At 39.0% G+C, this 61,922-nt stretch overlaps 1 protein-coding gene across 1 annotated transcript; it reads right to left on the bottom strand.

The window, feature by feature from the left end:
- Positions 1 to 30,640: 30,640 nt before the first annotated feature.
- On the bottom strand, positions 30,641 to 60,188 carry LGSN (lengsin, lens protein with glutamine synthetase domain). Its single transcript, XM_070419101.1, has 5 exons — positions 60,159 to 60,188; positions 43,940 to 44,069; positions 42,965 to 43,159; positions 36,427 to 36,593; positions 30,641 to 31,849 (listed from the first exon to the last, which is right to left on the bottom strand). Exons 1-5 carry the CDS (start codon positions 60,186 to 60,188, stop codon positions 30,641 to 30,643), a joined length of 1,731 nt encoding a protein of 576 aa, XP_070275202.1.
- Positions 60,189 to 61,922: the final 1,734 nt, after the last annotated feature.

Raw genomic sequence — 61,922 nt, 5'->3', positions numbered from 1 at the left:
TAATATAGATGAGAAATGAGGAGGACAGTGACCTTTTGGTTCTCAACTGCAATTCCCATCAATTGTTACACAAGTTTTAGTTAATAAGAGTTTTATGTTTTTATTCCATAAATGCTTTGCTGCAATAATTATATTATTTGCTCACAAGTATTTGTTCTCTTGCCAATTTAGCTGTGTTTACTTCGAGCCCACAGATATGATAGGCTTTGGTCACTGAGATGTGAGTGGACATAATATTTGTCATATCTGAGCTGCAGCTTCAAATTCAATTGCATTGTTTGGCTTGCCCTTTCTTGCTCCTGTGACCACAGACAGGAAAAAAAAGACCTGTCCCAGATAAAAGCTGTTCTTTCCATCTCAGACACAAAATGAAAAAAAAATTTGGGAGAATACTTGAACCTGATATATAACCTAGATATAGCTAGATTGTACTAATCTAGCTCAGTACAATCCACAGTCAAACCCTAAGCCCTCATGTAATATGAACAACAGAAAAAAATTATTGTTATTGAAACCTATAAAGGTGTTGGGGTTATGTTCTTGCAGCAGAAGCTGACAGTTAAAATTACATTTTTGTGATATTTTTGCACTATTTTTTTTTTTACTGAGAATGATTATCTATTTCTAAACATAATAGCAAAATATGTATTTTTCACCTTTTTAATATTAAAAAATAGTCAAGTGGCATTTGTTTACATTAACATTAAAATAATCAGTTGAAGCATTCTATTCCGTTTCTTCAGGTTGCTTTTATATCATAGCATCAAAATTTGTCAATTTTTATATATCTGATGTGCTTTATTAATTGATGGGACTCTAAATGTTTAGTATTTTTTTGTTCAACTATGATCTCCTAAGTAAATTTTTTATGCTTTGGTTCATTATTTTAAAAATGTCAGTTTGCAACCCTGATTAAGTATGACCTATTGCTTAACCAAGCAATTTTAAGTGACAATATGCTCAAAACTGTGTAACACAAATTTTTATTAATAAATTTTTATAAAAGCAATCAAACAGACCTCTAAATACTCATTTTAAAGGCCAGGCTATTGGAGATTAGTCTCTTAATATTTTTTAATAGACCATGCACACAATCATAGGCCTAAAACTATGAACCATGCCTTGGATATCTTGAAATTTATCTAGAAAATATAAGAAAATGATAATAGACCTGCTTAATGAGCAAGTATTTCATCAGCCATTATTTAAAACTAGTGGGCCTGGCTGCCTCATGGCCCTGCCCACTGGTCATTCTGAAGGTCATTCTGGAAGGTCATTCTGCCGTCTGGTCTAATTAGCATATTAGTTCTTTATTATATAGGATTATGCCCTGGCTGGGTAGTTAGAGCATCATCCCATACACCAAAAAGTTTCAGGCTTGACTCCTAGTCAGGGCTCATATCTAAGTTTTGAGATCCATCTCTGGTAGGAATGATTATGGGAGGCAACCAAACAAGATCTCTCTCTCTCTCTCTCTCTCTCTCTCTCTCTCTCTCTCTCTCATCAATTAAAAAATATCCTTGGGTGAGGATTAAAAAAGTAAATAACAAAAAGTAAATTTAAATAGTATGCTTATCAAGAACAACAAGGTTTCTGAAATTATTCCCTGCTTAACTAGCCTGCCAGCTTCCTGGATGTTTTTTCTCTGTTAGAGAAAAAAGACTTTATTACTCTGAGCCTAAGCATACTGGCATCACTCTTCCTTGCCCCAAATCCCACAGAGGGGATGCAAATGGGTTGCAATGCAGGAGAGAAACTCTGAGTTTAGGGAACCTGAGTATTTTGTAATGTTCAATAAGCATGCCTGCTGTTTGCTCCAGAGGGAGACACTATGTCTATTTTCCAAGGCTGTTTGCTATGCAAACACCCCTGAAAAAGAGTGTGAAACAAAGACAAGTTAGCACCTCTCATGCAACACGTGCAGAATCATAAAAGATTCCTGGAGAATTGTCTCCCAACACACTTCCAAATATGTCTAAGTGGACTCAAATTAATATAAAATAGATCAATAAAATCAATCATTTAAAATCCAAATTTTCAAGCTATAAAAAATATTAATGAATATTTATCTAATATCTGTTTTAACATTTTTATTGAGAGGAAGGGAGAGGAAGAGATAGAAACATCAATGATGAGAGAGAATCATTGATCGGCTGCCTCCTGCACACCCCACAATGGGGATCGAGCCCGCAACCCTGACCAGGAATGGAACCCTGACCTTTTGGTTCACAGGTCGATGCTCAACTACTGAGCCACACCAGCCAGACTTATCTAATATCTTAAGAGAAGAAATTTCAAACATTAAAGTAAAGGAAATTACAACATAAAAGATTAATGAATTGTACATAAAATTTGAATTTAAACACAGCAAACCACATAAATGAAAATAATTAGCTAATGAGAAACTGGGAAAGTATTTACAATAAATGGGATAAATAAATGCTTGGTATCCTTATTATAACAAGAGATCAAGATGAACAAGAAATATTAATCTCCCTTATCCCTAATAATGAACAGAATAAGTTCAAATAAATTATTAAAATTATTAACTCAACAATAGTCAAAGAAACAATGTTATTTATCAACAATGAGTTACCATTCTTTGCCTATTAAATTTTAAAAAGTCTTTTTGAATAATATTCAACTTTTTCAATTATGTAATGAAATTAGAACATTCTTCCCTGCTGATGAGAGATTCAAATGTTGCATTTTCTACAAAGCAAAGAATTATATATCATTTTTAAATGCATTATGTATCATTTTAAAATGTTCTTAACTTATGATTTAGTAATCCCTCCTAAAGAAAAAACTACAAATATAAATGAATAAAGAAGCCACTGCAGCATTATTTATATGAGTAAATAATAGGAATCAATCTAAATGTCTAAAATAAAGAGCTGAGTAAATTATGGCAAATGCATTAAGACTGAATATATATTATTTATATGCATCCATCTTTAATTCAATATTTATCAAAATTTAAATTTATTCTTTTTTACAACAACCTTGAGAGAATAAGAAATTGCTGACATGAGAACTTTAGAGAATATATAGCAGTTTAGTTTTTATTTAGGTAGAGTTTAAAAATGTGCACCTCATGTTACAACAAAATGTAAAATAAAATAAACTATCTTTAATTTCTATCTCTTTTAAATTTGTTTAAGAGATTAAACATCTTATTCTAATAATGAACTTTAAAAATATTTTTATGAATTCATCACTTTTCATTAACATTATGTATGCTAAAGAAAATGCTACTTCATAAAATTTTTATTAGAGAAAATAGTGTTAGTTGGCTGAAAGTTGTAAACTTTAAAATTTATTTTATTTAATGACAATGATAATTATTATAATCACACTGGTCTAGTTATGCTTATTCTAATCAGTATGAAAGAAGATATCTAAAGGATTTCCAACTTGTAAAAACAATTAATTAAATGTGACTCTGGTTAAGAAAACAATAAAGAATGCCACTTTTCCATTATAGCAGAATACTTATGAGATCTCAATGAAATGCAAAAATAATCTTGATATAATGTTAAGTGCAAAAAAAAGATTAAAACTGTAGAGCATCAGATTGAAAAATCTACCTGAAATAATTTCAGAAAGGAGCACCTCTGTAATTAGCAATTGCTAATATGATTTATTATAGGAAATATTTGTTTTTGTGTACTTATCTATATTTTAAATTTTTATATTGAGGAAAAATTATTATTAAAACATTTTTAACAATTCAGAATACATCAGCTTCAAATTTCTACTCTATACAAAAGATGGTAACATATCTTGATATCCTGTGTTTTGAGAATTCCTCCCCACCCCTGGTTCTGCTCAATTTCTCTTCCAAAAATTTGTCCTGATACCTAAAAGTCTCCCATTGGTGTTTCCTTCCCATGGCTTTTTTCCAAAATATATACATGCCTCTTCAAAAGCTAAATACTTCTGGTTATTTTCAACAAATCAGACTGAGCCATAATAATACAGTAGTAACTTACCAAATGTTTTACTTTTGATGAGTGAAACATAGAGCAGAGGTAAGAATTAGGTGGAGGAACTATCAGTAATGATGAACAACCCCAGAAAAGTGTAGCAATGGGCATCAACAATGAGTTTTGCTCCTTCCCAATTTTAACTATAACTGTCTCTGACATCTCATTCAAACATACTAACCTTCAGGATAATCTAATAGATTGCTTAACTGATGGCTATGCCTGTAATTTTGTATTTAAAAATAAATTATGAGTAGTCCTCTAGCTCTAGAAAACTTGATGATATTTCTTACTCTCTTTCTTGTACTATCAAATATATTAAACATAAATCAGTGTGTTATCAACTTTTTATTTTTTTAATATATTTTTATTGGGTTTTTTTACAGAGAGGGAGAGGGATAGAGAGTTAGAAACATCGATGAGAGAGAAACATCGATCACCTTCCTCCTGCATGCCCCCTACTGGGGATTGAACCTGCAACCAAGGTATATGCTCTTGATCAGAATCAAACGCGGACCCTTTAGTTCGCCAGCTGACACTCTAGCCACTGAGCCAAATCAATTAGGGCTGTTACCAACTTTTTAAAACATATATTTAATTATATGACTATACATTGTTTCCTGATGATACTGTAACAAATCACCACAAATTTGGTAACTTAAAACAACACAAGTTTATTATTTTACAGTTCTGGAGGTCAGAAGTCCAAAATCAGTCTCACTGAGCTAGAGTCGAGGTGTTGGCAGGCCTGGTTCCTTCTGGAAGTTCTAGGGGAGATTATGTTTCTTGCTTCTCACAGCTTCTGGAGGCTGCCACCATTCCTTGGCTTGTTGCCACATCACTCCAACCTCTGCTCTTGTTAGATTACCTTTTCTAACTTTGATCTTGCTTTTCTCTTATAAGGACATTTGTAATTACATTTAGCCCACCCAGATAATCTCACCATCTCCAGAGCCATATCTTTGAAGAACGATTATTCTGTCTATCATAGTGCAATATAATTATTACCAAATAACTTACTAGTATTTTATTTCTATGAAACTAATTACAGAGATATAAACAATATTTTAACTTCATTGACAGCTGAGTAAAATCCAGTACCTTTTCACTGAATCAAGTACATCATCAATATTTTTAAATAACACAAAATAAGTTTTAGAGAATGTTGTTATTTGATGGACCTACGATGTGTCCAAAAAAAGTACATAAAATGACTTTAAAGTTAAAGCTGTCCAAACCTTATTTTGTGATCATTTGCTAAATCTGTAAAGGACTTTTTCCTTTTGAGTCTTTAAAGCCCATTTGAAGATTAGATTAATTGTCTGTGGGTGTCAGTAATTTATTCAGAAAAGAATGGCATTTAATTATATTGTAACTAGTATAGTGGTTGTGACTGTACCCTCAGGACTCTGAAAATAAGAAAGAATGATTTAAATTGCTTTTTCTGATTAAAAGTTAGAAAGTTGCTAGGAGAAAGTAGTGGCATGTTAGTAGAGAAGACAATTTTATTTTTTTTTTCTGATAGTGACAGGCAGTATGGGTAACAGAAAGGCCTGGATTAGGGGTTTGAGCTAAAGGAAGAAGCAGTGCAAAGAAACCCCAAACAGTACAAAGCACAGAGAAATCACTTCAGTGACTAGACAACAAACATCTGACTTCTCTTTTCTGACAGCTATGTCAGAAAAATGCTGCCTTAGAGAAAGAGTATTATTTTTAAGAAAAATAAAGTACTTTAAGTTCTCCAAACATTTCTCATAAGTTTCCAAAGTACTTAAGAAGAGGATATAGAAAACTTTACACTGACTTTTATGAAAGCCAGAATTTGTTCACTTTTTAAGAATTAACACTTTGGAAAATATAAATATTTCATTAATAATATTTAATTATATTTTTATTGATTATTTATGATTTTCTTTAATCAGAATAAAATTATGCTTGTATTTGTAGTATACCAAAGTGGTCAATAAAATGAAACAATAGACAAGAGAATTTCTGTCTGTGTATTGGCAATATTTATAATATGAATTTTGTTTCACAAGCATCATCAAATGCACATTGGATGCCCACTGTGTTCTATGCACTAAAAGCAAGTAAAATGGAAGTCAGATCATGTCATCTTTGCTCAAACTGGGAATGGCATCCAGTGTGAACCAGAGGAAAAGCTGAACTTTTTATAGGGGCCTACAAGGCCCCGAATGTTCTGCGCCCCTCCCAGCCCCCTTATTTCCCTGCCGATCCTCAATCTGTCCACTCACCTGTCTGCAGCCTCAGCAAAGAACACTCCCATCCATCTGATCAGGCTGGCTCCTGCCTGAGGACATTGCCCTGGCACTTTCTTCTTCCAGGCATCTACTTAGCAAACTTCCTCATCTCCTTCAAATCTTTGCTTCCATCTCACCATGACAGTGAGGCCTCCTCTGACTACCCTATTCAACACTGGGATATGGTCCCAGCACTGCCACCCACACAGTTCCAATGCCCTCTCTCCACTCTTTTCTTTCTTTCTATGGCACTTGTGGCTTTCCAACATCTGCTATAACTAACTGATGGGTTGATTGACTTATTCTTTTTTTTTGTTTGTTATAATTTTATTATATTTAATGTATCTCAAGGTCATACAACTATATCTGGGGCAAGCCAAAGACAGGAATTTTTTTAATCACACTTTAATTGTTGCAATAAATTGTAAATTAAATGACATTACTAACTTACTTTTGCAGATGCCTAAATGATTTACCCATATCACATAAATAGTAAATAAACAATCTGAGCTCAAAATCTTAAACATTTTCCAACCTACCATGCAGCAATATCAGTTCTCATTCTTCAATTCAATAATTCTTTCCTGAGTACCTAAGTCACACTAAGCATAATACTGCAGTAATTATAAAGGATGATAAAATGTGGAACTTGTCTTCAAGGACCTTAACCTCTGATAGATTTTAAATGAGAACACTCACCATGTGGACTCAAACCCATCCAGTCATCCAGCTATACGTGCAGAATCCTTAAGCTTTATCCTGATCAACCTACCTCAGTTCCTTCTGTGATTCCTGGTTGGAAGTTTTCCGCATAAATAACAACTTCTCTAATTTTTTACATTTTATCAATTAAGAAAAGAAAAGCCTTCTGAATTCTGTTTCATCTTAAAATATTTTAGACTATAATTACAGTCAGGTCATTGGAAGTGTTTCCATCACCTGAACCCTATGTGTTCTGCAGTCTCTGTAAGATGGGTTCTAATTGACCTATGGATTGTGGACAAGAGGAGAATGAATAATAACCTAAGTGGAACACTTCAGGCCCAGATCTCAGACATTCTCCAAAGCATCTGGAGCTCAGACTGGAAACTTAGCAGGTACAAATACATGAAGGCCAGTGTTATGGACTGAATGATTGTGTCCCTTCAAAATTTCATATGCTGATGCCCTAACCCCCTATGTATTTGAAATTGGGGCCTTTGGTAGATAATTCAGGTTTATATTAGGTAGTGAGAGTGGGGCCCTCTTGATGAGATTAGTGCCCTTATAAGAAGAGGAAGCCAGAGGGCACTCTCTTTCTCCACGGGCTTGTACTGAGAAAAGGCCAAGGGCACACACAACAGACGGCTGCCATCTGCAAGTCGGAAGGGAGGTCTCACCAAGAACTGAACCTGCTGGCACCCGATTTTGGACTTCCTGGCCTCCTCATCTGTGAGAAATAAATGAATGTCTGTTGTTTAAACCACCAGTCTATGGCATTTTGTTATAGCGTCTGAGCTAAGACAAAAGACATTAAAAAATAAGAGCACCAGATGAAACACCTAAAGAGAAATGTCAAAAGGTTCCTCTAATCTGCATCCCCTTCTGACTCTCTTAATAAAAGACCTTGTCAGAACAAGGATTCGGTTTTTTTCTGTTATGAGAAGGGAGCTGAACTAATAAGTCTTTTAGAAAAGACACTGTGCCATTAGCATGGGGATTGTTCATATTAGATGTGAGAAAATGTTTACTCCCTTGAGTCTGGATGTTACATTGACTGCTCACAAGATCCTGGCTGGGTTTGTGAAATCCATAAAATCTCCTAATGTGCAAGCTGGACTAGGATTTCAAAAAAAAATGAATAAATAAATCGTATTTTTAGTTTAGGGTGTGGCTTGAAGGAAATAAGGGAAGGAGAGCAAAAGAATGTTATAGCTACTAGTAGTTTGTGGAGGATAGAAGATCCAGGCAGAAGAGGTGTGGACAAATGGCAGTTCAGGTGAAAGGACTACCAAGAGAAAAAGCAGGCACAATGGTATAAAAATAGTCAGAAAAAAAAAAAAAGGACTGTGAACAGTTCAGGAGAACTATGAGGTTTTAGAGGGGAATGCAAATAGTAGCTAAGGAATATAAATGTTCTATAGGCAGCTGTGAGCCACTAATGCCTTTTGTTCGGGGGGGGGGGGGGGCAATATCTGGACTATTGCTGAAAGATTAATCTATGTGTAATAAGGATTAAATATCCATATCATTAGTGGAAAAATAAATAGTGAGAAAAAGATATTGTGTATAAGATGTCAACACATTAATGCATGCAACTCATTATAAGAAGACATATACTTATTTTGGCATCCAAGAACCAAAACAGGGAAGGTAGGACAGGACTTGTGCATAGGTTCCCTAAATTACTTGCTCTTATTAAAATGAATGACCAGGTGTGTGCCTCCCTGTGAGACCGCAAATGTTAATAGGCTTTTGGATTATTCATTATTCTGCCTGAAAATTCCTCTGGAGAACCCACCCACTGAGAAGACCTGAATCCTCCAGCCTGGGAGAATCTGTCTTTTTGTTAATTATCTGAGTCCAATCCTCAGAGATGTTTTTATTTTGCATGAATAATGGAAAGCAAATGTAATAATGGAAAGTCCCCTCCCCGCCCCCCCCCCCCCCCCCCCCAAGCACTGCTCCTCAGCTATTGAGAAGAATGCCCGGTACTCTTAGCATATCCTAATGCAGTGATGGCGAACCTATGACATGCGTGTCAGAGGTGACATGCGAACTCATTTTTTTAAAATATATTTTATTGATTTTTTACAGAGAGGAAGGGAGAGGGACAGAGAGTTAGAAACATCGATGAGAGAGAAACATCGATCAGCTGCCTCCTGCACACCTCCTACTGGGGATGTGCCTGCAACCAAGGTATATGCCCTTGATCGGAATCGAATCTGGGACCTTTCAGTCCGTAGGCCGTCGCTCTATCCACTGAGCCAAACTGGTTAGGGCGCGAACTCATTTTTTTGGTTGATTTTTCTTTATTAAATGGCATTTAAATATATAAAATAAATATCAACAATATAAGTCTTTGTTTTACTATGGTTGCAAATATCAAAAAAATTCTATATGTGACACAGCACCAGAGTTAAGTTAGGGCTTTTCAAAATGCTGACATGCCGAGCTCAAAAGGTTCGCCATCACTGTCCTAATGCATAATTGCCTTGGTCCATCTGACTCTGGTGGTCTCTCAGAAGTAGCGTGAGCATTGGAGAATAAATCTCTCATTTAAGCTAGTTATTCTATAGTTCTCATCAAATAAAAACTGCCTTTAATAAGCTAAACAACATTATAATCTTATATGATATTATAAATGTCATTCATTATAGAAGTCCATTTAAAGTCTTCTTTTCTTACCTTATCTTTGAAATGATTAATCTTATGTTTGCTCTGCAGTGTCTCTTGAAACTTGAAGCTGTCTCCCCACAGTCTTAAGCTATTGTGTGAATTCCACATCTTCTGTTCTTTCTCCCCCTGGAGTTACTCACCTCAAGAGCATAAGTCTGTGGTTCTCACCTCTCTATTACCACTGGGCCTTAGCAGTCTTCCTCTCTGTTACTTCTTCTTTTGTGTTTTCTGAGCCTGTGGTAGTTACCAATGATACTTTTAAAATAGATCACCAATATTATATTATTTAAAAAGGGATAGTTATATTATAACTCACTTGGGGGCATTGTATGTGGAGGTCATGTGAACAAAGGAAGAAACTTCTGTAATAGTAATATTCTCTTTCTCTCACTCTCTCAAACTAGGCTATGATGAGATGATTTTCTATTGGCAGACAAGGAGATATCCTAAGTCTTTCTGCCATTTAAAATGACAGACTTTATCTTTTAATGAAGGAAAAGAAATGTAGTCAGCCTGCTGCACACATTCACATAGACTATTCAGTGGCTTGAATATATTGAAATTGATATATCAAATAGATACCGTATTTAATAAATATCAGAGTCAAATTCAGTTGTTGTGTTTTTCTATAATTTAAGAAACTTATCGGGTTTGGAGAATAGACAAGGAACTCAACATAGTGAAGCCAAAATTGGTCTTTTAGGCTATTTTTGCATATCTAAGATAAAAAAATAATAATTCTGGGGATGATGATTATAACAGCGGTGATAATTACAAGTGTTCTTGGATGATTAGATGGAAGGCACTAATGATAGTATAAGGAAATGTTTCAAAATAAAATTGCATTTTTGAAACCACGTACATTTTTAAAAGCAATATAAGTACGACAAAAATAAAAGACAACCTTGAAATTTTTATTTTTCTTAATAGATGGTAATTAAGTTTTATGATTGTTTCAGGCTTGATATGCTTCTGCTTAATTATCCCTCTCTCCTTGTAATCCTCTCTACATGTATTATTGCTCAGAAAATAATTTATGTATACACTATGAAAACAGCTGCCTCTTACTAAGTACCTTCCACAGGAGGACTGTTTTAGGCACGTTACGTATGTTCTTTTATAATAACTGCACACAAAAAAAAGGTGGTCTTGTACTCATTTCTTTGTTTTCAATTGAATTTATTGGGATGACATTGGTTTGCAAAACCATACAGGTTTCCAATGCACCAACTCAATAAAACATCATCTGCACACGGCACTGTGCACCCATCACCCCACGCAAAGTCTCTTCCTATCTCCATTTTCTCCCCCTTTGTCTGCCTCCACCTAACCCCTTTCCCTCTGGCTATCACCACACTGTCGTCTGTGTCTACGTTATAGTTTTTTGCTAATCCCTTCACCTTCTTTCATCCAGTCCCCCAACCTCCCTCCCTTCTGACAGCTATCAGTCTGTTCCATATATCCATGTATCTGTTTCTATTTTGTTCCTCATTTTATTTTATTCATTAGATTCCACATATATGGTACTTGTCTTTCTCTGGTTGGTTTATTTTACTTAGCATAATGCTCTCCAGGTCCCTCCATGCTGTTTCAAAAGGTAAGAGTTCCTCCGTTTTTATGGCCATGTAGTATTCCATTGTGTAAATGTACCACAGCTTTTTCATCCACTCACCTACTGATGGGTACTCGGGTATCCATATCTTGGTATTGTAAATAATGCTGCAGTGAACATAGGGATGCATAAATTCTTTCAAATTAGTGATTTGGGTTTCTTACTCCCAGAAGTGAGATCACTGGGTCAAAAGGCAGTTCCATTTTTAATTTTTTTAATGTTTTCCAGTCTGCATTCCCACCAACAGCATACTAGGGTTCCCTTTTCTCCACATCCTCACCAGCACTTGTTGTTTTGTTGACTTGTTGATGGTAGCCATTTTGACAGGTGTGAGGTGATATTGTGGTTTTAATTTGTATCTCATTGATGGTTAGTGACCTTGAGCATGTTTTCACATGTCCATTGGCCAACTGTACGTCCTCTTTGGAGAAGTGTCTATTCAGGTCCTTTGCCCATTTTTTATTTCATAGTTGAACACAGCTCTCTCAAGTTTACATATGGTGAGTGAAACTCCACAATATAAATCCAAGTCTTTACATCATTAGGAAGTCACTTGATGGATTCATACTCAGGTGAGGTACGTTTATCAATAAACAGTATTACATCTACCCAAAATTTTCTTCTCCTTTTCTATATTTCCTCCTATTCTTCTCCACTTGGAAGCTGTTTTCCAGCATAGCTTCCACTTCTCTGTAAACTCCCCTCCCCCTCTTCAGCTATGAATAGTAATGTCATAAGAGGTTCCTGTGGAACTCTAAGGATATAAGCCAGTAAAAATTATTTAATAATTGTCAGAGCAGATCAAGAATTCTCTGTTTATGAAGTAGCTGGCTGCATAAAATATCACTGAGGAAGTATTTTCTTCAAAGCCTATCTTTGGGGACCCACTCTTAAGTAATTTTGCTTAGTTGAGCTGGGATGAGGCCTAGGAACCTGTATCTTTAACTGCTTCTGAAAGTGATTCTCATTCACAGGCAGATTTGAGAACTACTGGCTAAATCAAAAGCAGAATTGCTAATCAATGATTCCTTAAGGCCAAGATCAAAATCAACTCTGCTGTACATTAGACTCACCTTGAGAGACTATTAACACCCTAATGAAGGCCCCACCCCAGACCAATCACATCAGGATGTCGGAAGGCCGGACCTGAGCACCCAGGTTTCCGTGTTTTTTACATCTCCCTGGGGAACTATAATGGGCAGCCATGGTTGGGAACCACTGCTTTAAGGGGTGGAAAAAATCAACAATCGGCAATCGGCCAGCCTTTGTTTTGTTTTGTTTTGTTTTTCCCCCAGATCACCTCTCTCTGTTTCTTCTTAAACTCTGGGCTGCAATTGCAGAGTTGTCACCTGAATGAGATGACATGTGACATCTCTGTCTGCAGCTGGAGTACAGCTCCAACAGGAAGCAGGGAACTGGGTCTGCAGCTTCCGGTTGGCCTGTCTTCCACTGGATCAAAATAGCCATATGTCCAAAATGGAAATGTGGGGGAAAAAAGTATCCTAATTTCATTCATTTACCCTACAGACATTTTTCTTAATATATCTTTATTGATTTCAGAGAGGAAGGGAGAGGGATAGAGAGTTAGAAACATGATCAGCTGCCTCCTGCACATCCCCTACTGTGGGTGTGCCCGAAACCAAAGTACATGCCTGTGGAGAGTGGCTACAGTGTTTGGACAGGTTCAAGCCTCGGACTGATGAGAGGGCACAGTCCTCTCATGGCCACGTGCAAGTCCCAGCTTGGAGGGCAGAGCCCTCCCAGTACAATTATAGCCAACAGCTACACAGTGGGGCCTTGACTTACGAGTGTCCCGACTAACGAGTTTTTTGAGATACCAGCTGTCTCTCAGCCGATTTTTTGCATTGTGTTGATAGAGTAATTTGAGTTAACGAGCTCCTTAATGAGCTCCTTAACGAGCTAGGTCTCAGAACGAATTAAACTCGTAAGTCAAGGCCCCACTGTAGTTGTAAGCTTGAACCTATGGTCCGAACACGTGGTCCCACGTGTCTGAGTGATGTGGGCTTGATAGAGTTCAGGTGCATGTAATTGAGTAGGCTCAAAACCCATGAGAATGTTGTAAACATCTCGACCACGCCCTTACATTGCCTCATGGAATCTGGCTTTAAAATAAAGACAGGGCTTGCACTTCGTGGCACTGTCGCTAGCTCTCCATCAGAGAGGCTCTCCATCAGGAAATAGGCAGCCAGTAGCTGAGGCTGAGTAGCAGGGAGCATCCAGGGTCAGGAAATCAAGAGCTAACAAGGTGATGAAGGACTGGGCGACTATGAGTCACTAACCCCTGCAGGCATTTTCTCTGGAACAGGTTTGAATCCACTTATTATCTAAAATTCACCACCACTCTTTTTTTTTTATTTTTCCTTTATGAGTTTGAATCTGGCCCAAGGTACTCTAAAATCACCTCAAGGGTTGGGATGCTTTCCTCAGTTCCTGTCACAAGACCGTAAAACAAGACAAGAGTCTGACGGGTGATTGGGAAGTAGAGAGAAATTGGAAATTATCTCCAGTTTATGTCTAAGTTGATTTAAATCAGAAGATGGGCCGAAACTCAAGCAGGACAAGCTCATAGTCTTATGAGCCAATTCAAAATGAGCTTTAAAATAAATTTAGAACCCAAAAGGCAATTTAATTCAAAATTCCTCTAGGCAGAAAACCAATGGGACTTTAAAACATGGTAAAATGCAAATAAAAGGGCAGATTCAAGGGTAAAAATATTTTACAAGCTCCAGTGACAGCACAAAAGCGCTATTTAAATATAAGATAGTAGGAAGCTGATATTGTACAGCTTTTTATTTTTAAAGCACTAGACTGGAAATGAACAGATCCTGATAGAGTTTTGGCTCTGCCAATAACTAACAGCCTTGGGTAGTCATATAAAATTTTCTGATCCTTAGGTTCCTCACTGTTGAAAGAAAGGTGAGAGATAATTGATATATTTCACACCCTCAAATGCTTGGTTTTGTATCTACTTGGGAACCTTATACTTTAAATTAAAACAGTGATGGCGAACCCATGACACGTGTGTCAGAGGTGACACGTGAACTCATTTTTTTGGTTGATTTTTCTTTGTTAAATGGAATTTAAATATATAAAATAAATATCAAAAATATAAATCTTTGTTTTACTATGGTATCAAATATCAAAAAATTTCTATATGTGACACGGCACCAGAGTTAAGTTAGGGTCTTTCAAAATGCTGACATGCCGAGCTCAAAAGGTTCGCCATCACTGGTCTAAAAGGTCTACACCATTTGATTATCTTATAAAGTGGAATTGCTTTAAAATTCAATTTGATACTTTAGTCTGACAACCTCCACTCACCCTATGTAAATTTAGTTTGCAGAAAATTAATAGTTTTTGTACTGAAAGGGCAAGAAGTTTCCAGAATTGAGGAGATATTTTGAGGTTGGCAAAATATTTTTTCTTCAAATAGTTTTTCCTTAATCCCCAAAACATTATAATTAAAAGAGACTATGAAATAAAGTAACTATTTCTCTCTGGCAAGAAAGAATAAAATGTTTACTAAATGATGGATGGAATTTTTCAATCAATGCTTGGCCAATATCCCATCTTCTTTCCTCCCACAACTTCCTCATGCTCTCTACACCCTTTGTCCCACCATCATCTCGCCTCCAACCAATAGGAGGACTTCTCTTAGCCCTCAGTTTCTTCATGAGTTTGTGGCTCAGAAAATTGTCTTGTTCCTTCCAGTAAGTTTTGCTCCTTTCCTCCAAGTGACTCTAATATTTGACATCATAGAAGGTACTACTTTTATTTTTGAAAAATTCATATCAATCTTAAGGCATGTCTTAGAAATAAAACTTTATTCTTATCAGAAAGGGTATGCCTCTGAGCTTTATTGCCTAATGTGATGGGCAACTATCCAGTTTTAAAATAAATAAAGACACTTGATTTACCATGCAATTCATAGACGCTAAAAGGTGAACCCTATTATGAATCTCCATTGATTGAGTAAAGCACAGTGAAACCTACCATGTAATTCTGTTGTAAAATGCTATTGATTTACTGTACGATAGATAGAAGCTCATGGCGTGGCCTTATTGGGAGACTCTTATTCACCGCAGTGAAGCATAAAACAACGGAGTCCCTCGATGGCGAAACTCTCTGGTTTAGTATGGATCTCAGAGGACTTAATTGTGTCACTCCATGGTAACAAAGCTTGAACTTTCATTAATCCATTGTGAATTTCTCATTAGAGGCCCCTCTGTACCCTGAGATGGGGCTCCAACCAACCATGAACAATGGCAAACACAGTCTTACTCTATGGATCTCATTCATGAAAAAGCAACCTCGGGAGAATAGCTTCTGGCAGAAGACATGTGTGTTACTAATCTTTCCCTTAGTAAGAAGGAGGAAGATTTTTTTAAAAATATTTTTTATTGATTTTTTACAGAGAGGAAGGGAGAGGGATAGAGAGTTAGAAACATTGATGAGACAGAAACATCGATCAGCTGCCTCCTGCACACCCCCTACTGGGGATGTGCCCACAACCAAGGTACATGCCCTTGACCGGAATTGAACCTGGGACCCTTCAGTCCACAGGCCGATGCTCTATCCACTGAGCCAAACCGGCTAGGGCAAGGAGGAAGATTTTACTCTCCCCAAAAATAATTTAATCATTTAATCATTATTTAAACCATGTAAAACTAAACGAGGTAACACAACATAAAATAGATTATTATTCTAGAGATTTTTTTTTAAAGTCCTCCAAGATTTTCAAATTTGAAAATTATATAAAAGAAGTCATAAAATGTGTAAAATTGTATGATATTTTTGGTCTAAATACTGTTATCAATTTGTAACATTTTATTTCTAAATTTAATTATAAATATTCCTCATTGGGAAAGAATTTTTATTCCAAAGGTTATCATAAATCTGTTACTCTTTAGGTTTCCTTGAAATCTAATAAAATAAGCTCTTTTCAGAAGAAACCCCAGTGTCAAACATAATTTTTTGTGTATGTTAGGTTTATGTCCTTTATATAAATTATTCAAATCTGCCTTTCTCATAACCCTGCATATTTCTTCTTTGACTTAACATAAAAATGTACTTACTAGTAAGGAAATGAGTGAGTAGTCATTCATTTCAATTCTTTGTACTGTTCAAGAAACACATTTTGATTTAATATGCTACAAAGACTCCTTTCAACTTCACAGGCAGATGAAACTCCATGCTACATGGGATTTCGTCCATAAACTTTAGTTTACAAATGTTCTCTTCTTACGTGAATATAGAGTGTAACTCTGAAGAACAATGTTTGAGGGGCTGCTGGAATCTGATATACTATTATATTTTCTGTCAGTCAAAGACTAATTACCTCTGATGTGTATTATAAAAGGCTAATATGCAAATAGACCAAATAGCAGAACAACCGAACAACGAGTTGCTAGGATGTGCGTTGACCACCAGGGAGCACCCAGAGAATATAGCAGGTGTTGGCAGCAGGCAGCAGAGCGCAGAACATGGCGTGTGTCGGCGGGCATCAGCCATGGCAGGATGATGGATGTGAGTGGGGCGCCAGATCAAGGCGGGGCACTGGTCACTGTCATTGGGTCGAGCCTCTGCTGGTTACTGAAAATTCTTTGCTCCCGCATGCTGAGGTCCTGCCAAGCGCTTGCACCTGCTGCTGGCGCCAGCTCCACTCGCACCCCCTGCAAATGCCCAGTGCCAGCCCCGATCCCTCGGCGCTGTCAGCGGGTGCGAGTGGCAGCTGCCAGCCCCAATCACTCCCCAGGGCTTCTCCACCTCCTCCTGCTCCTAAGGAGAGATCAGGGCAGCAGCCACCATTTGCACCCGCTGATGGCACCAGCCCCAATCGCTCCACACCATCAGCGCATGGGAGCAGCGGCGGCAGGAGCCAGCTGCCAGAAGACAGGGGACCGGAGGCCGTGGCAGGAGGGGTTAGGCAGGGCGCGGAGGATGGGCCAAGACCCACCCCTGTGCCCACCGCAACCTTGAGGCCCACAGTTCCTTTCAAGGTGCACAAATTCGTGCACTGGGCCTCTAGTACAGTGATGGCGAACCTTTTGAGCTCGGCATGTCAGCATTTTGAAAGACCCTAACTTAACTCTGGTGCCGTGTCACATATAGAAATTTTTTGATATGTGCAACCATAGTAAAACAAAGATTTATATTTTTGATATTTATTTTATATATTTAAATGCCATTTAACAAAGAAAAATCAACCAAAAATATGAGTTCGCGTGTCACCTCTGACACGCATGTCATAGGTTCGCCATCACTGCTCTAGTAAGTTATAAAGTATATTTGTAAAAGTAATATATACTCCAAAAAAGTGCTCACTTATCCTGTCCAGAGTGATGAAAATTATTTGTAATGGGAAGAAGAAAAACAAACTGAGAAGCCAGAAGGCATCAGGGTTCAGTGCTACAACTGGCCCCTCCACTTGCTTCCTCTATGCACACCCCCCTCATAAATGTCTCCAAGGAAACTCCTTTTTAAAGCTATAAATCCCCAGATGGGGGGATCTCAAACCATATGGACAGGGTGAAAGGGAATCCATGTTCTCTCTTGTCACACAAAACGAGTAATACTGTAGTTCACTTGCAAACATTTACTGCATGCTTAACAAGAGTCAGGCACTGTATTAAGGGCTTTTCATGCATTGTCTAATTTAATCCTCAAAGTGACTTTTGAGGCATTATTATGAACCTCGTTTTACAGATGCAGAAACTGAGCACAGAAAGCATACAAAACCGTCCCACGGACACAGAGATAGTAAGTGGCAGAGCAGGACCCCGAGCCAGGCAGTCTAATCGCAGAGACTGTGCTGTATAGGACTCGACACTGCACTGCCCCCATAGAGACAGTGACCATCCTTTTTCAAATTGTGCAGTTGTGTGTGTTCTTATGTAAAGGTTCAGCTCTATTGTCGATAAACACATTGTTTTGCTCTCTTCTATTACCGTGTGTGTGTGGGTGTGTGTGTGTGAATAAGGCATTTCAGAAATTTAAGAATCCTTTAGAAGAATGTGGACAAATGCAGCATGTAGAATGTGTTTTCCTATTGTTAGTATATATCCTGACATAGCTGCTTCTGTCCTATGGGGGGAAAGTGAGCTTATTATTAGAGAGAATTAAGAGGCACTAAGGGAATTAAGAGGAATTTCATAACCCTAACCAGTACCAAACAAAAACTACATGACTTCTTGATCATGCAAGAATTTTGCCTCCTGGGAAATCAGATAGTTCAATAAGGTTAAGTGTGCTTCCAAAATTATGTTCTTAAAATATGCCCAAACCAATAAGTAACAAGCCATTCGATCAGAGACTTTTTAAATTTATTTTATTTTGGGTGTGTTTTTTTAATTGCTTTTATAGAGAGAGATGGGAGAGGAAAAGAGAGAAAAACATCAATGTTTTAATCGGTTGCCTCCAGAAAACATCCTGACCAGGAATCGAACCGGCAACCTTCCAGGACACAAGATGGCACACAGCCATCTAAGCTACACCAGCCAGGGAGAGACTATTTTGTAGTCTTTCTCCTTCCTTAAAGGAGTAAGTAATGAAGTGAAGTGAGATCATTCACATGTCAAGAAGCATTTAACTGTCTTAGCTGTAAACTTGATTAATAGTCATCACATTGAACCTAATAGCACAGCAGATAGCATACTTTTCTGGAGCGTGTAAAAGACTTCCTTGGGTATTAAGAAGATAGCCTAGGTGTGAGAACAGCTGTTTGGCTTCTGTAGCAGTTTAGAATAACAAACTTTTGCCCCTGGGGCACAAGAAACTAGAAGCATGGAAGTAGCATCTCCAAAACAACAGAAGCCTTCGTGTATAGATTGGCCATAGATTCAGGGCTTAGGGAAATCTCTGTGAATGTCCAGGCAGGTCTTGATCTTGAGGAAAAGTGGTTCTTAAACTTGGGAATGCAGAGGAATTGCCTAGAGCACTTGTGAAAACACACATTCCTGGGCCTGAGAATTTGCAGCTCTAAAAAGCCCAGCGGTGTGCCTGTGCTGCTGCAAGGACCCCTTTGAGCAGCTTTGCACTGTGTGAGGGCATCCTTGTAACCACGGTGATTCCTCAACTGCCTCTCTTTCTCACTATGTTATTCTCTTTTCTCATACCCGAGAGACAGAGAAACCGCTCTGGCAACCACAGGACATGCAAAAACAATCTCTGTCCCCTGACCAAAAAACAAAAACAAATGATACAGTTGCCATGCAGCATAGGGCTTCCTCGACTGGGTACCTGAGTGTGAAAAATGAGTATCGCTACAGGGGGGACCAATTCTATCTCACCCTCCTCGAGAGCTGCAACTGTGGCAGGTGACCTTGCCGATTGAATCCTTGGGGTGTTGTTTCACACTATAAAGAGAAGCCAAGAAGATTCAAAGTTGAATACATGTGGGGTGCGATTCACATGTTCTCAGCAGATTTCAGTCAAGACATTTCTTTATTCTTCATTCAGCTTTAGGTTACTATTGATCCAACTCGTAGCAAAATTTTCAGTAACCATTAGATGATCCATTCATACAATCATCCATTTAATGTTACATTTTTTAAAGGTATGTCCAAAGGAGCTCAGCACAATACATTTTAGGTGCTCCTTATCTATGTGATATAACATTACATATAGTGTTTTTAAGGTAAAAAGTGAGGGAGGAATTATTGTAAGAAGTCTTCTGCTGTAGATAAAAAGGGTACCTCATTTTATTGATTGAGGAATTGTGATTAAAAGAAATTAAGTTATTGGGGATGTAAACTACAACAGAAAATATAGTCAATAATATTGCAATAACTATGTATGGTGTTAGGTGGGTACTGGAAACAGCAGGGGGGCCACTTTGTAAAGTATATGATTGTCCAACAACTATGCTATATGCATAAAATCAGTAGAAGAAAATAATATGGACAGTACACTGTAATTGGAAATTTTAAAAATAGATGGGTTATTTGTCCAAGATCATGTGCCAAGAGCATAGAGAGACAGCAGGCCTGCTGTGGGCCACAGTGTGGAGGGTGAGATGAAGCCATAGCTGAAGCTGCTTAGTGAACCATGTAGGACCTTCAGTGGAGAGCAGACAGGCTAAGACTCAGAGGACCTCTCGTGCCAGAAAGAGCTGAAGGACCGAGGCAGCAGATGAGAAGGATCTGGGGGACGCCCTGCCTCTGTGAAGAGAAGAGACCCCAAGTCTCGCCAACCCTCCCAGCTTGAACTATGGATGGCAGCAGATGATCAATGACCAGGTGTGACAAGGGATTTTTCTTAGAAGGAGGCCAGTGAAGACTTAAAAAATAGCAGAGAACCAATATGTAGACTTGCAGCCAACAGGTCATGAGTTAAACAGTGGCAATATTGAGTTTGAGGTATCTGGGGGTCGTTCAAGTAGAGGTGCATTTTGAGAAAGCAGTTTGACAATCACCTGCTTGTAGATGGGAATTGAAGGTATGAAACGTACCATGGACAGTCACTGGGTTTTCACATCACCCCACAAGGGTTCCCCTGCTCTGTCCCAGCCGCATTGCAATAGAGAGAGTAGCCATGTTTGTACACTGTGGCTTCTCCCTTCCACAGTTAACTGGGTGAGGAGAGGGTACACTGCCCAAACTGAACCAGGCAATTTAGAATTGGAACCAGAAAAGTTCAACTTCAGTCAGGTTGATGATTATAAAAGATATAAATTTAGTCTGTGGTTTTAGCCGCCATGTTCCAATGTGTAGAGGAAGAAAGAGAGAAAGCCAGTCTACCACAAAAGAGAACACATACAGACAAGCATAGAGATGAGAACAAAGAGAAAAACATGTTTTTGTTTATTTACAGCTCTGTGGCTCTTGGTTAGGTTCATCCCTGAGACATAGCTGAGTCAAAGGTCTTTGAGTCCACGAGGCAACTTTCTATCTCTACAAAAATATATATTTTTTATTTAATCAAATTTAATGGGAACACACTTTATTTTAGAATGAGGAAAAGACTTTTTAGAGAGAAAAAAGAGATCCTGAATAATAACCAACATTAAATATCAGAGAGAAGTTTTCAGGAGTTTGAGAAGTGGTGAGAGAAAGAAAGAAAAAAAAACCTAGAGACTATAGTGTCTTACAACTCAAGAGAAACCCATTTCAACAAAGGGTCAAATTCTGCCTGTCTACTAGTCGTGAGCTATAAAGAATGAGACGTGGCCAATGGGTTTTACAAGAAGGAGGTTGCTGTTGGCTTTGGTGAGGACAGTTGGAGTGGCTTGGTGTGGAGCTGTGAGGAGTAAACAGTAAGAGGACAAGGATATGTGTAACCCTATCAATACATTTGATTTTAAAGAGAAGGAGAGAGTATGAACGGTACTGGGGATTATTACAGGGTTTGGTTTTTCCCTCTTGGAACATGTGTGTATATGATACACATTGGAAACATGTCACATAGTGAAATTCTAATGGGAAAGAAACATCAGGAGATTGATACACTAGAGATACAGTAGAAAGGGGGTATTTGGTGGCATTAGGGCCTGAGGAGGTCGGAAGGGTGGGATCCTGAGAACACCTGAGGGACACCTCTTGCATTGAAAGCAGAAGGAAGGGGAAACCATGGTGAGGTGAGGTAAGATTCTAGTTTACCGCCAGAGAATTGAGGAAGTGTTTTTCTTCTCTCCTTTCTAGACATACTTCTTTTCCTTCCCCAAGTCCTGGAGACATGAGCTCTGACACCCTTGCCACCCCGGGGTAAAGGAGGTTGGAGCCCAGGAAGTCTGTGATACGAGACCTTAGTATTATTTAATCAGTGTCACCCTCCTCTATGCTGTTTTGTTCTCTTCTGCAACACATATAGTCTGTCCTCAACCCATAAATTTATAAATAAACCTAATTCCCTCAATTAAATTGGAATCTCTCTGTGGGAGAAAAACATGTCTTATCCAGTTGTGTGCCTTCCTCTTCAGTACCTGCCATACAAATGATTTCTCAGAAACAATTAGTTAATAAATTGAATAGAAATAGTACTTAGTATCTAAGATCAATAACAATTTAAAATCTCACCATCTTTTCTAACATCTGACACCAAAGCATCATCATTTCTGATTACCTCTTAAAAAACTGAATTGGCATATGTGTTTTCCGGTGAACTCAGAAAGAAAACTAGCCCTTTGTAGAAATTATGTAATTTGTAGAGGCTCTAGAGGCTTTTATCCTCTGATTCATATAAATGAACCTCCAAATGAGTAAAAAATTATAGATTTTTTAATATTCCTTTTATAGTTTCTTTAATGTTAAACATTTCTTCTTTACTTCTTTTCACAACTATTTATTCCAAATCCACTGCAGAGTCACCCAGAATTTTTAAAACCTGGATTAATTTCAGACATCACGTAATGCAGCTAATGTTTCCATGGTTTCATATTTCTAATGGCTCTCGAATATACCCTTCAGTATCAGTAATATCCTTCCAATGCTCCCTTCTGCTCTCTCCACTGATACTGAGCCTGTACTTAATAACTGTTAACCAAAACATATTCAAATATAAGTCATGTGATGGAAAGTGCATTTCTGCTGTTAGTATTTCTAATACAGTTTTTCAATTTCTATTCATTTAAGATCTGGTTACTTTCATGTTTAATATTAGGTTTTTGTGATGATTTCTGAGCCACTAGTACTGACTCTTTAATGGTGCGCTGCTGCCCTCTAGCTCATGTTTGAGAAGTTCCTTTCAATGTAACAATTTCTTCAATAATCTCTTGTATATGCCCAATGAATAGATATCCATTCTTTTTCAATGAATTATATATTGGCAGTTTTATGTAAATTCAATTTGCATGTTGATTAATTAAAATTATACATCGCTTTCCTTTCCAGATAAGATTAATATGATCAGTTGGTTAACTGATCATATTAATCTTAAAAGGAAAAATCCTTAAAAGGGAGGGGAAAAAAACAACTCTGTTTCTCATTGTGTTTTGTATTCTCAACAAAATTCTCTTTTCACCATAATTTATACCTTTTCCCTTCAGGTAAGCTGCCTGTTTGTTTTTTTTAATCAGTGTGCTTTCCTATCTGTTATTCCTTACGCATCTAGAGAGAAGTATCAAATCTTTTATGTGCTTGGTGAATGTGCTTAGTGAATACTTGTCAAAGGCTATTTTTGAAGATGGAACAAAATAATTTCAGTTCAAATTCCAAGGACTGTCAGAAATTTTACCAGGTATCTGTTATATTAAAAAAAATTATAAAATTCTTTAAGGCTTGATGTACTATTCTTCTCGGAGAAATGTTCTGAAATAAATCCTGTTATGGAATGATACTCTTTTGTGACAAGATTTCCCTGGCCTGCATAGAGTAGCTGCAGGTAGCTATTACCTGAAGAATTCCACATCTGGTTTGCTGAGATTTGTTTGTAGTCAAACTTATTAACTATAACTCAATGAAACTACATTAAATTGAACTGTATATTAGCAAAAAGGAACAGTCCCATTATTTAAGTATCTACCTGCATTTGGTGCCCAGAAGCCTTAAAATTGAAATGTAATGTGCAGCATAATTTTTAGTTTTGTACTCAGCTGAAACTGTATGGTGAATGGCTTTTGGGTATAGCACAGAGACCATGAAGTTCAAAAGGTGAAAGAAATCCACATTTGTCCCAACACTTAATTTCTTTGAGTCTTACTTCTCTTACTTTTAAAATAAACAGCATGCCCTTTTTGTGAAGTCGTAGAAAGCATCAAAAAAAAAGGAATGAACGAGAAAGTATCAGAATGAAGTATGCTCTATACAAGGAGCTTAATAGACCTTTGTTTCATTTAAATTTCATATAAACATTAAATTGTTCCTACTCTTCTGATTAAGGAGCACTCCTTCCCTTTTTCCCCTTCCCACTTATCCAAGTTGCTTGCTCTCTGTGTATCTTTTATATACTCCTTTTCAGTCAGTCTTCATTTTGCAAATTCTAACTAGTTTAAGCAGGAAATGGATTTATAAAAAGATATTAGGTAATTCACAGAACCCGGGGAGGATCTAAAAATCAGGCTTGGAAGCTACACTTGACTGCTCCGGCGAGAACCTAAGCCACCACCACTGGGACGCTTGTCACTGCTGCCCCCTCAGGCCTAGCCAAGTGGAGTCCCCAGAGGGTTGAATGATTGCATCGGATTGGCAGTCTTTGCAGCACTGTGGCTGCAGGAGAAACTGGACAGGTGAGCTTCTGGACAGGAGGCAGAAGACAAAAGGAGAGGAATCCCACAAACATAAAAAAGCTAAGGAGGGTTCCACAGGGCCCAAAAAATCATGGCCATTTCTCCCTGCTCTTTGTTTTCTATGAACCCCATCATGCTGGTCAAATTGTGTTTCCTCGGGAGTTTCTAGAAACAGAGAAGCTGTAACCAATAACAAACCACAAAATATTGATTCTCTCAGCTGTCCCCATCTCTATTTCTCACTCTCTCTGGGTATATGAAGGTATGTGAGAGTATTATACTGTCATAGGATAGAACTGTATTATGCATATAGTATATAGGGTGATGGATTAATCAATTGATTAATTAAATAGTTATTGAATTCCAGAACATCGGCAAGGGACAAAAAATATAAATATAACTATAAATATGAATAAGATCTGTGCCGTTCATTCTTGGAACTCACATGCTAATTAGGAAAGCTGTAAGGTAAACCACTAATTATAGGCAACATGAGAGGAGCTTTAACAGGGAACATGCAAGGCACTGTGCGCATATGCAGTGTTTAGAGGTACAGGTTCTAACACCTGTAATAGAAAACCCAAGATTAAAGGTATCGTTCGATAATACCTATACCACAAACATATTGGTAAGTCTGTTTTGTTATACAGGTGACTGGAGATATGTCAATAGGCTGTTGTGTGATGCTGATAAGTTCAGACTGCACTGTGTGCTTTCAATTTTTATTCATATTTAGTTTTTAGATCTTTCAGTGCCTTCAAATCATTTCAAGCTTCATTGTTATTCAGACACTCACTGTAAAATGAAATTTTAGATCATAAAATGTCCTTGAAAATAGAAACTTCTTACTATGAGACTAATGTTTTACTTTCCAGTCTTAAAATATTATCGTTTTTAATTTACATTTCTCATGTATACTCATTTAATAACCAACTTTAAATTCAGTAATCACATTTTCCCCTAAGCTTTGATTAGAACAATTATAGGGAATGAAAATAAGAAAGTAATTTCTGTAAAGAGATCCATAAAGCATCCTTTTCAAGCCATAAAAGCAGCCTTCGAAGTAGGTTTTTGTTTGTTTTTTTCAGCATTAGGGGTACAAACAAATTCTTTCTGTTCTGCTTAAGATACACAGATCCAAAACTCTCCCACTGTCTGCTCATCTTCTTTGTCTTGGTCTCCCCTAGTGCTATGAGTCCCAGCAGAAGACTCAGCACACAAAAGGTGCCCAATAAGTGCTGCTGAATATCTGTCTGGCCTTCTTTGCTAGATTAAGAATGTACCTAGAAGCATCAGCAGAAAGTCCCCTACAAAATAGAAACCAACAACTGAATTTTTATACCTACCCCAATTTTTCTTTAGCCTAAACCCTCTAGGCCAGTGATGGAGAACCTATGACACCTCTGACATGCGAACTCATTTTTTTGTTTGATTTTTCTTTGTTAAGTGGCATTTAAATATATAAAATAAATATCAAAAATATAAGTCTCTGTTTTACTATGGTTGCAAATATCAAAAAATTTCTATATGTGACACGGCACCAGAGTTAAGTTAGGGTTTTTCAAAATGCTGACACGCCCAGCTCAAAAGGTTCGCCATCACTGCTCTAGGCCAATGTTTATTGCTGGTTTGCCTTATACAATAAGAATGAACATCGGCCCACACCTAAGGGAAATCACCATGAAAATGGCCACACCAACTTATGCTGTAAACTGACTGGTAGCACATGGCTGACTATTTTCTGTCACCTCACTACATTAAACCCTGAAGATAATATTCCCATAATTTCCTCACTCTGGCATGCTGAATGTTGTGTTTTTTAAATGCTAATAAAATGTATAAGGGAAAAAATAAAGGCTACAAGCACTGTGATTAGCAAAGTTTTTTTTTTTTTTTATCACATCTTTAACCCATTGACGTAAAACCAAGCCAAAGCATGAGATGTGTTTCACAAAGGCCCATAGACTCTGAATGGGTCTCTAGAATTCTGTTAGGGTGGGAGACAATACAATTTTTTTGCATGTGTGGATCCCTCTAACTCAGATTCTCCTCTGCGGAAGTGGAAAGATTGAGGAAGTAAGCTTTCACTTCTTATATCTTTACTAGAGGCCTGGTGTACAAGATTCATGCACTGTATGTGTGTGTGTGGGGGGGGGGGTCCCTCAGTCCAGCCTGTACCCTCTCACAGTCCAGGACCCCTCAGGGGATGTCCACCTAAGCCAGCAGTCAGACATCCCTCTCACAGTCCAGGGCTCTTGCTGTCTGGGACCCCACGCTCCTTACCACCCACTTGCAGCAGATGCAGGAGAGGCTCCCACCACTGCCGCTGCACTCGCCAGCTGTGAGTCCGGCTTCTGGCTGAGTGGCGCTCCCCCTGTGTATGTGCACTGACCACCAGGGGGCAGCTCCTGCATTGAGCATCTGCCCCCTGGTGGTCAGTGCACATCATAGCAACCGGTTGTTCCACCGTTCGGTCAATTTGCATATTAGGCTTTTATTATATAGGACTAGAGGCCCAGTGCACAAAAGTTTGTGCACTCGGGGGTCGGGGGTCCCTCAGCCCGGCCTGTGCCCTCTCGCAGTCTGGGACCCCTCAGGGGATGACCACCTGCTGGCTTAGGCCTGCTCCCCAGGGAATTGGGACTAAGCTGGCAATCAGACATCCCTCTGGCAGCCCAGCAGCCCTCGGGGGATGTTCACTTGCCAGCGGGGGGCAGACCTAAGCTGCAGTCAGACATCCTTAGCACTGCTGAGGAGGCAGGAGAGGCTCCCACCACCACCGCTGTACTGGCAGCCATCAGCCTGGCTTGTGGCTGAGCAGAGCTCCCCCATGTGAGAGCGCACTGACCACCAGAGGGCAGCTCCTGCATTGAGTGTCTGCCCCCTGATGGTCAGTGTGTGTCATAGTGACCAGTCATTCCCAGTCGTTCCGCTGTTAGGGTCAGTTTGCATATTACCCTTTTACTATATAGGATAGAGGCCTGGTGCTCAGGTGGGGGCCGGCTGGTTTGCCCTGAAGGGTGTCCCGGATCAGGGTGGGGGTCCCGCTTGGGTGCCTGGCCAGCCTGGGTGAGGGGCTGATGGCTGTTTTCAGGCTGGCCACACCCCCTTTAGGGTGGGGTCCCCTCTGGGGTGCCTGGCGAGTCTGGCTGAGGGGCTGAGGGCCGTTTTCAGGCTGGCCGGCAACTGAAGCTCTCAACCTCTCCTTTTTTTCTTTTTTTTTTATTCTGGGATTTATTTACCTTCTATAATTGAAACTTTGTTGCCATCACTGGAGCTGAGAGCAGGCTCCTGCTCGCTCCAGCTCTGAGGCCACGACCTGCTGAAAGCAGGTATCTGGGGTTTGTTTAGCTTCTATAATTAAAACTTTGTTGCTTTTGGAGCTCAGAGCCGGGCTGCGGCAGGCGGGGAATCTTGGCTTCCTCCATCACTGGAGCAAGCAAGCCTCCTGGTCACTTCAGCTGTGTGGCTGCCGGCCACCATCTTGGTTGGCGGTTAATTTGCATATCTCCCTGATTAGCCAATGGGAAGCGTAGCGAAGGTACAGTCAATTACCCTTTTTGTCTTTTATTAGATAGGATTCTTTCATCCTCAATTTCTCAGATTTCCCACACACACCTACTTTCAGACATATCACTCATACTCACACAGTCATTCACACTCACACACAAGTAAGATACAATATAAAGTTTGTCACAAGTAATGAAGACCCCAAATCACTATTCCTTATAGGAGATAGAAGTTTGTTACTCTCTCAAATTACAATCTGAAGGTGGACAAATGGAGTTCTGCCCCACAAAACAGAACTTCCCTCTTGTTACTTCGCCTTGTGTGGCCTCCATCCCTGGGGGCATTACTCCAACCACCTGATCTGAGGCCAGCCAGCAGGAAGGGTAAAGGCAGAAAGATGGAGAAAGGACCAGGAGCAGAGCATCTGTCCTTTAAGGAAGTTCCTCAGAGCTTCCATACAGCACTTCTACTTAATTCCCCTTGCCCTGAACCTAATAACATGACCATACTCAGCTACAATGGAAACTCAGAAATGCCACTTTGATTTTTCAAACTTTGTTCCCAACTGACATATTTAGGTGTTATTACTTGGAAGAGAGGGGCGAATGAACATTGGCAGGTAACTAGCAAGCTGCCATGGGCTTGCTCCCTCCTCTCCCTGCCATGATGTAGTGTGTGGGATCTCATTCTCGCAAGATTCAGGGAAGATTTCCTTTCCTTGTTCTACCCGCCCTACACTACCTTCCTCTCCACCACTTCATCCACAAAGATCCTTATTCTTCTGTATACAAACACATCCCTGCTCAAAGAAGAAGGGAGAGGAGCAATTAGTGAAGGGCAGACCAACTGTCACTATTTAAGCTACTGAGTAGCGTAGTCCCCACCACCACTCCTCATCTGCGGTTCTGATTTTCATGGTTTCAGCTATCCTAGCCACAATCTGAAAAGATCAAATGAAAAATTCCAAAGATAAACAATTCATAAGTTTTATTTATTTTTTTTAATATGTTTTTACTGATTTGAGAGAGACAGAGACAGGGAAAGAAAGAGAAACATCCAACCCTGACCCAGAATCGACCTCTCTGTGCACAGGATGATGTTCAACCAACTGAGCCACACCTGCCAGGGCAACAATTCATAAGTTTTAAATTGCACGCCCTTCTGAATAGCGTGATGAAATCCCACACTGTTCCTCTCTCTCCGAACAGGACATGAATCATTCCTTTGTTCATCATATCCATGGTGTACATGCTAGCCACCCATTGGTCACTCAGTGGCCCTGTGTGTTATCAGATCAACTGTCACAGTATCACAGTACTTGTGTGCAAGTCACTCTCATTGTATTTAACAGTGGCCCCAAAGCTCAAGAGTAGTGATGCTGTCATTTGGATATGCTAAAGAGAAGCAGAACGTGGTTCCTTTAAGTGAAAAATTATGTATCTATGTAAAGAAAAAAAAAACAGTATATTTAGGGTTCAGGCCTATCCTCAGTTTCAGCACCTACTAGGGGGTCTTGGAATGTAATCCCACAGATAAGAAGGGACTACTCTACTACAAAGTTGAATAGGAGAGTCTGAGCCAAATTCTAATCCTCAGCTCGTGTGTTTGCTATCTAAATGGAGAACACAGTCAGTTTTAATTGCACACAAATCTCCTGTTTGATCCTGAGCACTAGAATAGGGTTTTCATTTGCTGGTAAGTGGATGTTGGCATTTTTCCCAAAAGAAGCTAACTTTTAGTGATAGTTACAGTATTATCTCATTCAGGTCCGGAACAAATATTCTCTAGAGAGACACCAACCTCTATGGGCAGCGGAATCAGTCATTTAAATACAAATTTAAGCTGCAAACATAGCCCTCATTATCTAGGCAGTTGTTCTCACACTTTACAAAGCACCAGCGGTATCTTTGAAATCTCTAGTTTCAAAGAAGGGAGCAAAGCACACAGAGCCCACCCACGCCCACACACATACCCATTCCACCTTACTTTATAGATCAGGCTTCTAGGTGAGGCATTGTTTTAAAATAGGGTTTTAAACACTTGGCCTCATCATTCCCAGCCTGAATTCTATTTCTTGTGGATTTTTTTTTTCTTGCGGACCTTATAGCCTTGTAGTTCCTTGGCCTTTGAGGAGTTGCTGATGAAGAAGGGTAAAAAGAGAAGGGACATATGGGAACACTCTTGCTGACTTGTCATCATGACATATTTTTACCAAACTTATTTAACTTATTTGGAAACATCACAATAATGCTTGCAAAATAGATGATTCCCCAGTATGTCTTGATTCGTGAGATTATCCTCGCAAGTCTTTTTGTCTCCCTGGCAGTCACAACCTATCTGTATGATTTAAATTATTTTTTTAAGTGATGTAAATTTTGCTTTCTAATTCTGAAGACATTTTTATTGTGTGAATATACATGTTGCCTGAAAAAACCTGAATATTTGATCGAGGTCAACATACCCAGGAAATGATGACCCCCTGGACAAGACATGGTGAGTTTGCGTAGCACAGCCCCACGGCAACTTTATTGTTATCAGAGTCCTCTCAGCAGCCCACTTCGGCCGTCAGCCTTTCCATGGCGACAAAATAGAAGAGCGACAGCACTTGTAATCTTCTTGTTCATTACAAAAGCGCAATCTCTTCTTTCTGCTAGCTCAGCTACTGAAGTCACAAAACCACATCTCAAAAGGAATCGGGAAGGGATCCATGCTAAATAAAATACGCCAGGAATTTATTTCTCTCCGCATCTGTGTCTTCATGTTCCAGCTCATATTTCTTCATGGCAACAAAATACCGAATGAAAGTTTCTCCGAGAGCCTGTCGCAGACATGGATCTTCCTCCAGAGCCACAAGGGCATCTTCCAGCTTCAAAGGGATCTCGGGAGGCTTTGACGGGTAAAGCTCAGGGCTGTCATCATCCTCGGGGCCAGGCAGGGCACCATCGCGGCTTTGAAGTCCGTCCAGACCTGCTGCCACCGTGGCGGCCAACACCAGGTAAGGATTGGCCGTGGCTGAGCCCAGTGTGTTTTCTACCCGGGCGCCCTTCTCCCCGTGACACTTGATATTAAAGGCACAGCTGTTGTCATCGTAGCCCCACGTGGTGGGCACACTCTCCTGCTGCTCTTTGCTCTCCTTGGAGTAACGTTTTCGGCAGCTGCCGGCAGGAGCCAGCAGGCAGCTGAGCGCGGCCGCGTGTTTCAAGAGTCCGGCCACCCATCGCCTCCCGGTGGCGGAGAGCGGCGGCCCGGGGCCGGGGCTGCTGCAGAACAGGTTGGTCTCCCCTCCCACATCCCAGAGACTGTGAGACAAGATTCCTGAATGGCAGAAGCCAGTCTCGATGAAAAAGCTGGTGATGTAATTGTATTTCCGGGCCACTTCTCTGACGCCTGCTCTGAGGGTGAACGCGTTGTCGGCTGAACCGATGCCAAATTCGGGCAGCAGACAGATTTCCACCTGCCCGGGCCTGATCGAGGAGGAGAAGCTCTCCACATGGGCCCCGGTGTGGCACAAACCATCGACGAGCTCCTGGATGAAGGGCTGGTCGTGGTTGTTGAACAAGGTTGCAGCCGGGAAGGAGATGGTCTTGGAATTGATCACTTCGGGCGCCCCGAAAACGCAGAAGTCGTAGAGGAAAGCAGAGAGCAGGGAGAAGCCCGCGCCCTGCAGCTGGCTCAGCTGCCGCTTGGCGATGTACCGCGGGGACGTCAACAGGGGCTCGCCCGTCACCGTGAACGTGTCGCAGATCACTCTCGCCGTCCTCTCGGCCCATGGCAGCGCCCGAAAGGTGGACAGCTCGGGCATCAGGACGATGTCACTGTTAAAACATGTGGCTCTTATGTGATCCACTTCGTGGCCCTTAGGACTCGGTATCAATTCGAGATAACCTCGGGGCATGAAAACACCGTGGGCCACTTTTTCCTAAAGTTAAAGGATAGAGCAATCAAGGTTTTGAAACTTGAAAACAAACATAAATGGGGAAGGGAGGGGTGATGGAGGGAAAAAAAAAATGTGTTTAACATCTATTAGTTAACATTAACTTAATTTTAATTTTTTGGAAGAAATCCCCAATGGTACTTTTATAAACAACTCATTATTTTTAGCCTTCAAAGGCTTCATAGGCTCTGGAATCTGAAAATAGCCGTCATAAGTAAAAGGTATGCTGATTAGGAAAATGCCTTTAGAGCAAATGACAAAGGTCAAGTAAAGCCTTATGGAATTATTTGAAATGGTCGTGACCAAAAGTACTTTCCAAAGCTCTTTTTATATAATGGCATAGTTCCTAATGCTTCGGATAAGGCTTTCTTTTGGCTTGTCCTATTGTAATCCCCTTAGTTAACTGCCTCTCAGAAGTCTACAGTAGAGAATTGGAAGTCCTTCTCAGAGAGCTGACTGTAGTCAGGCCTACAACACACACCTGAGAAGCCAGGTCTGCTGACAGCTGCACTCCTCTCTTCATTCACTTTGACATCCCACTAAGAATGAGCCACCTCACAGTCGCACAGAGTCCCAGAAGCCTTGCCTGTGAATGTGGACCTATATCTCCACGGTTAATGCTTTGAAAATGTTGTAGCTTTCAAGTCAGCATGAACTGGGGCTCACCAAATCTGATTCTAGTCCTGGCTCTTCCACTAATTATTTGTGTGAGGTTAGGCAACTCAGACTATGTACCTCGGCGTCCGTGTCTATGAAACAGAAGCTAGACTAGGTGATAGCTGAGGCACTTTTTAGCCCTATACCCTCTTGGGGTCCATGGATTTGGACATTTATTTAACTTTTGCTATGTGCCAAACAACAGGAAAGTGATGAAGTTATAAAGTCAAACAGACACACACAAAAACACAATTTCTAGAAATGGTGTAATAGGAATATCAACAAGGCTTCATGTGTGGAAGTTTACATTAATTGACAGAGGAAAAAGCTGACTAGAAAGTGTGGTTCCCATGATGTCAGTGAGCCTTTTGAGGTTAATAAAACATACTGATATTCTGCAAGCCAGATTGTTTCCTATATTACCTCCAAACCCCAAGAGCATGGCTACCAAGGAGGTGTTGGTGCTAGCAGACACAATCTACTAACCCACTCTTCTGCCTTTGATTGTGAGCCACTGCCTCCTTCACTCTCCACTGTCTCTACACATACTTTCAAATGCCACTTGACTTGGCTGATCCAAATCTGCTTTTAGCAGTAATAATGTTGAGTAAGGTGAGCACTACTCATCTGCTGCCTAATTTTTTAAGTCATTCATAGACTTGTCTATATACACTTTACACACAAACACACATTACGGGATTTTAGAGTAGTTTAGTATGAAATCCTTTCATTCAAATTTTCGCTGTAAGAAATAATGTGATTTCCCGAACTTGTCAATTTTTTAGTTTGAAAATTTATATGTTAGTACTGTATCTAAAATGAGGAGGGATGTATTTTATTCATGAGACTTCCAAGAGTTCCTGCAATTTAAATCTGTGTTTGCGTGCACTTGATTGTGAACAATAGAGAACAGCTTGCTACCATTTTACTCTTCATGAATTTAAAGAATAGAAAAAAGTAACACTTTACCTTTCAGGTTATTTAATCTGTGTTTTTCTGAGCACTCTTTTTTAACTGTCATTTTCTTTATTCTTTTATGAACATTCAGAATGCAAACTACTCTTTCTTAGTAGTGGGAAATACATAAATATATACACACAGACTTTGTTCATGACAATTGTTATCTTACATTATGTTTAAAAATATAAACAGTAGGGCAATTTCATACCACAATATAAATCACCAGCGAATCAATAAAAATTCTTACAGAATAGCTCCAATCTCTATGATCACTGACATTTGGGCCATATTAAAGGTCACCTTTTGAAACAACCAGAGAATTAGTCATGAGTTCTATATCATGTTTTGGTTAAATCAAAGATAGAAAGAATCTGCATACAATTTAAACAAAAACTAATCCTTTGGTAGAGCAGATAGTATAAGTTGGTTGTGTGGTTTAAATAAACTAAATTTGTAAGGCATTGAGCATAGTGCTGGGCACATGGTGAGTTTTCTCTAAAAGCAGATACCATCATTTTCAGAGGTTCCCCATTTGACCTTTTCCAAGTATAGAACAGTCTTTTCCTCTAGTCTTAGTAGATGGCTTGTTTTAAAAAAAAAACAATGTTTTTTCAATTTTATAAGAAAGAACACTTAGCTCAAATTAACAATAAAAGGAAATATAAAAGCAGAGCTGGAGGCAGAAGGTGCAGTTAAAAAAAAAAAAAGAGGCAGTGGAAATGGAAGAGAAGAATCACTGACTAATGTCCCAGCTCTACCACTAACTGCCTGTACTATTTTTTAAAAGCTTTCCTTCACTTCCCTGGGCCTTACTCTCCTCATCTATAAATGAAGTCAATGGATTAGATTATGTTATATCTTTCCATGGTCTAAAAATAATTCTCAAATTGATACTTTATTTTCCCCAAATAGAAAAAAAAAATTTAACTACTTTATAAAGATTAAAATTACTTTTCTCTAAGCCATTGGCAAATTCAAATTATTGACTCCACTCTTTATTTAATGAATTTCCCATACAGAATTGTATGTCTATACATATACAGGTAGCTTTATATATATATACAAACATACAATGTTTATTTTTCTAAATATATTTTTATTGATTTTAGAGAGGAAGGGAGAGGAGAGAGAGATAGAAACATCAGTGGTGAGCAGACCTGACTGCTCAGGTGTGTTGTAGGACTGAGAAGGACTTCCAATTCTTTACTGAAGACTTCTGAGAGGCAGTTAACTATGGGGATTACAATAGGACAAGCCATTGATCTGCTGCCTCCTGCATGTCCCTCCCCCCCAAACCCCCACCCCAGAGGATTGAGCCTCCAAACTGGGCATGTGCTCTGACTGAGAATTGAACCATGACCTCCCAGTTCATAGGTCAATGCTCAAGCACTGAGCCATGCCACCTGGGCCAGACACACAATGTAAACATTGGTTTGCACAGATTAACCTATTTTTAAAGTCTAGTCATGATAAATTTTCCAAAATCAATTAATCTTAAATTATAAATATTCATGCTATACATAAATATTCATTCTCATTTATACCTTCAAAAGTTCCAAAATAAATTTGAGTTGTTTTGTTAAAACTACTGTACAATCATTAAATAATAATAATGGTAACGAAATGTATTAGAAAACTGGGGTTAAGAATAAATAGCAATTGCCCTATCTAAACTCCAGAAAAATAAAAGTGGTTCTTATATGTGGGACATTGAATAAGATAATGGAAAATATTTTCAATAGCAATAAAAAAATAGAATGCAGAAATTTTCTCTGTACATCAATTGTATTAATGCTCAGCAAATATAGGGAGCATATTAAATTATATTTTCATAAAGAAGTTCCATTGAGGAACTAGAGTAAGGTTTTAAAAATGTAGTTTCAGATGTCATTAGTAGAATAAATGATTAGAAGTTGGCAAAAATTGAGTAACAAAAAGTTTTATATTGAGGTCTCTGGCAAGTACCTGAAGTGCCAGTTATGGTTTCTTATTGATTGAAAGAAAGTCATGTGAATTAGATCCTGGGCCTAGCCACAGTAAATTTCACATTTTGTTATCAAAAGTAACCAACATTTGCTCTTGCCTGGATAAAGAGGAAACAATATCTGCAGGCTGATCTAAGTAATTTCTTACGAAACAAATTTGAATCTGTTAGCAATTGTTTTAAAAGGTGTTTTGAAGATGCCCAGTTTTTTCCCAGCATAAAGCCTATGAGAAAAACTACAATTTGATATCACAGTGATAACAATTACATATTTTTTTAATTTAGAGCATGCTTAACTATTATCTTTTTTATATAATATTGACTGATGTCTCATTCCTAAAAAGTAATGTTTCAGTTGCACAATATACCTGTCATTAAAATGAAGACATGATATAAACTGAAAAAAATCTTAAAATCTTAGAACATATCCAAAACTACAATATTTCTTAATATCACTATTTTAGAGAACTTAATAGTCATTAAGTCATCCAACAATAGAGTATTTTCTTATCAGAAATAGAAGCCAAAAGGGATATGCTTTTTATCTAGCAAATTCTTTCTATTTAATTATTTTTTCCCCTTTTATATTTGCTCCTGGGTCTTCTGTTGCAATTTTCTCATGTCAAACAAAATATAATCTTCATAATTGCAGTAAGAGAGAAAAGATAATTCTGTAGAGGGAAATCATTCAAAGCAGAAGGACTAAAATTACCAGTCGTAATTAGTTTTATATTTCTATTGGGTAAAGGAATGGCTGTTTGGGAGCTGAAATTATGTGTTCAGCTCCTTGGGGAGCAATAATGTGTTTGGGAAGGGACAAGAGAAGAAACAAAATAAAGTGTTGGTTTTCAGCTAAACTTGCTGTGTAGATTACAATAAAATAAGAAAGAGTAATAAGGACCATTGGCTTGCTAATGGTCATGAAATTACATTCAGTCATAACTCTACTTGTAAAACTCACCTGGAAGAAGTGTGCAGGGATACTCTTAGACCTGGACACCCCGTGGAGATCTGTTGCTTCAAATCGCACAAACTGAAGGTGATTTTTGGCCATCTCTTTTTTAATGTGCTTCATTCTAGAGGAGAGTTGAGGTACCTTCAGAATTTGTGTGCTGTCCCCAGTGTCATCTGTAAAACAGAGAATGGTTCTAAAGCATTAGACCATGATGAAATGAGAAGCAAAAGGAGGCTGGATAGCAGTGGATTATTCTTTATGATTATTAACTATGACATTCGTGGCATTGGCTTAGAGCTAGAAATCTTACCTTTCTTACTTGACCTTACGTATTTCGAAGAACATTGTCTCTAAAGGGCCTAGGAGATTGTTTATCACTTGGGACTAGGTGAAAGTTAACATCATTTGCATAAGTACATAGCAATATCATATGTAAATACTTACTGAAAATGCCTTTGCTTATGGAAATTAGAATATATTTGCATAATTAGACAGCTTTGGCATCATATAAATCTGTATATAGGAGGACTACCATTGAAAAGAAAACACTTTGAGCTCCTTGAACTGGTAATATCTAAATTAAAAGTTCTGGGGTTGTTTTGTTTTGTTCTGTTCTGTTTGCTAAAAGGGCTTTATATCTTTAAAATGTCATCTGAATCTAAGGCATCTACATCTTTCTGTCAAATTTAAAATTTGTGTCAATAAGCAAACAAAATAATTTTTCAAGAATGAGAGTGTAGGAGATGAAAGATCTAGACTGAGTACTCAATTTTAACATTAGAAACCTAGAGCAACCAGAAAACAAAAGATGGAATGACAAAAGGGGTATAGGCAGACCCCCGATACCAATAATCACTAAAATTAGAAGCCAAAAAAGTTTTTTGTTCTTTTCAAGACGTTTAAAATAGTTTTCAAATTCTAAAACTTTACAATTAAAAGAGACTTTGGAAGATAAATAATCTAATCCAATCAACTCATTAGCTTGAGTCCCAGAGAGGTACGAGGTGCCCCAAATCACTCTCAGTTCATTGCCAAAATTGAAACCAAAACCTGAACCTTTGGTTTCCAGTGGGTAACTCATCACCATAACATGACTGAAATATAATGTTATGCTGATGAGTTATAAAGCACATAGAAGGGCCCGGCACATAGTACTCATCACAAATGTTACCTACCGTCTGCACCTGTGGAGAGGCAGCAGACTGTAGGGATTCAGCACAAACACGGGAGACCATCTGCCAACCTCCAAATCCTGCCTTTACCCCAAAGACATACTCTCTGTGCCTCCGCATTCTCATTGATACAATACACCTGTAGGCTTGTTGTGACGATTAAAGCCTATAGCACAGGCTTGTTATGACAAGTTATTTAACAGTTCCTGGAAGATAGTGAACACCATATCAGTGCTTCTTAAATGCAAACAGTGAGCACCATTACTGTAAGTCTAGAAATGGTACTATGATCATATGTGAATTGAATACCCATCCATCTGTCACATCCCTGACAGAGAGCAGCTTTAATTTTAAAGTGATACCTGAGTATCCTTTTTGACATATAATTAGGCTTTAAAAATAAGCATCAAGATGGACAGTTTAAGATATAGATTAAGTAGATTTAAAGTACATGAAGCATGAGGAAAACAAATTACTGGTTTCACCTATGCAAATATATTAGAGATAATGTCCTGTTACTGATACATTTGGCTACACTGAGATTCCTGAGGGTTTATTACTACCTTCCATTTAACACAAACAATTAAGCTGTAGCAATTACAGTATTTCATGCTAAATTAGCAGTTGCTGTGTTCCCAACCTATTCTGAATTATTGAGTATTCGGCCCAAGTTAAATAATTCTCCTTAAAGAAAATTTATAAGCATGTTAAAATATGGAAATTTTCAGATAATCGGTATTCTAAACATCATGAGAAATTACATATAAGCTACAAAATTTTTTGTTGTTTTTTAATTTATCTTTATTGTTGAAAGTATTAGAGATGTGCCCCTTTTTTCCTTCATTTTTCCCCATTGACCCCTCCTCCTCCCCACTCCCATATTTTAACAACATAAAAAGTTAGAATGTCAGATTACAGGTAATCAATCCTATTAGTCTTTTACCTTATCTGTATCTTCTAAGTTTCTACAATAAAGGTGTTATTTTTAAAAAAATAAAAATATTGATCCACTCAAGATAGTTTTGGTTTTTTTTTTTAGTTACTACTACTATTTATTCTGGACATAGTCTAGGGAGCTGCAGAAAAATCCCTGCCCTCATACAGCTTTATATTATTGAATGAGGGAACTGTAGACAATGAACATGTCATTGAATGCAAAGCTGAGATAATTTGTGGTAAAAAATGAATAAAACATAATCACCTAGAATATTAATCCTATGGGATTTTATCACAATGAGCACAGGTCCAACCATTGATTCTGTTTAAGATCACCAAGTTTCTCTATGGCCAGATAGTGAGTATATGTATTAGTTTGCTAGGGCTGCCATAACAAATACCAGGTATCTTTAACAGAAATTTATTTCTTACAGCTCTAGAGGGTAAAGGTCCAAGGTCAAGTGTCAGGAGGGTTGGTTTCTTCTGAAGATCTCTCTCCTTGGCTTACAGATGTAAGACCATGTGTCCTCTTTACAGGGTCTTCCCTCTATATGTGTGTGTGTCCTCATCCTTATAAGGACACAGTCATACTAGACACCAGTCATATTGGATGTAGGGGAGACCCTATACCACTCACTAAACATTAATTACCTCTTTTAAAATCCCATATCCAAGTAGTCACATTATGAGGTACTAGGGGCTTGGACTTCAACATATGAATTTTGGGGAGATTCAATTTAGCCCATAACAAATTTGATCTAGTTTCGTTCAGAGTCCTCATCACCACCTGCATATTGTATGACACATGTTACTGTCTGTCTTTCCCACTTGCATGTCAGCTCCAAGAAACCAGGGCTGAGGTTTACTTGCTGCTGTAACCCTGGTACCTGTAGCAGTACAGGCATATCGTAGGCACTGGATGGCTTTCATAAGCAGGTGTGTGAGTCAATTATTTCATTCATTCATTCATTAATACATGGTGTGTGACTTGACCTTGTCTAATTAAGAAGCAAAAATTGACATCACATATTTTGGCATGTTTCCTAAGTATCCATTTTTCATTTGAAAGTTCATTTCTTTCACCAACTATGAGAACCCTATCCAATCTAATTTCATTTTCAAGGCAGTAACTAATCTCGCTGCATCATTGTCTGAATTTCTTTTCTTCAAATAAATCATACTTGTTAGTTACAATTAAACCTTTTGGTCAGCCCTTCCCAGATGCCCATGATGAATAGCAGGCAGATAATTGCCAGTTCAGGGTCTCATTTGTTTTTCTTACAGTGTGGTTCCTGGGAGGCGTTCTCCTTTTCCATCCCCTCAGAGGACTAATAAATTAAATCAGTGTGCTTTTATAGAGGAAGTTTTACCAGTGTGAATGTTTAGGGGGAAGAAATCAGAAAATACATACAAAAAAACATAAAACCTCCAAGCTCTGTAGCAACTAGAAGGCTGTGTTCAGTGACAACAAGGACATAGTTCAGTTGTAGTGAGCAAGCCATAGTCACTTATAAAAGGCAGATTAGCTAGACATGTGGGCTTTCAGAAATATTAATTCAGAAAGTGCACTCTATAAGCATTCAGCTTATGGAATGCCGGGGATAATCTGCACGCTCCCTTCCCAGGGCCTGCTCTTCTGTATCCACATGTCCCCTCTGAGAGCCACCCTGCTAGTGCAAATGTACCCCACCCTCGTGCTAGCCCCGCAGTGTTGGAAAGCCCAGGTGGCAGAATAACCTGGTACAAAGCAGGGACAGAAACAATAAAATGTAGAAATGTGGGTGAGGGAGAGGGAGGAACTTTTCATATACATATGGAAATTCAGAGTAAGTATTATAGAGGAGAAAATACAACGTTGAAATTCTTTGCACTTATTTGGGGGGCTATTTTTTATGTTTAATTTTAAATTAATTTAAAATACACATGAATGTGTTTTCTTTGGGTTTGTAAACTTTTTGGTGCTTAGGGCTTTAAAAAACTTCATCCTGCCCTGGGCCAGAGAGGGAGCTTCTGAATTAACTAAATTGAGTCAATCATGGTACCCAAGCACCTAGCTGATTTGTGCAGAGACAGCTCATGACACAAATTCTTTCCTCAGATTTTTTGACTTGAGACTAAGCAATGGAAAATTCCATCTCCCTTTTTTGGCTGAAGGTTACAAATTGCTTGTGGAAGAGCCAATGTGGCTGGCAGATGTTTTCAAATTAGTCTTCCCAATGTTTGAAAAATATTTTGAATGAGTTGACACTCAAATATCAGAAAATTTCATATAAAAATTTTGAGCTCAGGCTTCTCTTGATAAAACTAGATTTTAAATACTAGATGGATATGTCTTCATAGCAACCATTGGCTGGAGCTCTGAGGTAGCCTGGAATGGTGTATGCATGCTCTAATTCATGGATTGACAAATACCTTCTATAAAGGGCCCGATAGCAAATATTTGCAACTTTGCAGGCCAAATGGTATCCAACTACTCAACTATGCCATTGTAGCACAAAAACAGCCATAGACAATACAAAAGATTCTTTACAAAAACCAGCAGCTCGCAAGCTAATTTGGCCCGTGGGCTATCGTTTGTCACCCTCTACTCTAGTTTCTCATAGCCAGCACCACTTCCTGTTTTCTTATACCAGCCCACCTCCTGCATTTGTATTATTTACCTGGCCCCTGTACCACTTGTGTTGATAACCCCTGATGCTTAGGGGCTGTCAGTGCTCATGCTTTTCATGGAGAAATTCATGAAACCAAAAAGCACAGAGAAATGCAAAGATGAGAGATAGTGTGATAGGCCTCCCAAAGACTTTCAGACTCTAAACCCTGGAACCTGTAGATTACATCAAACTGTATGGCAGAATGGACTTTGCAGATGTTATTAAGGTTATGTACAAACCTTAAAAATTAATATTGTTATGGATTATCCATGTTGGCCCTTAAAGGCAGAGAACTTTCTCTAATTGTAGGCAGCAAAAATATATATATATATTATTTTGCGGAAGAAGGGGAATTCAGAGATTCCAAACACGAGAAGGATTTGAGGCATTGCTGGCTGAGAGACACAGAAACAGAGAGAGGATTCTAGGAGCTAAGAGCCACCCCAGTTGGCAGCCAGCAAGGAAATAGGAACTTCAGTCCTGCAACTGTAAGGATCTGGATTCTCCCAACAACCTCAATGAACAGCAAGTGGATAGTCCCTGGAGTCTCTGGCTAAGAAGCTAGAGGTCCAACACTCTGATTTTGACCTTGCAAAACCTGTGAAAGAGAAACCAGCTGAGCCAACCCAGACTTGTGACATACAGAAGTCTGAGATAATGAATTGTGTTCTGTCAAGATGCTAAGTTTGTGGTAATTTGTTATGCTGGCAATAGAAAACTAATGTATATGGAGTGCTGATAGCGTTCACTTCCAGGCTCTACTTCCTCCTCAGGCCCTGTGTGTAGTAAAGAATTTCCCCTTGCCCAAGGAGAGCACTGGCCTTTACCTTTGGTCCCTGGGAAGTCATCTCTAAGCTTTCGGAATTTCCTGCCTGACAAGAGTAGTTTACCGGGAGCTTCTGGCCCCACTAGAATATCTAGCAATGTCATTTATTGTTGAGTCATGTGGTATCAGCTTGACCCTCAGCGGGACTGAAGACTCAGGTCAGTCACACGGCCAGTTGGCTGTGGAACCCCAATAAAGATTCTGGACACCAAGACTCAGGTGAGCATCCCTGGTTACAACACTCACACATTGTTGCCAAGAGAATAGTGTTGTCCATGACTTCACTGGGAGAAGGCAAGTGGAAGCTCTATGCTCAGAACTTTCCTGCACTCCCCCCATGAGTTACTTCTCTTGGCTTATTTTAACCTGTGTTCTTTCACAATAATAAACCATAACCTTAAGTATAATCACTTTCAGTGAGTTCTGTGAGTCCTTATAGTGAATTATCAAAACTAATTTTGGGGAATTCCCAAATATGCAATTAGTGTCAGAAGTAAGCGTTGTTTGGTGGATACTGTACCTCTAATGTCACAAACTGCTATTTTCTTACTTTCCAAACTTGTTTGTTCAATTCTTTCAACATTGATTCCCTCGTGGGGAGAAAAAATACCTCTTTTTAACTAGTTTCTGTCATTTGGATCTCAGAGATTTTTAACCAATACATTCATAGTCTGAATTAGCCGTATCACTATTAATAAGCCATAAATTTAGAATAACAGAATTTCACTTTTAGAAGACTTGAAAGATCATCCATTACAGCCTTTCCATTTTCTAGATGAGCAGCCTTGTGTGTAAAGAAAACTGTAAAGCACTTTTATCAATGATAGCTGTATAAATTATTTTAAGTATTCTGACTCCCGGGCTAGCATTCCTCAATCAACATCACATTATCTCTAATTCACATACACATTTAGGAATAGTGGCTGGAGCTATATGCCAGTTTGTCCCAGAGTCCTTACCAGTACAGCTGGAGTCTGGGTTGAATTCATTACCAGGAGCCCTGGCTGATGTTTTGAGGGGTGAGGGTTTCATTTCTGCTGTATGATCCTGGGAGTCCTTGTCATCTTGCAGATGCGATTCATCAGAGCCAGTTCCCACAGCTGGGTTGCTCATATCCCCAAATGTGTGACACACCATTTGTTCTTTGATCCTTTCTGTAGTAAAATAGAAAAATGTTAAGAGATGTTGCCATTGTTTTCAGCTGTCTTCCAATGTGATATGGAGAGAAATGCTTGAGGAAATAATTTATTCCTAAGCGGTAAAATGCCAAATAAAGGGCAGTGAGCATAGTACACCCTGGTTGCAGGCCATAAGGGGGTGCAATGTCTCTAGAGAATTTAAAAGTAATTTTAAAAATTTATAAAAAGTCTGACTGCTTTTGATTGCTGCCATGCACTGCCCTTTCCTACTGACCTGCCTTGGAAAACACCACTGTTCCTAGAATGGAGTCTGTTGTCCAATTTAACTCCTAGGTTCAGCGCTGTTTCAGGCCCATTAGAGTCTAGTTGGAATTCCAACATGTGGTATGAAAACGTGCCCCCACCTTTATTGTGGCCTCCCAAATCTTCAGTAATGATCTTTGTGCTCATTCTCAGAACAGAAATGTGCTTCTCTTCTTACTTATGTGTTGCTTCTATTATATTCTCTTTTTTTCCCACTGTATCTCCTCATTCTTCCCCCTTTAAATTCTGAATAGTTTGGCTGATTGTTTTTATATATTTACATTGTAACCCTGTATTTACCATCTTTTATGTTGACTTTGTACAAATAAATTTTATTTGTTTTTGCTTCTTCCATAGAAGAAAAGCAAATGTATTATGAAAATGTGGACCAAATAGAGATTGTCATTGATGACATATTCTTGAGAGATAATGGTAGCAAGATATTTGAGATTAAGTGTCTCATGCTCTTTGCTGAGCAGTTGTACAAACTACCTTTTGAGTTGGACATATCCATTTCTCCTATTTCAGTTGAAGAAATATGTGATTTAGTGACTTTCTTTCTTGTCCTTCTTAATTTACTCATCCTGCTGCCTTCCGTCTCATTACATTCATCTCTTGAATCCTGTAATAGTTAATAAACAAAAAGTCCAATATCAGATCATGCACACAACCAAATTTGGTTGTCAAGAAAGTATGATAATTGGAGAGCTAAATTTTAAAATTAATATAGGAGACTTTTATAATGAGCTAAATTTTGTCATTTCCACATCCAATTGAATAACTTAAAATTACAAAGCCCAACATTCGGCTGACAAGCTGGATATTCAATATCACCTTACATATGTGGTTTGGGAAATATCATGAAATAAATTAAGATCTTGCCCAACTAGTCAAGATTTCTATTCTTACTTTTTACTCTGGGGTATTTTACATTATTTATTCCTAAATAATTTTGCCAAAGGCATTTCAGCCCAAAAGTCTTCTTTTTTAGCATCTCTAATGGCTTTGACCAGAGGCATAAGTACCTGAGATTTGATTCTCTTCTCTCTTTTTTCTTACCTCAAACTTATTGCATCAAAATTTACTTTACTTCAAAAAAGCACTTCATGAAATACTATTCTGTAACTGTGTTTTACAGTGTAAAACTGTCATCCCTAAACTGTCGTATAGCTTGATATGTAAAGAAAAACATTTTTAAACAAAATAACCAAACCTCCTACACTCTAGTTATAATCTTTGCAAGGATCCCTTGATAGACTTGACACGGCCTATTTCCAGCAGGGGCTAGAGGTGAAGAGCTTCAGGGTCTTCATACCAGCAGTGGACAGAATCACCCCTGAGTCCCAGGACACAAAAACCAACACTAAAACAAACAAAAAAATTGAAGTGTTGTGCTTTTTTAAGCTGACACTGCTATGTTTGATGTTGTTATACAAAAGCATTATGGTTTCAGAGGAAAGAAAAGTGGCAGAGTCAGGGTCAAAAACTACATTCTAAAATGTTTTAAGCTATTGTCTTTTTTGAAGAGCATGCCCTGAGAAGTTTCATATCTGGGGGCGAGTTATATAAATACATGACCAGAGTCGCTGCTGAGGCACAGTTGTCTCCATTTATCAATAAAGCCAAGGCAAGTCAGCTTCTGGAGACTGAAAGAGGGGGTACAATTTTTACTTTTGTAACATTCACCTGTCTTCAGATAATCCGGACCAAAAAGAAAAGATTCAGATAATCCTGACCAAAGACCATTCACCTAGTTACTAACCTGCGAATTGCACCAGCAAAATCCCCAGAACTAAGTCATAGGATATGCCTCTAACTCCATAACAGATGTTCAAATCAAAAGTTTTTATCAAATGAAGAATACCTTTAGTTCAGTCTTTTGACTTTCTCTTCTATACTAGGACTAGAGGCCCGGTGCACAAAAATTTGTGCACTTGGAGGGGGGGGGGTCCCCAGCCTGGCCTGTGACCTCTCAGAGTCTGGGACCCCTCTGGAGATAACGGACCTGCTGGCTTAGGCCTGCTCCCGGGTGGCAGAGGGCAGGCCCAATCCCTAGGTGCAGCCCCTGGTCAGGCTCAGAGCAGGGCCGATTGGGGAGTTGGGGCGCCGCCCCGTCATGCACAGAGCAGGGCGGATCGGGAGGTTGCGATGCCACCCTCAGTCACGCTCAGGGTAGGGCCGATTGGGGGGTTGGGGCACCACCCCCTGTCAGACTCAAGGCAGGATCAATGGGGAGGTTGCGGCGCCACCCCCTGTCACGCACAGAGCAGGGCCGATCAGGGGGTTGGGGCGCTGCCCCCTGTCACTCACAGAGCAAGGCCAATCAGGGGGTTGGGGCGCTGCCCCCTGTCACTAACAGAGCAGGGTCCATCAGGGGGTTGAGGGGCTCCCCGCTGTCACTCACAGAGTAGGGCTGATAGAGGAGCTGGGACACCGCCCCCTGTCACTCACAGAGCAGGGCCAATCAGGGGGTTGGGGCGCTGCCCCCTGTCACTCACAGAGTAGGGCCGATAGGGGAGCTGGGACACCGCCCCCTGTCACACACAGAGCAGGGCAGATCAAGGGGTTGGGGCGCTGCACCCTGTCACACTCAGGGCAGGGCCAATGGGGAGGTTATGGCTCTACCCCGTCACACACAGAGCAAGGCCTGTGGAGGGGGATTGGGGCACCACCCCCTATTACCCACAGAACAGGGCCAATCAGGGGGTTGGGGCGCCGCCACTGTCACACTCAGGGCAGGGCCGATGGAGAGGTTATGGTCCTACCCTGTCACACACAGAGCAGGGCCGGTCAGGGGGTTGGTGCGCTGCACCCTGTCACACACAGAGCCACAGGGCAATCGGGGGATTGGGGAGCTCCCCCCCTATCAGGCACAGAGCAGGGCTGATCAGGAGGTTTGGGCACTGCCCCGTCACGCTGATCCCGGTGCCAGGAGCCTAGCTGCTTCGCTGATCCCGGTGCCGGGAGGCATATTACCCTTTTACTATATAGGATAGAGGCCTGGTGCACGGGTGGGAGCCGGCTGGTTTGCCCTGAAGGGTGTCCTGGATCAGGGTGGGGGTCCCCACTGGGGTGCCTGGCCAGGCTGGCTGAGGGGCTGAGGGCTGTTTTCCCGCTGGCAGTTGACTAAAAGCTTCCAACCGCTCCTTGTTTTCTTTTTTTTTTTTTATTCTGGGCCAGCTTTAGCTCTGAGGCCTCGCTGCTGAAAACATGGATACAATGTTGCGGTCCAGGGCTTCTTATTTGCAACATAGTAATAGTTGCTTAGAGTTGCAGTTGAGAGGCCGGCAAGTGAGGCGGGGTACATTGGAGTCTGCAGTTCCTGGAGGAAGCAAGCCTCCCTGCTCGCTTCAGTGCATGGCTGCTGGCCGCCATCTTGGCTGACAGTTAATTTGCATAAGGATACGCTGATTAGCCAATGGGAAGGGTAGCGGTCGTATGCCAATTACCATGTTTCTCTTTTATTAGTGTAGATAATCAGAGTATAGGCATAGCTATAATAACTGAAACAAATTTAGGGGAATCCCTGGTTTATCTTGCCTCCAGTGGAGTATTTTTATTCTCCTTAATCTTTCAATTACAGTCAGCTACAATATGAATGAAGTTTCATTAAAAAACCTATGAGCCAGGATTCATGTGGTTTGGGTTCTAATTCTGACTTTTCAACTATCTAGCAAGTCCTTCTGGAGCCTTTGTATTTTCATTTAGAATCACCATCATAAAAACAATCATACTTAGCAAGTATATTAACATTTTACAAGCATTTCATAACCAGACAATATTATGTCTCATTTAGTACTTACAAAACATGCAGGGAACATTTGCTATTACCTATATTTTTGCCAAGGCAGAAATAGGTCCACAGAGGTTAAGTGATTTGTTTAAGGTCATATAACTGCCAAGGAAGAATGGGAATTATTTAAGGAACTTCCCACATCACCACAGCCTGACAGTTGAACTAGATGGAGTTCCAATTCTAATATTATCTGTGTGACTCATAAAAACTTGTTCACTCAACTTCCTCAATTATATGTTCTTTTACAGTTGTATTTTTGTTGTTGTTGTTATTTTTACTAGCTGTGCTAATGGTTAAATATTTCAACCAACATCTCTCAATACCATTCTAGATACCACTGCTGGGGAAAAATTAGGGTCATTACAGCTATCACTCTAACCAGGGGCCCTCTAGAACTTCTGCATACTCTGAGCAGCATTCCAGTCTTTTTGAGATCTTCTATGTGGTAATTGAGAAACTTTCTTTTCTTCTTTACTCTCTACTTTATACTTTAATTGCCAATATTTAAAAATTATAAAATTTAACATAAAAATCCAGATTTATGGCATTTTTTGGAGATTTGGAATACTGGCATCACTGGGGCCACATTTTGTCATGGCAATGACTGGCTAGAGCCACATGTTGGCTCCTTCTTGGAAAGGGGTATCAGCTCTGGTGTTCACCATCTAGCCAATGGTGTCTCTTCATTATCTGCCTGGAATTTGAGTTTGCTATCCCTGAACAACCTGAATCACTTTCTTTACCACATGGAAGCCTTCAATTCCATCACAGTACTTTATTGTAAGACTAGAGCCTGGTGCACGAATTAGTGCACCAGTGAGGTCCCTCGGCCTGGCCTGTGGGATCAGGCTGAAACCGGCTCTCCAACATCCTCCGAGGGGTCCTGGATTTCAAGAGGGTGCAAGCCAGGTCGAGGGACCCCACCGATGCATGATCAGGGCCAAGGAGGGACACGGGAGGTTGGCCAGCCAGGGAGGGACTGTGGGAGGGCTCCAGGGCATGTCTGGCACATCTCGCCGGCCTGACCACAGCAGCAAGCTAACCTGCCAGTTGGAGCGTCTGCCCCCTGGTGGTCAGTGCACATCATAGTGAGCAGTTGAATGGCCTTAGCATATCATTAGTATATTACGCTTTGATTGGTTAAACAGATGGCCAGATGACCGGTCACTTAGCATATTAGGCTTTTATATAGGATTCTTCATGAAAGGGATCATGTTTTATTTGTTTTTATGTCTTTGCTTTTGCCTCATCCATACATAGCAGGTTATCCATAGTCCTCATTATTTGGGTTGATAAAATTTAAGCTGGTGGGGACTTAAGATGGTTTTAGTCCTTCTACAAGAAAGAGTTATTAAAAAAAATACAATTGTAGCCCTGGCCAGATTGGCTCACTGGATAGAGCGTCAGCCTTCGCACTGAAGGGTCCTGGCTTCAATTCTGGTCAAGGGCACATACCTCGGTTGCATGTTCAATCCAGGCCCTGACTGGGGAGCATGCAGGAGGCAACCAATTGATGAGTCTCTCTCACATCAATGTTCCTCTCTTTCTGTCTCTCCCCCTCCCTTACACTCTCTCTAAAAATCAATGGGAAAATATCCTCAGGTGATAACACTTTTATTATACCTACTATGAGTCAAGTCTCTTCTAAATGCTCTGTATATATTGATGCATTTAATTTCAAAACCATCCCTTGAGATAGCTACATTATCAACTCCATTTTAGAGGTGAAGAAAATTGAGTAAAAAAGAAAGATTAATTTGCCCCAAATCACATATCTTGTAAGTAGGAGAGTTAGGATTTGAACCCAGACAGTTGGCACTAGAGCACAAGTACTTGATGCTCCTTAAATGAATACTGTCAGTAAGACTGCCCCCTGGGGTGCTGCAGTGTTGGGAGGCTAGAGCAGAATTCAAGAGAGCTCCTGCAGGACAGGTGTTAACTCTTTAGTGCATGGATTGAAGACAGGACCAAGGGCCTTAGGGAAACAGTAAGACAGCTAGAGAAGTTTGGAGGGTTTGGGGGGACCCTTTGCAGCTGTTACCTATAAGTTTGGAAACGTTTCTCAAGCAGTCAGCAATGCAGTTGCAGCTGACAAATCTTTTGGTTGCACGTTTATGCTGCACAAGCAGTGCCTGGTGCCTAGTAAGTACTAAACAAATGTTAGTTCTGATTGTTATTACCCAGGCACCATGCATTACTGGGCATCTCTATTGGGAAAATACTTTATGTTAGGTTACTTCATGGGCCCCTAACTTACAGGAGATGGCTCCCATTGAGTTAGACCCTAATTTATAGATCCTGAACTCAATAAATGAGAGGAACCACTCAGGTGAGGTAATGTCAAGTAGTCTAAGGGTTCTCAGAGAGGGCAGTGTGTCCAACATTCTCATACTTGAACTCTAAATGCTGCTATTCTTAAACAGGCAGGATATTTTATAAATAGAGTCATCAGAAAGCCAGAGAAATGAGGCCAGAAAAGGGGGCACCTGAGCTGAAGATAGAGAGGGATGAAGTAAGCCAGGTTGGAGGAACCGTGAGCATAAGCACAGATATTCAGTTTTATTTGATCGCATCGCATGAATATGCAAATCTGATTCATGTTTAATGTAGATGATCTCAAAATTCTACAACAGGTTGATTCTGATTTCTTTTGACATTTCCACCAGAGAAGCTTTTCCCACTTCAAAAATGTTTCTGCTATCATTACATCAGATGGCTCTGTTGTCTCATACACAGGAGTGACCTTACAGAATGTTTTCTATTACAAGATATTTTCATAATTCATGTTTTTCTCATCATAGTGTTTCTTTTGAAAGTTGCTTATATGGATTAATATAAGGTTGTCATTTTGCATTTCAAATCCATGGTCTGATCAAATTAACTAAAAGAGGCTTAACCTAAAGGGATTCTGCCAAGCATTAAATATAAACCCTAATTTGACCTAATAAGTTTCCTTTTAATAAAGTAACCAGTGTTATTTACATTCTAAATATCACTGATTTTATTCATTTACTTTTAATTTTCTCTAACAGTTAGCTTTTTAATGCCAATACTTAAAAAAAAAATAACTTTGTTTTGACCCCTATATACTGGCTATCGTCTGAGGTATAATCCTTCATACACTTTGATTTTTGTTAACGATAAAGTGCACAAAAAAGAACGCAAGCCAAGAAAATCTCACATGTTTTCATCTCTGTTAGAAATAATGGGAGGAAAGGGATCAATGATTATCAAAAGAATGTGTCAAACTGAAAAGAATGTGTCTTCAGTTTTCTTAAAGTATATTCTTCAAAGAAAATGGGAGGAAAATGTATTTAAAATATTCACAGAAGAGATATTTCAAAGAGATATCAAAAACTTGCATCAACTGATCTAAAAGTATCCATGCCTACTAACTCCTATTCTTAACTCTGGCAACCTGGTCTGGGAAAATAATTCAAAATATGTAAAGTTATATGTATGTCCAGTGCACCTCTGTTATAATAGTGAAGACTTGAAAGCAGCATAGATTAAAGTAGGATGAGTTAAATACATTGTGATAATTCTGTTCAGTGAACTCACCATTTACTAGTAAAATTGAGTGCTGGCACTTCCCATTTTCTCACCTGGATTAACATAGCCATTACCAAACTGTTCTCCCTACTTTCAGTGTGCCCATTCTGCTATCCTCTAGACTACTTCATGAGTTACTGCTTTAAATCACAATTTTGGTCTTGTTATTTCTTTGCTTAGTACAATTTCCCAGCACCTTCTGGAAAAATTCGAATTCGTATTACCTGAGATGCTGCATAACCCAGCCTCACCAATCTCTCCGGGCTCCATAACTGGTCATTTTCACCCACAAACTCTATCTCCATCTTAACAAAACTGGTTTTATCATTTCTGTGGCCAACATTGTTTCCTTCTTGCCCAAGCTATTTTTGATTATCTACTCTTCTGGCCACCCCTCAAAATTAACCCAACTCTCTGGACAATTTGGTATAGCCACCCTATTCGAAGATGATTAATTTTCTTAAATCCCCCGTGAAAGTAGATCTCCTATTAAACTTTGTAGCCTGTTCAAATAATTCATAATTATTGTCTTTTTCATCACAATTAGTAAACTGTTTAGTTTCCTATTAGAAATTTCATTTAGTGCTTTGTAAAATAATTATCAGTATAATTAAAGTAGCTTTCTTTCATCTACATACTTTTTTCTCCAAATCAAAAGCCAATGATTAGTTTAACTCAAGTATTGTGATTCTTTAAATACCATGTGTATACTTAGGTGCCCCATCTAGAGGTAAGAAACACTGCAGCAATAAACCAAGGAACTAGGTAGGATTCCCAATATCCACTAGGGCCAAAAAAAAAAAAAAAAAAAGAGGAAGAAGAAGAAGAAGAGAAGAAGAAGAAGAAGAAGAAGAAGAAGAAGAAGAAGAAGAAGAAGAAATTCCAGATATTTGCGAGGTAGATTTGGTGGTTTGGTGCTTCACTAGATACAAAACTTTACTATATCTTCCTCTCTAAGAGAAAGAAAAGAAGAATGTTAGAAGAGGAAGGAAGATGAAAAATAAGGAGGAAGAAGGGAATTAGGGGAAAGGAAATTGTCAACATTAAATGATCACTTTTCAAATGACATAACTGAGCCTCAGGAAGATTAAGGTCACTTAAGTGGTGGACAAGAAAGGTAGACAGTTCTGGAGCCTTCAATTTCGTCTTTCAGGTGGAAAATCCTCGGACAGTAGGATATGGAAAACTAAAGTTTTTAAGGAGGATGGAACTGGTTTGACATAGTCATAGCAGAGAATGAGAAAGAACCAACTCAAGAAACAAAAATGTTGAGTGCCCCACAGGAACTGGAGACTTTAAAGTTGTGGTGGCACCAATCCGTACCACACAGGTAAGTAATTTTTCTCCAGCAAAGCTCTGTTTGAGGTGTTAAAAACACAGGATTGAGGTTTGTGAGGATACAAACTCAGGAAGACAATGACAAAGTAAGTTGAAGATATTGGCAACTAAGAGACGAGAATAATAAAATAAGAAATCCAAGATAGATGGACTAGGAAGTGAAATCAGGAAAGACTGACAGAGCAAACCTAGTCAACGGACTGGAGATTTCTGGAAGGTGGCATTTTTAAATGTACCCTTGTGCTTAATCTATTGCCTAGAATAAAATGGAAATTTAATATTTTCTTTTTAAAATATTTTTATTGATTTCAGAGAAGAAAGGAGAGGGAAGAGAGATAGAAACATCACTGATGAGAAAGAATCACTGATTGGCTGCCTCCTGCATACCCCTTACTGGGGTTTGAGCCCACAACCCAGGCATGTTCCCCATGACCAGAATTAAACCTAGGACCCTTCAGTCCACAGGCCAACGTTCTATCCACTGAGCCAAACCAGGTAGGGTTAATAAATATTTTCTAATGAATGAATGGCAACTAAACCCTACCATGTTGGAATACAAAGTCAGAAGGGACATTTGACTCTGATCTCTCTTTCAAAAATGATTCCAAATGAGATTTCTTTGGCTGTCCAATAGGATCTGATGATAACCCAATAGGCTAATGTAATCAAAACAACTTTCCTAGAGAAAATATTACATGGACGCCTCTGAACTTTTCTCAGGAAAGGCTTTTAAAAAGAAAAGTTTCTGCTGATGACAAGCTGCTCCATAACAACTTTGTGTCTTGACCTCATTAATTTCAGCTTTCCTTAGTGGTGGGGTGCGGGGGAAGGGAGTCACTCTATTTATCCTCTAAACCACAACTTATCACCAGGCATATGATTACTTCCTTTAAGACATGGGCAAAATCTTATTTCCTGCATCTCCTCATAGCATAACTAAAACATGCTAATATCTCAAGAGAATTTTCTAAACATTAAGGAATGATATTAAAGAAACATTGAAAAGAACCAATTACAAAATATTTACTCAGTCCTGACAATTAACTATGTTTGTAGACTCTGATCTATTCCACATCTTACTCAAGACCCTGCCCAAAATATTCTCCTTTTTACATATCTAGTTCACCAGCCAGATAAGTAAACATGATTTGGAGCTTATTTGAAAGCACAGAACACTTATTTATGGCCTAGTAAGTGATTCAACCAAACTGTTTCTGCAAAGTCCCTTTAGTCTCATACAAAAATTAGGAAATCTCTGAGATCATTATGCACAAGGACCCAAAAGGCCACCAATTTCCAACTTACAGAAAATGAAGATATTCTTAGGGACCCATTACCCACAGAGCTATTTATCCTGAAAGCTAGACCTTCATCTGTATATTTTTAAAGAATTGTAATCCTTAAAGTCTATTGCATTTTAGGAGGCTCCATCTGAATACATGGAATCTCTGAAGATTTTTGTTGTTCTTTGTTCTTTATTACAAATGTAATAATCGTCATTGAAAAAAAAATTAAAAGGTACAGAAACTCATAAAGTAAAATGGAAAAATAAAAATAAAATAATGAAAGTTCTTTATTTTCCTATAACCTTTAGGTTTTTGACAAGTAAATATTTTCAGAAAGAGTTGATTCTTATTACTATAAATAATTCTTGTAATGGCTCATTTTCTAATATAAATTCTTTAATAGTTGTTTGTAGTAAATATTTACTGTGTCAAAACTGATTGGGACCACACACATTTTAAAATATACCAAAAACAGAAATTGAAGAGAATATTTATAGTACATTCACACCTCTTATTGACAAGTGACTTACTGGGACTACTCTACTTGCATTTATTCAACAAATGAATACCTAGAATACTAGATGCTTTAGGATAACTACAGATGAATTACTTGCTGTTTCATGGAACATAATAAAATACATAATTTTTTTAAAAAGGTGTGTTAGCATGTGTTATATAAATGATTTTTAAAAAAATAAAAATAGAAAGGTGTGTTAGCGTGTGTTGTATAAATGAGGAAGGTACTGCCAGAACCAAGATGTGGTAACTCACCTAATTTCACACCTAGAAAGTACAGAATCCAAACGGATGGTTTGAAACTCTTCTTTCATTTCTTCATGCTACTTACAAACTTTACAGACAACAAAACACTGAAAACTAAAGATGTTACCTTTAGGAGTACTAAATGCAGGGCCATTTTATGTAAAATGCAGCAGGAAATGCAACGCCTTTGTCTTTTAACTTTACATTTCAATTTAGCATTCAGTGGAATCTATGTCCTTTGAGGTGAAACTAAGCACACAAGGAAAATACAGATAAAATTCTTGGAAGTTACAGAAAATCAGAATTTTACTAAATATAATGATAGTTCAAGAGAATTTTCTAAACATTAAGCAATGAAATTAAAAGTGTCATGTTTCTCATTCTCAAGCACATCTGTGGAGGGGTGAGATAGTCCAATGTCAGGGATCACCAGATAGTTTCCAGTTCTACCACCAGAGATGCCAGCACTTTTACCATAAAATAACCTATGTCCAAGCTGGGAGATTAGGTGGGACCCTGCTCCACCTATATAGCCACATCCATCCGAGAATTATTGAGAAACTATCACTACAAAGAGTCTCTGTGTGAAAGTGCCACATGGTAAATGGTGGGATGGATCCCTCGTCCATCCCAGCAAGATGGTAAAATACACAGTAGCAGCACCAAGCCCAGGGCAAATCCCACCTCTGGGGCAAGGCCATGCAAAGTCTGCCACAGAACATTCTGTATTAGAAAATGTGCCTGAGCAGTCGTTTCACAAAAGAGAAAAGATTTATTTTCTACAGATATAGCACCATGTTATTTACATAAGATGAAGCTAAATAACAAAGGATGCTAAAAATTTGGTGAATTCCCTGAGCTTGGTACTAGCCCTGGTCTTATTTAGCATTTTCATCAGTAAATTGAATAATAAATCCTTATATTTTTCAGAGAAATTAAGATTTTGCAGCTAAAATTATGTTTATCTTGTATAGAGAGGATCAAAGTGATTTCTGAAAGCTTTGTGGATAGGCAGAAAAGCAACAAATATACTTCAAAGGTAAGGAAGACTTGCAAATTTTTTTCTTTTTTTAGTTTCTATTGAATTTATTGGGGTGACACTGGTTAAGATATTGCAGAAATTTTTAAATATACATAAAGTATATAATATATATTTATGAGAATGGGTTCTGTGAAATAAGATCCAAAAACAGAATTGTCGGTAAAGAGATCAACTAATGGGCTGCTGCGGATAGAAATACTGGGCCTCATCAAAAAGAATATTTTAAATATGATGAGAGAAGGCATTCTATCTTTTAAAAATATAATAAGCCCAGAACTAGAGTAATAAATATAGTTCCAGCCACTGTACCTTAAGAAAACCTTCATGGGCTATAAAAGAATGGAAATGGGTTTATATAAATGTATACCACATATAATTGTTATCATTATTATACCAAAGGCAAATAAAGTTTTACTATGCAAAGGAAAAAAGTGTAAAACTCTTTAAGACTATAAAAATGAAAACTTAGTGGAGATATTACTGGCCAGTCTACAACACAACACACAGGCATTCTGGTTTCAGTGAGTAGTCTTTTAACCACTATACATGAAACAGAAACCTATTTTTAACATCGAGAGAGGTACTTGAACTCAAAAAAGGTGGATTTAAAGTAAATAAAAATTAATATGAAATGAACTAAAAACCTTGAGATCTGAAAACAAAACTTTTAATCCTAAGAGACAAAACACATTTACAATATAAAAATAGAATCGGGAAGTTTTTATAGAGTTGCACAGAAAATAGAATAAAGCAGAGAAAGTTGGGGCCATAGCCTCCCACAGAGCTGCATTAGTGCCCTGGCATACAGACAGATACAGGGTGCAGAGCAGGATGGACCTCCGGTCTCACCCCAGGTGGCATCCGTTCCCCCTGCACTGTGGAAGCATCAGCTCTCTGTGTCTACCTGTGCAGGTGTTTTCTGGATGAGTCATAAGTATCGACAGGGCAGAGAACAGATCTTACCCAACTTGCTTGACATATCAGCTAGCTCAGTGCCACACGCAAGGTTTTTGATAAATAGATTTTAATTATTATGATACATTGCCATCTCCCTCAATTTCACAATCTCATACACCCATAAGGTCTATTTTTGGTGATAAGAATGTGTTTTTTAATCTATTTTCTGTTCAGCACTGCTAAGAATTTGGCTGAATGCATGACTTTATGACATTGCTTTGCATAGGGAAGCTCAGTAAAATATTCTTTATTGAAACACCAAATCTAAGATTAATAACTGTTCATTTTTATGGAAGGTTTTGCCAATGAATTTGTTCTGCTTGGGAAATGATCATCCTAGCGGATTTTCTTCACACACACTATCCGCCCTTCTGAATCCATTGAGCCTTTGTTCAGCTGCCGTGTTTTTGCAGTTAAGCTCATGCTGCTGCTGCTCACATTACCAGAGCATCTGGTATGGAACACAATCTTTGTCCTTTTCCAGACATTAGTTAACTGGGAATGTCACATACCATCTCCTTCCCTCCTCTCATGTACTTTCTCTTCCTGAGAATATGGCCCTACTCAGGAGAGCACAAAGGAGGTTATTCAGTGGAGAGTCAGATCAAGTGAACGCCAAGGCTCACCTTTATTACATCTATTAAATATAATGTTCCATCCCAGTTATCAAGGAGAGAGAGTATGTCTCTTGCTGTGAAAATTCGTGTACCCTAAAATCATATTGTTACTTTTTCTATTCTCCTAAGAGTTCATCAACATTGGCCTAGGCCAGTGGTTCCCAACCTTTTTTTGGTCATGTCCCACCTAAGCATCTCTAAAATCCTTATATAATTCTTATTATTCAAAAAGTGAACTCCTATTCACATAGAGGAAGCCTAAAAGGCCATTACTTTGGTCTAAACAAGCTTCCAAAGAACATGGCATCCATACAGAGAAAAATAAAAGAATGAAAGGACAGTTGAAGTACTGAGGAAGAAATCACTAAGAAATTGTTAAATTAATAATAATATGAGATGATATGAAAAAAAGCAAATAAAATTTCAAAACATATAATGGAGAACTGAAATGCATAAATATGTCACAATATATATTTATAAACTGTATATGAGGCCCCTAGAACCATAAGAAATGCAAAAAATTCACTGTTAATATCTCATTCTTTAATTTCCCCCCCCCTTAAAAATCAAATCCCCCCTTGTTAGAGTAATAAGTTTAGTTAGTATAAGATAGTATAATCAAATTTCATATTTTTATTAGAGTGAATTTTAAACTTTACTTAGAAGAGGAACTTAATTTGTGTGTGTGTGTGTGTGTGTGTGTGACCCTGATAAGTAACTGGTAACGCCCTGCATGTTAACTCCTGACAAATGACTTGTAACTCCTGACCAACAATTCCCTGTGTGTGCACCCCTGATAAGTACCTTGTAACCCCCTGCGTGTGTATCCTGATAAGCCCAGAAGGCCACCGGAGCACACTGATATGAGACACTGAAGAAGCCCACCCATGGGGTATAAAAGAAGGACTCTCACGGCAGCAGTCAGACATCTGTCTGACCTCCACAGACAAGCCGTTCTCCTCCCCCCTGGAAACTGCCAAACTGCCAAACTGCCATTCCTGCCCTGCCTTGAGCCCAAACTGTTAGAGGCCTCTCTTTGAGTCAAGAGACCAAGCTCCTTGCCGAGGCGTATTTTGACGACCTCCGTGTGTCTCTGTCAGCGAGTGTCTCCGGGTGGGCTGCCAAGGACTGAAACCCATCAGCTCTCTGGTAAATAAACCTGTGTGATTCCTTGCATTGTTTATCTCCTGTGTCTTCTCTCTTCTTAGTTTTTGGTTAAGCTCGGCCATATTAATTAGTAGTAAGTACCCTTTGATGTCTGTATTGGTATATCCAAATGAGGCGCTCTGGGTCACCTGTGCATACGTTCCCATAGATAATTGGAACACCCCTCCCCCCATGGGACTTGTGCCCCATGTTGGGAACCACTGATCTAGACTGATCTGGAGATAGCATGACTCTTAAGAGTTTTCGCAAAAGCTGGGTCGCCTAGAATCCTTGGCTAAAACTGTATGGGGTCGGGGAGAAAATACAGTTCTACCATAAGCTCAGGAGTAACAAAACTTACTCCGATTTAATTAGAAACCAACATTTCAAAAAGCTGATGATGTACATACTAATTACTCTCTTTCTCTAAGCCATCATTTACAGCTACAAATTTACTTTCAGATAAGTTGGTTGTCTTACACAAACATATCCATCATTTGATTCCTCTGACAATGATAGGTCACTACTTGATAAGCCACAGCTTATCACTCCAGTGAATCCCTTCTTCACATAGTTACCCACTTTTTTCATGGCAAGTACACTTATTCTTGTCTCCATACCAAAGCACACTGCTTATACTCAGTATACATGTCAGTGACCTCATTCTTCCTTAAGTTTTTTTCTACATCTGTTTTTATTTATTAGATAAAGGGGAGAGTGAGGGGAAAAAAAAAAAAACATGGATGTGAGAGAGAAACATCAATTGGCTGCCTCCTATCAGCCCCCTACTGGGGATCAAGCCCAGCAACCCTGGCAAGTGCCCTGACCAGGAATCGAACCTGGGACCTTTTGTTGCATGAGACAATGCTCAACCAATTGAGCTGCACTGGCCAGGGTTTCCTTAGGTTTTTATTGGTCTTCTCCACTAGATGAAGAAGCAGTAAGGACCAGGTCTATTTCTCTGCATGACACTATTCCAAACAGTGTATTGGTCTACCACTGTGCCATACACATAGTAGGTGTGCTTCTTACATTATATTTTCTTAACTTCATCTAAAGAAAACTGACACTCTCCCAGACCTGAACACAGCATTCCTCCCAGTCTACATTTCAGCTTTTCAGAATAATCTGTCTGAAAAAACAAGAGTAGAACTCGGATACATTACCCATAATGAGAATGCTACATATTGACAACTGAGTGTTTTAATATATTCTAGAGCAGATGAGTGGGCTGTCCTATCTAAAATGCTGAACATTTGAAACTGCGGTCTGAAAGGGACCCAAGTTTTGCCACTCTGAAGCTGTCTTTTTAATATACTGATTTTAGGCTGCTTATTAAGAGGAAACAAACAACAACAGCAACAACAAAAAGATGCAGAAAGAACCTTGGCCCTTCCCCTTTTCCTGCCCAAGAGAGTCAGATAAAGAAACCTGCTCCAGGAAAGAGATTTCAGGGTTCAGTTTAGCCTCATTTGAATTAAGCAAGCAGGAGGGCTTCAGGCAGAGGCCTGACAGCGAGATAAGCCCTTGGTTCCATTGCTTCTGGGTTACCTAACAATAACTTGCCTGCCAAGTGTGTTCTAGCCCATTCTCACTTTTGTAACTAATACCCCTTTTTCCCACCTTTTCTCTTTGTCCAAAATGTCATATACACCCAATTTTGCATCACTGTTTTGGAATTTTCATGCTTACGTGCATGTATTAAAATTTGATATTCTCCTGTTAATCTCTCTGTTCATTTGATTATGAGCCCAGCTAGAAGAACTTAGAAGGTGAGAGGAAGAGTATTAATTTTTTTAAGCCTCCACAGCTCTCAATTTTAATCACTTAACCTCAAACATTTTTATTAGGATGAGACAAACAGTTGGAGAAAAACAAAGAGGATGCTCTTAATAACAATCAAAACAGGCATAAAAATTTTATAGCATCCTCATGCTTCTGAAACTCAGTGCCTAATGAAGTTATTTGAAATGATTATTAAAACTAAGTGAGCTTTCCAAATGCAAATTCTAAATTAAGTTTTTTTTATTATATTTTATAAACTCAGTGTGCAGTAGAGAAGAGCATTTCATCACAAACTTCTCCAAAGCAGACATAAAATAAGTATAACCATGCTGCCCTTATTCATACTGACAGTCAAATAGCTGACAGACAACAACAGAAAGCTTTGCTGTCAGTATTTTGGTAAATAACATTTTAATTATTAACTTCATACCTCCTGCAGAAGGTCCCCTTCATTATTCATCTCGCACTTTCTTATTCAAGTTGCCCTTGGAAACCACAATATCCCCAACCAATGCATTCACATGTATTTATATGTATACCTGAAACTAACACTGTAGGTGATGAATTCCATGGAGGCTCTTTCCAGAGGGGACTGGCAGGTAATAAAAGATGAACAGCAGACTCTGATGTGTCATGCCCAAGGCACAGTATGCTGGAAACGCACTAGAAAAGTCGAATGACAAATGCTCCTTTATGCCTGACTCCCTACAAACAAAGGCATACAAAGCCTGAAACTATGTTGATTGACTTTTTCTCCAACACATTGAATTTCTGTTATATAACAATTGTATTCTGGAATGAAATCTATTGTTAGACTCGGATGATGAACACTTATTATTAGACAATTGTGCAATCAAAGTCCCAGACAAAAGCAGAAATGGGAAAATACAGCTGCCAGTGACCCAGATTTTTACCAGTGGCAAAAATCTACTCATTTGTAATTCCCATTTTTATTTTCTTTTTCAGGGTCCCTTCCGGCTTCTAAATTAATTCTGGTCCTTCATTATATAACTGCAGCCATCTTTCTGTAGCCTTTCCAATTCTCCAAATGTTAATCTCTGACAAACCCCAGCCCTTCCCAGCTGGCCACAATGAGCATAGAATTATCTACAGGCTGCCCTACATGGTCCCATTAACAATCCTAACTCAGTCAGAGGAAGTAGGGAAAGCTTTTCAAAGGGAGTTTGAAGTTGTGACTTCAAGTACAGTTGATGGAGGAGGGGAAGGAGGGGAGGGAGGGGAGAGGTGTTTTTCTTGAATCAAATTAAATCCTCTAAGCATTTTTCATATATGAGTGTACAGGCTCCATAGCTGGTCATTTCTGACTGGGATTTGTAGGCCTGAGGAAGCTAGGCCAACACGCCACTCGGCCAGGTCTTGTTCTATTTCTGCAATCGCCGAGTCATTATTCTATGTTGGTTGTAATCAACTCTGCTTTTTCCTTTGTTTCTTTGTTCATCTTTCTACCTGTCTCTCCCTTTGTCCCTCTTTTCTACCTGATGAATTTCAATTTCTTCTCAGTTTTCCCTCCATGTCTCCTGCTAATCAAACCAAAATATTAAATTCAAACATACTTTTTATAGCAGTTGCTATATTGCTGACAAATTTTGTTCTCTATTCTTTCGCTTTTTATTTATATTATTTTATTTTTTCCATCACCATGTATGCCCTCTATGCCCTCTTACACCTCCCCCCCCACCCCCCCCCACACACACACACATACCACAGTCACCACACTGGTTATCCATGAGTTCTCTGGGTTTTTTCCTTTTTTGCTCAATCCCTCCACCTACCACCTCAACACCCCCTTTCCACCAGAGCTGTCTGCCTGCTCTCTATCTATGAGTCTGTCTCTATTTTGCCTGGTAGTTCAGTTTGTTCATTAAATTCCACATATGAGTGAAATCACATGGTACTTGTCTTTCTCTGACTGGCTTATTTCACTTAGCATGATGTTCTCCATTTTGTTCTCTATTTTTAATCACAAAACTGAGTCTTTTTAAAGTTTTCATTTCTCTCTTGGAACCTAAAAAATTAAATTGGCCTTATTTACCTATTCACCCAGTTGATTTTTCATAATTTTATCAAAATCCAAATGCTGATTCTTTTATAAACTTAATAACCCATCTATTTATTTTATAGAATTAAGACAAAGTAAAAAATTATAGCTGAAGTTTCCAGATAATCAACATTA

Source organism: Myotis yumanensis, unplaced genomic scaffold (genome assembly GCF_028538775.1).
Source record: "Myotis yumanensis isolate MYYU_CA2020_CCGP unplaced genomic scaffold, mMyoYum1.0.hap1 SCAF_6, whole genome shotgun sequence".
Classification (NCBI taxonomy): domain Eukaryota; kingdom Metazoa; phylum Chordata; class Mammalia; order Chiroptera; family Vespertilionidae; genus Myotis; species Myotis yumanensis.
Note: the sequence above shows the minus strand (reverse complement) of the source record. Positions and strands in the feature narration are given on the sequence as shown.

What these genes read in the sequence shown, in the direction of transcription:
- LGSN (XM_070419101.1), bottom strand. Translation starts at nt 60,188, where the DNA reads ATGAATAATGAAGGGGACCTTCTGCAGGAG. An exon ending in GGATATGTCCAACTCAAAAG is followed by an intron (nt 43,160 to 43,939) that starts GTAGTTTGTACA and finishes ATTTTACTACAG; the next exon opens with AAAGGATCAAAGAACAAATG. An exon ending in CCCAGACTCCAGCTGTACTG is followed by an intron (nt 36,594 to 42,964) that starts GTAAGGACTCTG and finishes TCTGTTTTACAG; the next exon opens with ATGACACTGGGGACAGCACA.